This window comes from Saccopteryx leptura, chromosome X (genome assembly GCF_036850995.1).
Source record: "Saccopteryx leptura isolate mSacLep1 chromosome X, mSacLep1_pri_phased_curated, whole genome shotgun sequence".
NCBI lineage: Eukaryota > Metazoa > Chordata > Mammalia > Chiroptera > Emballonuridae > Saccopteryx > Saccopteryx leptura.
In genome coordinates, this window is record NC_089516.1 from 112,053,481 (window position 1) to 112,125,569 (window position 72,089).

Here is a 72,089-nt window from a genome sequence, read left to right on the forward strand (position 1 = left end):
TCCTGTATTTTATTGGAGTTGAAGCAGTGCTTACTTTAACATTCTGTTAATATTTTGTATTTTAATTTAGTTCTTAAAGAAGATTAAACACACATTTGGTAATTATCTAAGATAAAGCCATGATAACTAATGAAGAATTAGTGATATTAGTCCCCTATTCAAAATGTAGAACACTTTTTTGCCTGGCCTGTGGTGGCGCAGTAGATAGAATATTGACCTGGAATACTAAGGTTGCTGGTTCGAAACCCTGGGCTTGTCAGTCAAGGCACATATGACAAGCAATCAATGAAGAACTAACGTGAAGCAACTATACTCCTCACTCCCCTGACTCTCTCTACAAAGTCAATAAAATCTTTAAAAAACAAACATAGAACACTTTAAAACGGACCTATAATTTTTAATGTATTTGACTTCCCAATTCATATACTTAGCAAGGTCACAGTCTGATTTAAATAATCTGGCTTCTAGACAATCATCTCAAAAATATTTATTGAAATGAAGCCACTGTCCTTTATGATGCCATCATTTTAACCAAATAACAAACAATCAATTATTTTCACAGGAGACCATTTAAAAAGAAAACATTCTTGATATACTGAACAAATAGGGGAGAACTTGAATCTGCAAGTGAGAACTAGAGCATTTTAAGGGAGAAGTAATTGAGGAATCCAACTCTCTACTCCAGTTTGGAATATATGCTTTTGAGATGCACAGATAGGTAAGATAGTAAAGAAGGATGTTGATGAATTTTCTTTCTTTTTAACAAAACATTCTATTTCCAGTTCTGGCATCAGTTAATGGCAACAATACAGTAGTGATCTGCATTGTGCTGAGAGGTAGATGGGACTTGAGCCTTGGATTTAATAACGAACTAATTTAAGGTTAAGCTTAATTTATTCCATGGAACAGTTTTGAAGTGAAGGCAGATCTTTGGAAACTTTTGTTTTTTAGTTATATAGGGATAAAATAGCTTGATAAAATAAGCATCTGCTTTCTGCTAGTAACAGGGTATGCAAAGCAGCCACTTGGGCCCTAGAAAAATACAACTCTGTGCTTCCAAGTCCAAGGGCAATTCAAAAGCTTAGCCAATCAAACAGATACCGGGATGAGTGGTCTCTAGAACCTTATTCCAAAAGCTAGAGCCACCAGAGGGCTCTGCCAGGATATAACTCTATATCAAAATCAACAAATTTACAGAATAATCCCAGCTCAGCTTTGGCTAGGCAGCCATCTAACTGATGACACTTCAGGGCCCACTGGGCTCTAGAGTTAGTGCTTGCTGCTTTGAGAAGAAATAAATCAATACATTAAAAATATCAATTAGAACTTATTCACATAAAAAATGGGAGAATGCAGGAGGCACACAAAGTATAGAAGTTTGTTTGTTTATAGTGGAGGATGAATTAACTTTCTGAACAAGTGAAGGCTCTAAGGAAAAAAAAGCATTCTAAATCTTAACCCTAAAAAACCATAACCAACTGTATATCAACACCTTAGAAAAAGCCAAAGATCTTACTTCATCCTTCAGTGTAAAATGTCAAGTCTCAGCTAATCAGTATATTCCAAACTCCAGGACAGAAAAGACATCCTGTCAAAATATAGTAGCCACTAACAGTAGTGAAGAAAACAGCCAGACTTTTGCTTTTAAACACAATATTGTGAAGACATTTCTTTCTTTTTTTGGACTAGCAGAAAGACATAGGTTTAAATAATCCTGATCAGGAGGTTGGGAAAGGAAGTCTTATTATGAACCAATTTTATGTCTGCCTCCAATGAAAATGAATTCATTATTTTCTTGAACTTATTTCCTGAAGCAAGTTAAATTCTTTAACAGTTTTGAATTTGCAAATAATGTCAAAGTAGCAAAATACAAGTAACTGCAACATATAAAATATTTCATTAGAAATGCTTTCATAATTAGATCCAGAGGTTTAAAATTATTGCTTAGTAAAAAACATATTGTAAGCCACAATTTTTCTTTCAATTACACTTTAACAATGGAATGAAAAATAGAAAAACAAAGGAAATTGGTCCTAATACATTGTTTTTCTTAAATGCTACTCATGCCCAAGTTAGCTCACAATCCACTGAGGTTGGGCTGCATGTTTCAAACAATCTGTTGTACAGCATTTTCTGGCTTTTAGCCAATGGAAACATAACTTCTGAGGGGGAAAAATGCACTAGATTTAATTGGCTACACAGACTGATATCCAGTACGACTTTTCCTCCTTCCAATCATATAAGAGATAAAGACAACAATTATAAGGAAGCCCAAGGCCACACCCACTGCAACAGGGATAAGAAAGTTGAGGTCAGAGTCGGCAGAACATTCTTCAGCTGTTAGAAAAGAACAGACAGAAAGCAAGGAAAGGAAATTAGTAAGGAATGCAATTAAGCAGAAACAAGCAAACAAAAAACAAGCATTTTGAAAGTATACATAGGTTCGTATTTTAGAGCATTATCCCGATTTTCTTATTTTCTCACACCCACCTAAATATTTCTAAGCAACTGATGCTCTTATAGCTCTCATCACTGCATCTCAAATTGCACCAAATGTCTCAGTACAAAAAGCAGAAGTTAAGAGAAGAACAGGAAAAGGTCCAAACTGTGCTTACTTGACACGGGGAGATGTTGTGTTTAATTGTGTAATGGCTTTGAGGAAAAGAGCTATCATCTACACTTAAGACCACTGTCTGCATATTTACCCACTCCTTTGTCTTTTGCCACAACTATCATTACAATATAAGTAAGAACTCTGTTTGAGTAATACAATTTAAGTTGAAAAGGACTTAGGATAAAAAAGTGCAGCATATATATATATTTTTTTACACAGGCAATAAGTAACAATTATTTTTAGTTGAGCAGTGGCCTAGAAGAATAATAGCAGAATCCCATACATTGTAGTCCATTCCACTGTTCCACCAGGAAGGCAGTGTGTGTAGCATAGATTTTGAGCTCTGGATTCAGACAGAACTGAATGAATCTTGACTCTATCAATTACTAGTTAAAGGACCTTGGTCAAGTTAATTAAACTGGGCCTCACTTTTCTCATCTGAAAAGGGGGAATAATAATAACTATATTATAAGGTCCTTGAGGATTAAATACAGTTGTATTTCTAAAGTATCTGATACACATCAGGTGATCAACAAGTGTTCTTTCTCCTCTGTTTTCCTTCCATGTTTGTGTTCTTTTCCAGGGAGGTTTAGGTTTTGAAGTAAAAGAATTCAAAATAGGAGTGTTTCAATATATATTACTGAAAAAGAGAATATTTAGTATTTTAAAATATTTAAATGATGTTGAAATGTGTTATTTATTGAAAGTATTTAGTATAAAAGCTCAAAGTGCTCCATTTTAATCTCATTATTTCAACTTTAAACTAATTTTACTATTGAGTAACCAGATTTCATTGGGACTATTTTTATCAAAGTGCTAATAATGGTTTTGTAGTCCACTAGATATGTAACTTCAATGAAGTTACTTCCCTTCATGTAAAATTGCAGGGTTAGAGTAAAACAACCTTGAAGGTCCTTTCCAGTCTAAGTCTAATGCAATTAACAAAATGTGATTTTTCATGAGATTTATGGTTAAGTAATAATTTCATTTTCCTCTAATTTTATCTTTTCCTTCTCTTGCACTTTTACCATTCATAAAAAAAGAAAAAATCAATTGCTAAGGTTCTGAGTATATGACTTTTAGTAACTACGATACCTTTTGTTGAAAGGATTTACCATATTTTAATGAAAGCCTTCAGAGACTAATAGCTGGGTACCAACATACTGTTATCTGTGAGTTACTGAAATTCTGAACAAGCCAATATACACATAAATTGAATAAAATAATCATTTCAGTGTGAAAGTCTTCTCAAGTCTACTGATTAAGCTTCCTTCTTCTTTGTTTTTACATTCAATATTTGTGCTGCACTTATAATAAGGAATATGCTTCAACAGGGGATTATTATGTAGTTCATTTTAGTAATGCCAATAGCTTCTCTCTACCCCCCCATCTATGCTCTGCCCAATAGGGACCATCTTGAGAAAGCAAGAGCCTAGTTGCTATGCTTCACTGCATCCCTTCTGAGATTGCTATTAGCTTACATTTTATAAGTACCAGTCTGATGACAACACTAAATAGATTTTAATGCTCTAGAGATAAGCAAGATGAGGTAGAGAAACACAACACAATCTGCCTTAATTAGTTCATAGAATATTTCTATCTTTCAGTGTTAATTAGGCATCCAAAGACAAGAATAACACAAGGGGAAAAAAGCAAGTGGTTAAATATGCTTGAATTGTTTCCATCTCTATTGATGAAAAAACAAACAAACAAACAAAAAAACAAACAAAAAACTAAAAACTAATTCTAAAGCCAGTTTAAGTTCTGTTGTGTCCTTTTGGCTCTATTACTTACCTAGTAGGGGAAAATACTGACTTCAACCTTAACTCGAACTCAATGAAATCAACGTAAAGTTCCATAACCTAAAAAGTGCTAATGGTTCTGAGGACATTCAACTGAAAACCAAGTTTAAATTATATCTGATGGGCATTTCTGCCACATCAATATTTGATGAACTATATGCAAAGGCACTGTGATGAGTTTAAATAGGTTTGGTTCTTATACATTGAAACAGAACACCGGTAGTGAAATAGTATTTATTAATACTATTAAGAGACAGCTATATTTTCATTCTTATAATGGCCATATTATTAAGTTTAAGGCATCTTAGATTAGGATAAAAATTTGGCCAAGGTTTCTTAAGATAGACCTTAAAACACTGCACAATTTTTAACAAGTTTCTGTCTTCAGGACCAGTAAAGACTTTTAAAAAAAATTTTAAGCTGATCAAAGAGAACAGATTTTTATTAATAAAGATTTATCTCAAAATGTTAGCACTGGTTTAAGAATTAGTTCCAACAAATCAATTTTAATGAGCAAAGTTTGAAAATTAAGAGGCAAGAGAATCTTATGTGCATGTATTTTCATATAATCATTCAGGTTGCAGGTTCTAAAATTGCTCATATCCAGTGTGATGGCGCTTGAGACCAATAAAGTAAGCCAGCAACACTAGAATAAGTATTCCTGCCAATGCTGTTCCCACCGCTATGGGCACAAGGAAGTTGTCGTCATCTGCACTGCAGTCTTGAGCTAGATGTGGAGAAAGGACAATTGAGAACAGAAACAGTGACCCAATTTCAAATCTGTAAATTTTAAGTTAAAATGACGGCACTTCCCAATACATATTTGTTTTTTACACCAAAGTAACAAGTCCTTGGCATTCATTACCAGCAAATGAGATGTTCCACAAAAGTGATTTTCCAAATAACAAAATCACACACTTTTAAGTACCCCGCAAATGCAGTCATTTTGCATTAAAGATATATAAAATTATTATATACTTCCCAGATTTCTTAAGCAGAAGATAATGGCTAAATATAATTAGCCTTTCCTTGATGATCAGGCCATAAGCCTTTAAAGGCAAACAGTTCTGATGTTGAAGAAGCACAGTGAAACACTGAAGGCTGTGAAGTATTAATGAAATGAACCAAGTGCATGACTACACTATGCAGACCTAAGAATCCAATCCATAGCAGTCTAAGGTCATTTAGTAGAGGGGAAAGATTTAAACTGGCCATGGTGGTATAACCGTCTGCTTCAACCTATTCAGTCCAGTGAGTCATACAAGAAAATCAGTGGTTATAATTTCAAAATGAGCTATAATAGGGGTAGGCAACACACACAGTGTCACGGAAGTGTTTCAGAGGATCACTCAACTCAGCCTTGTTACACAAGACATACATTAAAAGAAGTGACACTGGAGCTATGTTTTTAAAAATGAATAGGTATTAGTCATGTAGGTAATGGGAAAAGGGCATTGCAGGTATAGGGAACAGCACAGACAAAAACGAGGATAAGGAAACACGGCACTTCAGGGAAAATGCAAGAAGGTTGGTGTAACTAGAACATCAGAACAAGATGTACTCTTGGCTAGAAACGCAGCAGAAAAAGCGTACTAGGACCAGCTCACAAAGACATTACACGCTCTAGTGGTTTGGCATTATACTGACAGCCAAAACAAAACAAGAAAACAGTGCAGCAAGATTTTAAGCAGGATATTTGTTTCAGAAGTAATGGCAGATGGAAAACTGGTGGTATTAAGTTAGGAGGTGCCTCTATTCCTAGAGTCCAGATGTCTAATAATATGGTCCTGAACTGGGTTATTAACAAAATGCAAAAGCGTAAGGGACAGACGACAGACTAGAGATACAACTAGAATGCAGAGTGGACCAAATAGATGTCAGAGGTTTGGTAGGAGGAGATAATTGAATAGTTTCCACTTCTACACATACTTGACTATGTAGATGCTTGTGCTGGTTCATGGTGATAGGGAATACAGGAGTAAGAATATATATATGCATTTCAGTTTGTAGTTATTTTTATGTGGAGGTTGTTTTTAAATTTTTTAAAACTTTGTGGGGGGAATGGAGACGGATATGTGGAAAGGAGGGATATTCAGTTTTAGATCTGAGTTTAAGATACCTGTGTCCAACCCCAATGGTAGATGAACCTAAATGGAATAGTTAAAACCACAGACAAAGATATTTCTCAGCAATGGCAAGTAATAAAAAGAGGAAGACCCGAGGCAAAACCCTTGGGAACATCAATATTTCAGGAATAAAAGGACAAGAAGAAAAATAAAAAGAATTTGAAAAGGCAGGTAGAGAATAGTGCCACGGAAGCCAATGAAGGAAACAATTTCAAGGAGCATGGGAGAATAGTGTAAAACATTAGAAAAGTCTGAGAAATGCCCATTGGATCTAGCAATATGGAGGGTAGGGACAATGAGTGAAATTGCTGCAGGTTTAAGAGTGAATGGGAAATGATTGGTAGGAGATCAAGAACTTGGGATGGGAAACAGACAATACTCATTTCAAGAAATTTAGAAGAGAAGACAAATAGGGAGATAATTATAAGGGGGACATGGAGTCAAGAACGTATATCTTCAAGGTGAAAGAGACTGACCCTGGCTGGTTGGCTCAGTGGTAGAGCGTGGACCTAGTGTGTGGAAGTCCCTTGTTTGATTCCCAGGCACACAGGAAAAGCGCCCATCTGCTTCTCCCCCTCCCCCCTCTCCTTCCTCTCTGCCTCTCTCTTTTCCTCCTGCAGCCAAGTCTCCATTGGAGCAAGGTTGGCCTGAGCACTGAGGATGGCTCCATGGCCTCCGCCCGGGGTGCTAGAGTGGCTGTAGTTGCAATGGAGCATTGCCCCCTAGTGGGCATGACAGGTGGATCCCATTTTGGTGCATGCGGCAGTCTGTCTCTCTACCTCCCTGCTTCTCACTTCAGAAAAATAAAAAAAAAAAAAAAAAAAAAAAAAAAAAGGTGGAGGAGACTTGAATACGTTTATAGGATGAGGGAAAGAGACATTAGCATTAGATAGGTTGGAGATGCTGAATGGTACAAGGTTTCCTTAGAAGTAGGAAAAATGGGATTCCAGAAGCACTGACCAGGTAAAGAAAACCTACTGACTCTGGAAAGGAGGAAGAAATGGTACAGATGGAGATATGTCTGCAAAAAAGGAAGAAAGCTAGGATGATGAGTCACCACTTCTATTTTTCCATTTCCTTGACTCTTATTGCCCTAGTTTTTCTCATAGCTTGCAATATACCAGGGATGGATAAATCAGGTAATTAAGCTTATTAGAATTTGTGTCAAAAATAAGGATGAACAGGCTTCAAGGCAATTCTGATCTTGCATTTAAGAAATGTGCCCAGGTCGCCTCTGGGACAATAACTGGGAATAAGGTACAATCCTGGATTTTATAGACTTCACAGCATTGAGTATGGCTGCCACCTCAATGATCTTTTTTACTTGCTTATTGGTTCTGTTAAAAACCCAGATAGCCAAGGTTGCCAGATGTGACTTGTGGATATACAGTGTTTAAGAGCACCTAGTTATCTATTCCCCTTCAATTTCCCAAATTATCACCCAGCATGTAAACTATTAGGTTCCTTCCCCCATATAGTGTTATGCCTTGGATTTCATATAGCTTGGTTTTTAAAAAATTCATTAGTAGATTAATTCCTAATTCTGGCAATTGATTCATAGTCATCTTTCCCAAACTGAGTATTTGACCCAATACTGGAACAGCTTTCATAAAAACGGCTAATAAGGCTTTAATGTAAGATAAGTATTCCCATAGTAGATCAAAAAGACAATTCCAGTAATACAAAGATATTTCTGGATGCTGCCACTTATTTAAATTGCTCTCAAAATAAATAAATAAAATGCTGTGAAATATTAATTTATAATAACTAATGATTTTATGCATTCAATCTTTAAGGATAGTTTAAGTAATGTAAAGATATTCTGGTAAAACAATAATTTTAATAAGATCACATCCTTAAGAAAAAATAATCTAATTCCATAAGTCATTTTGACCTGATCTATTTACCTAATGAACACTTGACACCATATTAAAAATAATCTGGGGGAAAGAAAGAATGTGGAAGAGTTTAATAGTTGCAGAAGGAGTAAGGATTTTTAAAGATAATAGCCAGTGAAATGTCAACAAAAGTTTCCTGTAGATTAAAAAGTATTGTCATCTTCAATTTCTGTTAGTTCAGAAATCTTTCAGATATAATATTCAGTGTGAGTTGGAAAGCTGAGATATACATTTATAACAAAATGTAAAATAAAAACCCCTCTTAAAAACCAACGGTGTCAAATTTCTCTTTAGAAAAATCAGTTAAAGAATCACATTCTTATGTGACATCTTTCTTATTATATACCTTTTAGATCTAGAACCAAACTGAAGTATATCACATGAATCTGAAAAGATGCTTGAAGGTATTCAGTATCACTGAAACATGTCTATACTACTTTCAAAAGCAAAATACAGCAAATATTGATGCAGAAAGTTAGCTACCAAGATAAAAGATAAGGAGATGAGTGGGAGAAAGATAAGCCCAAGCCAATTTAAATGATCTACCAAAAGATGAAATGCTGTAATCTTAAAAATATTTGAGTCTTATAAGAAATCCTGCTAAAAAAATAAAAGAAACTTAAGATGGTGCATTTTACATTGCATGTAAGGTGTGTTTTTGATACATAACAAGGAGCTTCTTATCAGATTCCTTCTAAATATACTCAAAATCTTCACTGAAATGGAAAACTACCACTCAAAAGCAATAGTGTAACAGGATTTAAAAGCTTTCAGCTTTAAGGGACCACAGAAGTTAAGCAGCTTGGCCAAAGTCACATGGTAGCTAGCTAGTAGCAGAGGTAGGAGCTGTCTGTGGTAATTAACTGGCAGTCCTATGGCTTAATTGGGTAATCCAGAGGAAAGTCATGAGCCAGATTGCTAAATTGTGTGTGTGTGTGTGTGTGTGTGTGTGTGTGTGTGTGTGATATACTAAGGTTGGTGTATTTTAGGGTATGTGAGAGACTGCACAAAGTCCTATTTTTGGTTCAGATCAATAGCTTGGATTGTATGGCTGCAATGTATAGTTGCTATGTATAGATATTAAATACCAGCCTCATTTTAGGAGTTGAGAAAAGTGAACAAGATACTCTGATGCTTTTACTATGAAATAAATATTCTTGATCACCAGTTCCCCAATTGACTACACACCAGATTCAGCTGGGGAGCTTACACACACACATGCACACACAGACACGTGCCTCATCCCAGGCCCACTAAATTAACTTTTAGGAATGGTGCTGCAATCTGAATTTTTATAACAAGCTTCCCAGGTGATTCTTATTCTGTAGCCAGCCCAACATCAGTAGAGACTGAAGTATGGGGTCCCTCTCCAGACAGTAATAATACAACAGAACACTGGAAATAATTTCTTCTTCTAAGCATGTGTCAAGTTTTTCCTTTTGGAAGAAATTGCCATTATGTGATATACAAGATCTTCACTTTAACCAATGGGAAAAAATGTGAGCAGATTTCCTTAAAAGAATCTTTATTGTTTGTTTTAGAAGCAATATGTTAAGCAAATGGACAAGCAAATATCTAAAGAGAAATACCATACATCAACTAGTGGCTTAAACATTTGAGAAAAAACAAAACAAGAAAACATGAGACGTATTTATATGGACCAGTTTCTTTATACAAATGCAAAAACATGAAAAACATCCAGGACCCTATAAAGTGTTAGACCATCAAGGTGTAAACCCAGTAAAGCAAATGAAACTACAAAAGGTACAAAGAACATGTGGGAATGGGAAATAAAAATGGAAATAACCGTATATAAACTGGCCTATGTAAATACAAAAATATTCAATGAAGCCAGATTTTCTTGAAAACACTGCTATTAGAGATATTTTCATATGCATCAGGTATATAATTAAATGTAGAAACTTTTAGAAACATTAACAGCATTAAGCCAGTGCCACTCACTTGTGCTTCTAATTTATTTTAAGTTGCTTTGTTTTGACTCTTGAGAAATATTGAAGTCCTATGTTCTTATAAGCATTATCCATCCTTCTAAGATTAATCTTACACTAGGATACTATTTAAATAAAAATAATTTTTAAAAATTAGATTTATATTTTGTCTTTAATTAAGTGCCTTATGCTGACAATGCAGCTCAATGTAACTTTAAGAGAGGGGCTGATCAGGAACTCTGATTCTGAGCTAGTAAGAGTTTTAGGCTAGTCTTAAACAGCAAATTTAAGTGAGAGAAAATACTTAGCACTACAATACAACTTGAAAGATAGTTATGGATATACACACGCTAACATGCAATTGCTTGTGTGTTTTTAGCTAGACTACCAAATTAATTCAACATCAATAATATTTTGGAACCCAGATAATCTCATTTTCTAGTGAATCTTCTACCCAAAAAACTCAGGAACCTTCAGTCTATGGCTGTATAGTAACAATTTCTAAATATTTCCTCAGCCATTGCAATAAAAAAAAACACAACATCTAGAAACCAGAAGAAATACTTGATGTGTTAACCACAAAGCAGAAATGTTTTGCTTTCTCATATAAACATTAGGTAGTGCACAGTAAGTAGACAAGTGGTGCATCTCCCCAGAGGTCAAAACTGAACCCAAAATACATGAATTAATAATGATTCTACCATAATGAACAATAATAATGTAAGTTTTGATTAGCAAAGAACCGTTCAAATAGGAAAGCCAAATTAGAAAATGCTGTAGCAATCAATGTAAGCTGTAAACAAAAACAATTTTTAATGGAGAAGACTGACACTTTTGGGTTAGGTGCAAGTTACATTATAACTGTAAGTGCTCTTCTTTATCTAGGTTCTAGGACATACTGCACTACTTCTTTAAGGAAAATAAAAGACAAGGAAGGAACAAAACATACTACCACAACCAAGGATACTGGAAGTCTGAAGAGAAGTCTATATTAACTTTAGCACTTCAGGTAGAGGCCAATTTACGGGTACAGAGGATTAATGCCCGAAACTGGCACGGCTTAGTAATGATCTCTAAAGCACCTAGAAAATGGGTTGAAATGCCCAGCTAAAATAGTCTTGTATCTTGCAGTTTAAAAGACTGATATATCTAGTTCTCTTAAAAAGGATTTTAAACAATAAGGCAATACCTATTCTAAAATTTCAAAAGGTTTTGTATCTTGTCATTACAGCCACATAAATACAAATGCACTCAAAAAGCATTAGGAAAGCAGTCATTGCTAGGAAGATAATAATACTAGACTGTTCAAATCTACTGGCATATCTCTCATAGGTCAAATATGCAGCAATGTCAAAGCAGCTAAGTTAACCTGCAAACAAAATCACAGAAAATAAATTCAAAAGGAGCAAGTACAAATCCATTGTAGAAATGTATTGTCTCAATTCAACCACATGCAAGAAAACAAATCCCTTTTTAAAAAGTGTTTCTCTTAAACTGCGTAAACAAAACAATTTTTAGTTAGAATAGCTGAAGTAAAAATACAGAAATAGTAATTCAAGCCAATACAATAAAACCTATAATCTGGGTGATTTTGCACATGCCTTCTGCTGTAGAAATAACAGATTTAAATTCCTTGGTTGGGAATACTAAATTCACATGACCAATTTGTAGCTTATAGTTTTGGGGTGTTTTTATTTATTTCAGTACAAAATCCCCCATACCACCAGTTCCAAGATCAGAACTACAAGTAAATATATTTTAAACTGAGTAGTACTGCATGTTGGAACTTGTACTTGCTTTATTACTTTGGAACAGAGATCACATATGGGTTAGTGTTACAGAGTCTGATATCCAGCGTAACTTTTTCTTCTGCCAATTAGGTAAGCAATCACTATAACGACAATCAAGCCTGAAAGACCAGCACCAACTATAATTGGTATTAGAATGGTGTCATCATCCAGCGAACACTCCTGGGCTGTAGGTGAAAAAAAGTGTGTAACAAATAATGAGTATAATAAAAAAAAAGAATGTCCGAAAGTAAACGATGCTGATTCAAAAATCAGAAATAATCTTATAAATTAAACTTTAAGTAATTAAGACAGTTATATTTTAGAGATAAAGCTACAGAAATTATGGATTGTTCTAGAATTAAAATCCTAAAACTTATTCATCCTTTCATTTCTGTATGTGCGTATATATATTCATATATATGAACACATATAGACTCACATCTATGAGTAAACACATATGTGTGTACATGTTTATTTACCTATATCCAAAGTCATTTCAAAAACAGGAATATTACTTTATCAAAAGTGAAAAGAGTTAATCTGGTTCATTTCACACAGCCAGCTGAACCTCTTAGTGGTATACTGGATGTCTTTTGGGAGATTGTGTCTAGATCAGGAAGGTTTCAACATGGGATTAGAATAGCCAGGTTGGTTCCAGAATCCTTCAGAACAGAAATCGGCAAACTATAGCGCATGGGCCAAATTTGGCCCAAGACCTAAAAATGACTTTTAAACATTTTTAAATGGTTGAAAAGAAACAAAATTATATTTGGAGACATAAGAATTACCATATTCCCCATGTATAGGATGCATCCTTTCTTGGAAAAATTTGAGGTCTAAAAACTGGGTGTGTCTTATACAGTGGTACAGGGGTTGTAGATATTTTTACTTGCAATTTCCCGCTTTTTTGCGCTTGGTTTTGCGCTCATTGTTGAAGACAGTGATTCATCATTAGACACAGATGAGGACAAGCTAATAGATGGGAGTTTTGAAAGTCATGAGGAGTTGTATGAATTTTATGATAAATAAAACGAGTTCAATAATTTTACCTAATAAATTTTTTATCAAATTTTGAGCCCCCAAATTAAGGTGTGTCTTATACATGGGAGCACCTTATACATGGGGAAATAGAGTATATAAAATTTAAATTTCAGTATCCACAAATAAAGTTTTAATAGAACATAGCCACACTCATTTGTTTATTGCCTATAGCTGTTTTCATGATAAAATAGCGGAGATGAATAGTTGTGACAGAGATCATATGGCCTTCAAACCTCAAACACTGTCTGGGCCTTTACAGAAATCCTTACTTAGTACAGGATTTCAGTGGCTGCAAAAGTCAAGAAACTGGGACCACTTACTAATTTTAGTGTGTTTACTACTAAAGTGACCAATCATTCTCCTTTAGGGAGGACAGTCCTTCTTTTATAAGTTCCGTCCTCCTTCAAAAAGTGTCCTCCTACATGTCCTCCTTTGTGATACTGGAAGACTAAAAAATTATGTCCATATTCGATCAATACAGAGTTGATCTACTGTGTGTGATTTGACGTATTTGTATCTAAATGAGTACTTTTTTCTTACAATTATTATTAAAAATTAATAGGCATGTAAGCATCATTATAATTTAAAATATTACAAATGTTTTTATTATGTATTTATCATATTATAGTGTATTATTGTTGCAATGAATAAAATGTTTCTTTTATTTACGATATTGTTTTCTTCAATTTATTTTTGTCCTCCTTTTCATTATACAAAAGTTGGGTCACTTTATAACTACATTTATCAATCTGGTCAAGACTGGCAGTCGACAGGGGCAATTTTTTTTTCCTGTATTTCTAGGGAGTAGTGTAATACAGTAAAATCTAATCAACACTCTTTTGCCTGACTGCAAGTATACTTCTTTCTCCTGTAGAGTCAAGTATTACCAGTGCCTTGTGCTTATAGGTACCTACAATCAAGAAGCTAGCCCTACAAATTGTTTATCCATTTACTATCAATACAGGGGTTGGCACTAGTAGTTCTAGTTATTCATATGGAAAAATACAAATTAATAAATAATAATACAAGAAAAATTGTATTTTCTAGTTCCATGATGGCAAATCTTTTTATAAAACAACTTACTATAGTTAAATCTATCCTTTTATTTATACTTTGGTTGCTCCGCTACCGCCCACCATGAAAGCTGGAATGCCCACTAGTGGGCGGGAGGGACCAGGTTGACCAGCACTGCAAAAGTGGGTGGTTTTTATAAAAAGATTCGCCATCACGGTTCTAGTTTCATATGCTCACAATTGTAAACCTACTTTTAACCACTCCTGTATTAAATGTTGCATACTCTTTTGGGTGACATTTTAAATTCTATATACACAAAAATCAAAGTTTGAAATGAGAGAGAGAACAGAGCTCATCTCTATTACAGCTGACTAGATATATAGGCTTGAGCTGATATTACACTGCAAATGACTTTAAATTCTAAACATAAATCTGGACCTAAAATTAAGGTAATAATGTAAAGAAACCAGATAAAGACTCAAGAAGGATCAAAATAATTGAAATAAAAAGAAAAACAGACAAAAGAGAAAATAAGTGTTTGCACAAGTTTTTAAGTGTGATTAATGTCTCTCATCACAAGAATGATAGCGTGAAGAACCCAATTTGCTTCGACCTAACCAAGTCAGGCAGGTATTTAGCATTACTGCAAAAGTGCTTGAATGGCTCAAAGCATATTTACTTTTAAATACAGCTTCTACATTTCCTTCTAAACCATGGTGTTCATTGTTAAAAATGCTGTAGATGACTTCGTGCGATCCACAAACACATAATTTTAAGTAAACAGTTTAAAAGGGCAATTCAATTAAGGAATTTTATGTACTTTTTTCCTTTGAGCAAATTTTAATCTTTTAATGCCAAATGCATCTTTCCTATTCATACAAACATACAGTAATGAGCCCTTGAAAGGTTTTACTAAAAATCTGATAAACACCATCATTAGGACTGAGTAGATCTTCAAAAAGGCTCATTCACATTGCCGCATGCTTTTAAAACTCTCCACATCATTCTGGCTGGCCAAAACATAGTTCATATTTGAGATTTTGCAACTGCAATCTTTTTGTCTCAACAAAATATGACCCAACTACTTTATTTGAGTATGAAAATGTTGCCAGCTAGAATATGGCCCCAAGGCGGATGGAGGATGCTCAAAGCTGTTGCTTCCAAGTGCTATCCTTCCCAAATCTAAAATCTGGGGGGGACGGGGACGGGGATGGGGATGGGATGTTCCTACCTTAAGTAAAGCTCTTGGAAAGCTTCTATCATATTTCAGCTTTAAGAACTTCGTTGAAAGTGGCTTTCAGATCACAAAAAAAATCTACTTTGAGCAAAAGGATGAGCCAAATACAAAGTGACACAACTTGCTCAAGGCTTTGAGAATTCTACAATAGAGCTGAGAGGCTAGTTCATATTTCTCTATTTCAAGGCATAAGTTTCCATGACTCAGAGGAAAAATCAATGTAAGACTATCAATTATGAAGAAAACTTGCTTGATTCTTACCTGTAGAATACTTTCCTTCTATCACATTGAAAGGCTGAACTCTTAGATCAAAAGTATTTATCTGAAATGCTCTAGACACTGAAACCGTCTGTTCTTTGTTGCACATGTAAGAACTTCCCAGGGGAGCATCCCAGTAGCTAAGATTGTTATTTGCAATGCTGAAAACTTTAAAGGAAAAAAAATGTCAGTGACTTCTTATCCTATTAACGTAAAAACTGGGACAGTCCTCATGATTTTTCAGTGAAGTTTAAGAGCTTAGGATAGAAGGTCTGCCCACAAAAAGTGATTCTTCTGATCACTAGGTTGCCTAATCTTTCCTTTTCCTTTTTTTTAAATTTAAGGACAGTTGGTATACAATATTATGTTACTTTCATATGTACAATATAGTGATTCAATATTTTTATACTTCACAATGCGATCCCCTCACTATTTCTAGTCATCATCTATTACTGATCCCTATCTTTCTATAGATGTGTTTATAGTCTAAAAGTTGGTCACATCCTTAACAATTTAATCCACCACATCCTTAACTTGGTGGATTTCAAATCCACCAAGATTTGAAAATACTGGATACTGCAAGAGATAGACTACCATAGTTCTAAATTACTAATTTTAAGTTGTGGTCAAGGTAGGATTTTCACGTAAAATCTTCTATCTCATTAAATAAGGTACAATTTGGTAACAAGACAATTATGGTTTCTATTCCTTCAGTGTAGCCCATGCTCGTTTCCCTGAGGCCAAAACTTGACTTACCAGAGCCATTAACCAACATGCTGACATTCACTTCCTTCAGATAGAATCGGTTTTCATTTTTCTGTTAAAGAAAAAGAGCCTGCAATTAATCAACACAGCACAACTGTCTATAGTTACAGATACTATCTACAGAAGAAAAGCAACCAAATACTATTACTCAAAAGATAAAAGTATGGCTTAGAGCTGGTCAGTAGAATAAATTGTTAGCGAAGTAAAGAAAACTCAAAATGTGATAGAAACTCTTTTCCGCTGCATTTTGTTTCCAAGTTTTGGACCAGAGGTATAGTCATGTGGTTCTCAGATACACGGCAATTCATTTCTTCCTTTTATTCCTCTTGTCACTTGCTAAGCCCTCAGCACCTCTAGCTTGGATCACAAGTGCCTCTTACCTGTGCTCCCTGCTCCAGGGACGTAGCAAAATGAACCCGACTTGAAACCTGCCCTCGCATTTGCAACCTGCCCGGGAAGATAAGATAATACCACACTGCCCCGCTATCCAGCTTCGCTTTCTGTGGTTTTGCTTTCCATAGTTTCAATTTTCAGTGGTCAACCACGGTACAAAAATATTAAATAAAAATTCCAGATATTTGTAGAGAGAGAGAGACTGTATTCACATAACTTGGATTAAAGTATATTATTCTTATTCTAATTGTTCTATTTTATTCTTCATTGTTATTAATCTCTTACTGTAACCAACTGATAAATTAAATTCATCATAAGTATGTATGTATAGAAAAAAATAGTATATATAGGGTTCAGTACTATCCATGGTTCCAGGCATCCCTTGGGTGTCTTAGAAAGTTCCCATGAGTCCTTGGAATTTAATATTAACTCACTGGTCATATATGTACTATAATAGAGGAATGATTTAAATGTATAAAAGGGAAGATTTTTGTAAACCTTCCTAAAATATAATTAGATATAATCCTCCGTTTCTCGGCATATGTAGGCAGTCCCCGGGTTACAAACAAGATAGGTTCTGTAGGTTTGAAAATGTTTAACCCTGGCCGGTTGGCTCAGCGGTAGAGCATCGGCCTGGCATGCAGGAGTCCTGGGTTCGATTCCCGGCCAGGGCACACAGGAGAAGCGCCCATCTGCTTCTCCACCCCTCCCCCTCTCCTTCCTCTCTGTCTCTCTCCTCCCCTCCCGCAGCGGAGGCTCCATTGGAGCAAAAGATGGCCCGGGCGCGCTGGGGATGGCTCTGTGGCCTCTGCCTCAGGCGCTAGAATGGCTCTGGTTGCAACAGAACATCGCCCCCTGGTGGGCATGCTGGGTGGATCCTGGTCGGGCGCATGCGGGAGTCTGTCTGACTGCCTCCCTGTTTCCAGCTTCGGAAAAATGAAAAAAAAAAAGAAAATGTTTAAGTATTTATATGCACAGAAAATTAGAAAGAAATACTATGTTAGACAAATATCTAAGTTGCATTTGATAGGTAAATGTACCTGTTCCAAGTTACATACAACTTCAATTTAAGAACAAACCTACAGAACCTATCTCATTCGTAACCTGGGGACTGCTTGTACTCCATGGAGAAAAAGGTTTTAGTCAAGAAACCAAGTTCAGATGTGAAACATTTAACAACAGACCTACCTTTATATCTATCTATCTATCTATCTATCTATCTATCTATATATCTATATCTATATCTATATATCTATATATATCTATATATATCTATATATCTATATCTATATCTATATCTATATATATCTATATATCTATATCTATATCTATATCTATATCTATATCTATATCTATATCTATATATATGGAGAGAGAGAGAACATAAATAATCACATTACAGAAAAGAAAGTGATAAGTTATAAAGTTAAAAGGAGAGAAATTACTTCCAAATAGAGGAGGAGCAAAAGTAATGCAAGCTTAGGGATGGGCCATTTGAATTGGGTAAGATTCAATTAGGTAACAAGCAGGAAAGGGCACTGAAGAAGGCAGCAACTCGAGTCAAGGTAGCTAATAGGCATAATCCCAACTATGCTAACATCTGAGAACTTCCTAAGTCCCAAGCACTGTTCTTAAAACTTCACATATGAAGTTTCATTGAATAATTACAAGACCTCCTTTTGATATGGGGTAATCAAAACGAGGAGATGTTAAGTAACTTCCTCAAAAGCTATATGGTTAGTAATAAGTGAGCTGGGATTTGAACCCAGGAAGTCTGGCTGCAGAGCCTAAGTGCTGGTTACTGCCATGCTCTCCTACCTCACTGGATTGTGAACAGGAAACAGGGTGAGGAAAGCATGAAATTAATGCAGAGGAAGTGAAGGAAATAAAGCTAGATAAGCAGGTTATATAGCACGGTGGGGAAAGGAACGCTAGAAATACCCTGCCAGGGAATTTAGATATCATCTTGCTGGTAAATCAGAACTGCTGACGGTTTCTGAGGAAGGGCTGTGCTTCAAGAAGATTAAGCTGATGCAGAGCATTGAGGAGGAAGAGGAGGGACTAGTTAAAGAGGCTGAACAGTTCTGGTAAGAGGTAATGCAGGCCTAAATCAGGGCAAAGGCAGTGGGGAATGAAAACGAGGGGACAGACTCAGAAATTTCAGAAGGAAGCATTAAAGGAAGAATTGACCACCTCATCACATCTCCCCTGTGCATAGGCTATGTCTCAGCTCTCCACAATTTGTCCCAACTACTCTTCCATATTCATTATTCACAAAACACACTACAAGTGCTTGCTCTGCCAGCACATATACAAAACATACTACATGTCTCATTTTCCTGGCTGGTCTTAATTGTGTTCCTCTATCCCAGGATAAGCCATACTTTTGTACTTACTCCCTTTATGTACAAATCTGATGCATCCTTGAAGGTCCAGCTCAAATGTCATTCCTTCCATTAAATCTTCCTGACTCACCTCCAGCCAGAATTAATTACTCCCTCCTGTACATTCCCAGAGCATCTTGTATTTTCCTGTACTCTAGCACCTTCCACAGTACTCTACTGACTACAGAATCAAGTTCAAAAGCCTTAGCATGACATTCAAGGCCTTCCACAAAAACCGTAATCATTTGTCTATTTCTGTTTTTACCACTAAACGGTGGGCACCTTAAGAATACAGGCCTTCATTGATCCTGCACCTAATACGCTCAGATTCAATAACTCCTCCTTAGGAAGCATCTGTCGTGACTGGGCTGAAGGTGAAATGGGCCCCTCTGAACTCTGGTGCCATTACAGACTTTTCCTGAATTTCCAAAGTACCTGTAGCTCGGTTAAAATATCCCTATTTCCTATTGCATTCGGAAATGGTGTTCTGGGCAATTAAATATTGTAATTATTAACTATTTCCCCATGAGAGTAAAAGGAAACCATGGTCCTTTTAGGATCTTATCACAGCTACAAAGATCAAACTCAATCACTCAAAAGGGAATGAACCTAAAATATTACTTTCCTCATTCTTTTTTTTTTTTTTTCAGAGACAGAGAGAGAGTCAGAGAGAGGGACAGATAGGGACAGAGACGGAGAGAGATGAGAAGCATCAATCATCAGTTTTCATTGTGACACCTTAGTTGTTCATTGATTGCTTTCTCACATGTGCCTTGACCGTGGGCCTTCAGCAGACTGAGTAACTCCTTGCTCGGCCAGCGACCTTGGGTCCAAGCTGGTGAGCTTTGCTCAAACCAGATGAGCCTGTGCTTAAGCTGGTGACCTTGGGGTCTTGAACCTGGGTCCTCAAATCCCAGCCCGACGCTCTACCCACTGTGCCACCGCCTGGTCAGGCCTCATTCTTTTTGACTACAATGTAATCACCATGCAATAATTTAAAAAGAGAATGTGTTTGCAGAGGCCCGCTCTTCCCACATCAAAAAGGACAAGCATAACTACATGGTTTTAATCAGAACTCACTGGCCATATATGTACTATAACAGAGGACTGATTTGAATTTGAGAAAAGGGACTATTTTTGCAAACCTTTCTAAAATATAATTGTGTTATACGATCCTCAATTTCTTGGCATATAGTCACAGAGAACAAGGGCGTTAGACTCAGGAAACAAGTTCAGATGTGAAACAAATAACAACAGACTTAACTTTTTTCTATATCAGCTATTGTGACTATTTCTTTATGCCTTAGACTTAAAAGCAGAACTGTTTTCCACCCACTTATACAATAACTTAATTTGGGAACTGTTGTGGTTTACCATTCTCCCTCACTGAGAGCTATCCCCTTTCCCATTCCCAATCGCTGTAACTTGTCTGTGTACACACGTGCATGTGCACAGGCAACTCTAAAGGGTTATGGGGTTAACAATTGCTTCTGAGGTGAAAACAAAGGTTCCCAATGATTATGCTAGCAAGAAGTACAGAATGTATGCTTCACCTGGAACTTTGTTTCAGTTCAGCCCTTGATACAAGCATGAACAACAAAAACCTGAATATTGCCATTATAAACTGTCCTGATTTAATGAATTAATTCATATAAAGTTAAGTACACAGAGCCTTGTACGTACCCAGTACTCAATAAAAGTTAGCTGTTATTACTAATACTATTACAAATAGTATAGTCCCCAAAAAGATTATAATATTAAACTTGAGAGTTTTCTAAGCAATAATAGATAAAAATATTATGGCTATTACTTTATCTTTTATAACTATATATTTTATGTGCATGGAGATACTAGAAAATTTTCTTAATGTGGGTTAATTCTTGCCCCTGCCCTAAGATCTATATAATAGCAGAACAGCCATAATTGTTGAACATTAATATATGAGTCCAGCCCACAGACCACTGAGGTGACCCTGAGGGATTAACAGGAATCAACGTACTACCCTCTTTAATTAAGTAGTGTTGAAATGGAAAAGAGAGCTAAATATCCTCTGAAAACACACACACACACAGACACACACACACACACTACCTTATTTATACTCTCAGATGTGTTTTTAAGAGAACGAACCTAATTTTTGAAAAAGCTATTACTCACCACAGCAAAGACAAAGTCAAGATACTTAATGTTGCTGTTGTTCAGCCTCAGTAGAGCAGTTTGAGAATAGCAGTTGCCAGTGAAGTCAGTTGTGTTGGGCTTAATGTTAATAACTGAAGCAACCTTTAGGGGAAGAAGAGGGAGAGATATGAATTAACCATGTCTACAATAAAATGGTATATTCAAATAAAACCAACTTTAGTGGAGAACAAAAAAAAAATCCTTTTGTCTGGATACTTAAGTTTATAGTGTTTTACTTTCAAATGAAGTTGGCACAGGCTCTCAATCTATGACTCAGAAAGCTTAAAAAAAAAACAGGAGGGAAGCTTCCTTAGTAATAAGCCACATGAAAATACACATGTTTTATGGAGCATAAGAACTACCTGTCTGGCTTAAGTCACAGGACTCTGGAGATGGGATTTGTTCTTTGGCATGCCCTCTGTAGCCTCAGTGGAATACTGCAACTAGAAGTGTCATCCTGTACTTGAGTCTTCTCATTGTTGGAGAAACAGATTGCTGCACTGTTCCCGTACATCAAACTACAGTATATGTTTCAGATAAAAGTATGAAGGAGTTATGTTTAAACTGACTGGAATAATGATCAACTCTTACATTCTCTGATCTGCTGATGGCAAACAGAGAGCCCTTTAAACTGCTAGGTTTCCTGCTGCCCTAGATAATACATTAACAGTGACATTAACTCATCATGGTTATAGTAACTCCAAACTTATTGAAACTCAATGAATCAACATCCAATCTCCATTTAAAACGCCATATTCTAAAAACACTACTCTTGAGCTGAATGTATAATACATTATTTAAAAGGAGATGTGAATAGGATGTATCCATAAAAATAAACGACTGTACTTTATCTTGAGTGATATAGACAACTCTACCTTATCTTGAGTCACGTTCAGCTGCAGCCCCATGGTAGCCAGCAGACAAGTACCATTGCTATTATTAACTGAATAGGATCCAATATCTGGTTTTTCCTTTGGAGTGGGTGTTGTAGTTGGAGATGGCAAAGTGGTGGGTATGATGGGCACCACAGTGGTTGAACTTTTATCTTTATCACATAGAAACTCTAAAACAAAGGACAAAATAAACTAAAGTAGACTTTTTCTTAATTTATAAAGCCAGCAAAGAATACACTGTTTCTCACAATAGAAGTTCAAAAGAAGAGAAGGGCCCTGGCTGGTTGCTCAGTGGATAGAGCATTGGCTTGGCGTATAGACATCCTGGGTTCGATTCCTGGTCAGAGCACACAGTAGAAGTGAACATCTGCTTCTCCCCTATCCTTCTCTCCCTTCTCTCCTTCTTCCCCTCTCTCGGCCAGTGGCTCAACTGGTTCAAGCATCAGCCTCAGGCACTGAGGATAGCACAGTTGGTTCAAGCATCAGCCCCAGATGGGGGTTGCTGGTCAGGGCACATGCAGGAGTCTATTTCCCCTCATCTCATGGAGGGAAGGAGGGAGGAAGGGAAGGAAGAAGGAAACAACTGACTATGTCCTTATCTCCTCCAAGTAAGGGTGGGGAAGGCAAGAAATAGTCTTCATATTTGTGTCAAGAGAGATCAGATGCACAAAGAGCATGAAGTGACATTCTTAAAGCTGCATGACAATTTGATGGCCAAATGAGTTCCAAAAATCCACTTCAGGCCCTGGCCAGTAGGCTCACTGGATAGACTGTTAGCCTGGCATGCAGACATCCTGGGTTCAATCCCCAATCAGAGCACACATGAGAAGCAACCATCTGCTTCTCTTCCCCTCTCTTTCCCCATTTTCTCTTTCTTCCTCTCCCACAGCCAGTGGCTCAGTTAGTTCAAGCGTTGGCCCCAGGCACTGAGGATAGCTTGGTTGGTCTGAGCACGCTAGTCTTGGTCTGAGCATGTCACTCTCAGGCACTAAAGATAGCTCAGTACTTGAGCATCAGCCCCAGATAAGGTTTCTGGATGGATTCCAGTCGAGGCAAATGGGGGAGTCTGCCTCACTATCTTCCTGCCTCTTACCAAAAAAAAAAAAAAAAAAAAAAAAGGAAACGAAAACCTTGATAATGTATTTTAAACTAAATGATGCAGAGTTCTCAAACTGCTACTTCATATACATATACAATTTCTAAGAGTTATGAGACAGCAAATAAGCTCCAGACACATCCAAATGCTTTATCTATTCACACATGGCCAGCTGCACATCCATCTTTTCAGACCCTTAAGTCCCTTTATTTTCAAAGAACCTCATTTGCCTCATATGTGAAAACCAGAGATTTAAGTTTGAATACATTTTGCCCTATCGTACGTGTGCCCTCTTCTGTCTCACATACACACATACAACCACTATAAGGAAGGATAGTGTTTACCAGAAGATAGTTTAGAAATCATTGAAAGATTTATATACAAATGAACCATTATTTGTGTTACCCTTACAGCAAAACATAGGCATTTCAACCTCTTTTTAGGAAGTGTTGGTAGTTTCCCTGAGCTGGTGAATGAGAAATTATTTCATTATCATAATGTCATATGAAAGTTACAGAACCAATTTATAAAATTTAAAATTAGAACCCAGAAATCTAATTTCTATGCCTTTGTCTTGGATCATCAAAAGAGAAAGAGCTGAGGATAAAATAATTTTTGAGGATTTGTTCAAACAAAGACTAGGTTTAACAGCTAAAAACACTATGGGTAGAACATTTTAAAATACCATTCCACAACAGGTACATTATAAACTTAAAATTGCAAGGTCACCAAGAATAAGAATTGCTATCATTTAAAAAAATGTCATAGTCCAGTGTAAACTATGAATAAATATTAGTATATGCAAGCTTGTAGGTAACAACTTGAAGTAAAGCTACCTGGTATATTCATCTTAAATTAGGACCCAAGTACAGAAATATATACTTTAGTCACCTTTTTTGCTCACTGTGCCATTTTGGACAAAAGCTTGTACATGAACATCCCAGTACTGCTGGACAACATCATTCCTTTCTAAAGTCAATATACTGTTGCATCTAAAGATGTCATCCAATGGAATGCTGACTGCCACCAGTTCGTGAACAGTAAAAATTTCTGTAAAAAAAGACAACAATAGCTGTGGTCAAGAGGGTAAGAAAAATATGATAATATAAAAATATATACAAAGGACATAGGGCACGACCTCTTCAGGCAACAAGGACACATTCACTGTGGTTAAAACACAGGGCATAAGAGAAAAGATGGAATGGAGGTTAGGAAGGGAAGACAAGCTGCAGGTGGTTACACTCTGAAGCATCTTATTTGATGTAAGGACAGGTTAGTTGGGCTTTATTTTGTTAGTAATGTAAGGTCAGCTTCAGTTTTTAAAGCTGGAAATAAATAACACATGCATCATTTATTTTAATAGAAAAAGCAAACTTGTAAAGGACAGAGGCAAGGGAAAAACGTTAAGGAAAGTCATTTAAGAGGGAAACCAGTTAGAAGGCTGATGATGTGGTTCAGGTGAAAAGCGAGAGGGATGCATTCGCTAAGATGAGGAGGCAGAGGCGCAGAGGAAGAGAGCGAAGAGGCCAAATTGAACACGCATATCTAATTAAGGTCGAATCACCAGGACAGTGATAAAACAAAGAAGAGAGATGCATTAATCGAGGATTTGATAGTAAATCCTTATTTTTGTACTATTATCTCAAAGTTAGTTATAGTAACTACATGAGCTTTTGAGCCTCTTCTTAAATTTAAAGACTATTCATTTCATGAAATCTTCAGAATGTGAAAGCAATAAGTTAAAGCTATTCTGTACAGAGTATTTATTATAATAAAACTTCAAAAGGCTATGATCCCACTTATCCACTCAAATGGCTTAGCTTCTTTTGATAAAGCAACAAGGGAGGAGGGGATTATTTAAGGTCCATAATATAAACTGCCTTAAGTGCCTCTCCCGCCTGTAGCAAGGCAGCCAATTCATGATACCTTGGCACCCCCTAATGGCCAAAGGGAAAAAAAAATTATACCAATGAACTAGAACATTTTTTTCCAAAACTGTCTTCACCATTAATGAAACTAAACAGATACAAGAACTAGCTGTATACACACAGACATCAAAAACAAGTGAAAAGAAAGAAGTTGTAGATATATTGCAATTACACTATACAACTATCATTTTTAGACTATGTATTGTCTGTGAACATATTTTTGACATATATATTAGTCAAGTATAAACACATAGACAGGAAGGCTATATCCTAAATTCGTGAGAGTGGTTATCTCCAAGGAGGCAGAAAGGAAAATGGCATTGGGGGGTGGGTATAAAGGAAATCTCAAGTGTATCTGTAAGATTTTCTTTAAATAAAAAGAGGCAAATATGTAAAGCGATGCCACTTACTAATTCTCAGTAATGGGCATACATGGACCTATAATTTTAATCTTTGTAGTTTTCTGTATTGTAATCATGAAAAAAAATTTTTTTTTAAACTTGAGCAGTTTCAAAGTCACTTCAATTATCAGATGCCTAAAAAGAAAACACTAAATCATTTCAAAAACCATCAACAGTCCATTTAAGGAAGTCTTTTCAAATTCCAAATAGTCTCAACTATTACATAGATACTAGTAATAAAAGAATTTGCATCTTCCCTTGGTTAAAATAAAAGGTGGGCTAGATAGATGTTAACATCTTAGAATCCGAAGTTTTTCTGCCAAATCTGTCAGATTAACCACCACCTCCTTTCCCCGCTATCTCCTTGGTGCAGGCACTCATTACGTACATCATACTTTATTAACTATACCAGTCTCTTAAGCTGGCCTGTCTGTCTGCAGTCTCCTCACTTCCAAATTAATCCTGTAGAACATTCTTATATTAACTACTGCCTCTGCTTTTGTGATATCATTCTTCTCTTTAAAAACCTAAAATGGTTCCCTTGTGCCTAACCCATCAAGCTAAATGCCTTTCCTTGGCTTCCAAGGCCCCCTATAATTCAGACCCACTGCCACCTAGCCAATTTGATCTTCCTTCTACTACACACACAGCCTCTATTTTAATCAAGCAGCTCTCCATTACTCCTGCACATACTATACTTCCCCCTGCTGGAAATACTCAGATCAAAATTCTCCACTAACTCAAATTCTTCATTAGTGGAGTTTCAGCTCAGGTCCTACTTTTCACCCTTCCAATGTGCACTGACCTCTCCTTTCTCTATGTTCTTTCTTAATCAGGATCCTTTGTGAGAACACTTTAAATCTGGCCTCTTAACTACAGGCATGCACAGATGGGCTCAGGGAGTATGTACCGTATGCGGAGTTCTGTCTGTAATTTGAGAAAGAGGGTCTAGACCTTCTCTCACATTGTCAGAAAAGATTTATGAGCCCTCCACCCCCCCGAGCACAAACCACAGCAAATTCACAAGGATCTCAATACTTTTCAATTTTTCCATGTAACTTGAAAAAAATTTCACTTTGTGTCTCCAACTAGTTTTTAAACTCCTTGAAAGTGAGGGGCAAATCTTATACTAGTTCTGAAAGATAGTGTAGGGTACAAAACAATATATATGACATCCCATAAAAAAGAAAACTGGCCTCAGTTATCCTCTCAAACTAAGAGACCAGTAAAAATACAACTAGGATTTGATTTCCAAGTCTGTTTCTGATAACTCCCATTTTGTACGAGCACTTTCATTTCTGGGTCTTTAAAATATATTTTGATACCCGTATATTAAATGAGTCATTTATATCCAGGTCTAGTCTACTGAAACCCAAGTACCTGTTTCTGGGGTCAGAATGAAATACTATAGGTGAGAAATGCTATGTTACTACAAAAACACCATGTTAACTCAATCTCACAGAGGGAGAAGAAAGGAGAGAATTGTATCCCTAACATTATGGAAATCTCCATTACACATGCCTTCAGAATTTTATTTTTTTTTCTTGGACTGACAGGTGTTCACAGTCTTTCTTTTTTTTTTGTATTTTTCTGAAGCTGGAAACGGGGAGAGACAGTCAGACAGACTCCCGCATGCGCCCAACCGGGATCCACCCGGCACGCCCACCAGGGGCGATGCTCTGCCCACCAGGGGGCGATGCTCTGCCCCTCCGGGGCGTCGCTCTGCCGCGACCAGAGCCACTCTAGCGCCTGGGGCAGAGGCCAAGGAGCCATCCCCAGCGCCCGGGCCATCTTTGCTCCAATGGAGCCTTGGCTGCGGGAGGGGAAGAGAGAGACAGAGAGGAAGGAGGGGGGGCGGGGGTGGAGAAGCAAATGGGCGCTTCTCCTATGTGCCCTGGCCGGGAATGGAACCCGGGTCCCCCGCACGCCAGGCCGACGCTCTACCGCTGAGCCAACCGGCCAGGGCCCAGAATATTTTAATACACATGTCAGTTCTAGTAGTTATAAGGGTGACCTAATTACCAATGTTTCCCCAAGTTCATTTTGGCCTGAAATTGCCTCAAAATAGCAGAAATGTTGGCTCCAGTCATTTCACCTTTAATTAATCATCATTAACTTTTCAGTCAAAATCTTATCCAAATGGTAAAAAGATTTGAAGATAAAGCATTTGTGCTGGTCTTAGATTACTGAACTTGTACACATTTAATATAGTTATTAGTAAAGGCTTTGGTCATTGGTTCAACAGTTGTTGAGTACACACTATTGAATGAAATAAATAGTAATAATTATGTGCATGAACTCTGTAGCTCAACAGACTTTGGTTCAAATACCAGCTCACCCACCTACTGGCTGTATGACTTTTGGGAAAGTCACTTAATCTCATCAAGCCTCATTCCTTTTACCTTAAAAATTGGGATAATATCTACTTCTCAGGCTTAGTGGTAAGGATTAAGTAAGATGCAGCTGGTGACACTTAGCATACACTCTGGTACAAAGTATAGCAAATACTGTATCATCACTATGAACACCTTGCTGCATGTGGGGGTGGGGAGGATACAAAAACATAAAAGTTTCCATCCATTCTAGTTAAGAAGACAGACATGCATAAGGATGATTTTTAAATTATTCACATTTTCTATTATTAATAAATAGCAAGAGAACATAACACAAATCCAATTATTAAGGTTACCTTTCTCCTTAGCATCAGGAAATGTTGTGTTATCCCTAGTATCATAGGAAAATGATATGCTTTCAATCGAATAAGTAGACATCGCCTTTGTAAAATTCACAGTCCAGGAAAAACCAGATCCAAATTGCACCTCAATTTTGGGACCATTCTGGTCATCCTCACAGATGCTTCCATTGTATGTTGCATTGGCAAGGTCTGAAATGGTTATAGTTTTCTAGAAAAAAAGAAGTTTGATTTGTGGATGATTAGATAAAGAAGATGTGGTATATACATGCAATGGAATAATACTCAGCCATAAAGACGACACATTGCCATGTGTGACAATGTGGATTGATCTTGACAGTATTACGCTAAGTGAAATAAGTCAGATGGAAAAGGACAAAACCCATCAGATTTCACTCATATACAGCATATAAAATGAAAAGAAACAAACTAATAAAACAAAGAGAAACAAGGTCACAGGTACAGACAACAGACTGGTGGTCACCAGAGGAGAAATAGAATGAGGGAGAGTGAAGCAGGTAAAGGGGTCAAATGCATGGTAATGAATGAAACTAGACCCTGGGTGCTGAGCAGGCAATAGAGTATACAGATGCCATATTATAATCTTGTACACCTAGAAGGCAATAATGTTATTAACCAATGTTACCTCAATAAATTTAATAGTAATATAAGTAAATAAATGAGATGAGGTTGGGGGAAAAGAAGTTTGGGAGTCAGGAACAATCAGGCAGTAATGAGCACCAAGCGTTTTAGCAGGATGTGCTGCTCCAGTCTGCGTCACACATGTCCCAAGGCTAGACTGCCCTTTGCCTGATGTGTTGTGTAAACCAGTCTCAGCTACATACCAGTCCTCTTGACAAATACATGTAGATATTATGTCTAAAAGGAAAAGGAAAACTAGTCTGAACTTCTGTTCTTAATTAAAAAAAAATCAGGTTGTAAGCAGGCAGGAGCTCAACTAAAAGAAAACAAAAAGGCAAAGGGATTGAGCAATACTGCCAAAACTGAAGATTTTTAATAGCAAACTCTTAAAAAGGAACAGGCTTTGATGTTAGGCCATCTTAAAGCATTAGAGAAGTAGTTAGAATACCACGGCAACTTCAGATCACTCGCCTTTAAGCAACTCCAAAACAACAACAACAAAACTTCAGACACCCAATGAATTCCAATACTCTTTCCAACACCAGTCAGAGTAAGTATACATTTTTTAAAAATACAGAATTTAAGTGTTAAGTCAGTTAATGTATGAAATCTTACCTATGTTAATGTATGTAAAGGATAAAAAGTGTAAAATTAAATTTCTGCCATAAAACTCAAAGGAAAACTAAAATACTTACATAATTTTTGCTTGTAGTCTCATAGTGTATTGTGAAATTCATCTGCCATTTTGCATAAAGGCAAGTGGCTTTTTCTGAATCTGTCAAATTGAGTTCTAATGCATAAGATGAGACAGCTCCTAGATTAAAAAAAATAAGATTTTTTAAATTGTACTATTATATGTATAATATATATATATATATACACACACACACACACAGAGAGAGCGAGAGAGCGCGCGCGCTATCCACCACTGAAATTCAACTATCTCCAAAATGAAACAAAGAATTTTTAATAGATACGATATCTTCGTGATTGTTTTTCTTTGTAATTTTTGCGGAACACTATTGACAAATTAGCATTATCTCTTCCCAGAAGAATGGTTACTTGACCTAGGATGCTTAAGTAATGGCACAGACTGGTGACATTTCCCTTTTGTCTCCTAATCATCTGTTCATCTGTGCCTCGCTAGCTTTGTTTTAGGCAATTATAGTTTCCTTGTTTAGATTTTTGTCTGTTAAGGTAAATGAAGTAAGGGATAGCTTGGAAGGGGTGTTAAGCTCCTGCTTCTCTCAAACCAATTCATGGAACTTTCTCTACAAAATGGACAATTGATATTTGACAAAGGAGATAAGAGCATACAATGGAGTAAAGACAGCCTCTTTAATAAATGGTGTTGGGAAAATTGGACAGCTACCTGCAAAAAAATGAAACTAGACCACCAACTTAAACCATTCATAAAAATCAACTCAAAATGGATAAAAGACTTAAATGTAAGTCGTGAAACCATAAGCATCTTAGAAGAAAACATAGGCAGTAAGCTCTTTGACATCTCTCGCAGCAATATATTTGCTGATTTATCTCCACGAGCAAGTGAAATAAAAGACAGGATAAACAAATGGGACTATATCAAACTAAAAAGCTTTTGCACAGCTAAAGACAATATGAACAGAATAAAAAGACAAACCACACAATGGGAGAACATATTCAACAATTAACTTTGGTTATTAACTCTGATAAGGAGTTAATAACCAAAATTTATAAAGAACTTGTAAAACTCAACACCAGGAAGATAAACAATCCAATCAAAAAATGGGCAAAAGAAATGAATAGACAATTCTCCAAAGAGGGCATACAGATGGCCAATAGGCATATGAAAAAATGTTCAACATCACTAATCATTAGAGAAATGCAAATTAAAAGCACAATGATATATCATCTCACACCAGTCAGAATGGTGCTCATCAACAAAACAACACAGAGTAAGTGCTGGCGAGGATGTGGAGAAAAGGGAACCCTCCTGCACTGCTGGTGGGAATGCAGACTTGTGCAGCCACTGTGGAAAACAGTGTGGAGATTCCTCAAAAAATTAAAAATGGATCTGCCTTTTGAGCCAGCTATCCCACTTTTAGGAGTATATCCTAATAATCCCAAAATACTGATTCAAAAGAAGATATGCACCCCCATGTTTATGGCAGCATTGTTTACAATAGTGAAGATCTGGAAACAGCCCAAGTGTCCGTCAGTAGACGAGTAGATTAAAAAGCAGTGCTACATATACATAATGGAATACTATGGGGCCATGAGAAAGAAGGAAATCTTACCTTTTGTGACAACATGGATGGATCTGGAAACTATTAAGTGAAATGAGCCAGGCAGAGAAAGAAAAAATATCATATGACCTCATTCATTTGAGGAATCCAATGAACAATGAGAACTGAGGAACAGAATGGAGACAGAGGAGGGATCAAAGGGACCAGTGGAAAAGAGGACAGAGGGAAAGGGGATGATAGGACAGGATAAACCTGAAGGGAAGGGGGGAGGGTCTTGTCAGGAGGGGGGCAAAGGAGATGTTGAGGGGAACATGGGGGAAGGGGGAATGTATTCTGGGCGACAGTATAATCTATGTAAACACAATAAATTAAAATCAATTTAAAAATTAACAATAGATCTGATGTTCTATGGGCTTGTTTCCTTAAAGCCTGTGACCAACTATATGAACTACAACACACAAGTGTCTGATGTGAAGAGGTGGGATAACTCTTTTGAAGCATGTGTACCATGTGAGCAAAGGAACAGGGTTGCAAAGTCTGTTTGACCCAAAAGCAAAAGGTTAATTTTTATAAATGTAGTATTTGTTCATCATCTTGTTTCGCTTTAAAATCCAATTGATTAGAAAGGCTGGTGGATCCTTTGACATGGACTCAAAATCATTTTCTGCATTGTCAACCTGCTACTTCTTTAGGCAGAGAAACCATCCAGAGACAGAAAAGCCTTGAGACTTCTCCACTAACCTGACTCAATCTTCTACACTAGGTTAAACACAGAGATGACATTACCTGTTACTCTGGAGAGCCCGAGGACTAAGGTACTATATGTTGGGAAACACGCTAGCAGCATAAATGATGGTCAGCCATCTAAGAATTTTCTTCACTGTCTCACACATTACCCAAAGGCTGAACTGTTTCCTGTTAAGATAGCTGCAGATCCTTTCATGGTATCTGAGCGATCCAGCATCATCTACAAGTAAGAACATGCTCCAGACTATAAAGTCCTCAGAGGGATACCAAGAAGGCATGCCTTCAAGCTCTTCACAGAAGCCTGTCATCAGGCTCCGGAGTCCAGGCTGCCTTGCCAAGCCTGAATATTATGTTAAAGCTTCTGGTTACTGGCAGTGCCTCAAAATGTTGGCTAAGGCTTGAAAAGACCTGGTGAGGCCTAAGTGGGTTTTACAGCCATTCTTTTGTAAATACAATATGGAATGGAGCTTTCATCACTGACACACGTGTATCCTGGTAGCAGTGCTGAGAACCCCAGCTCATAATTCTTCCCATCAGCTGGAGGACTGCTTTTTATATTCTGTGTCTCCCAGCCTTGTTTAAAGTTCCTAGCTTTAGCATATTTTCCTTGTAGTCAAAGCATTCAAAACTATTAGAAATAACCCAGAGAAGCCTTGCGTAGATGAATCATTTACTTTTCAAAGATATTAGAGCAGGGGTCCCCAAACTGCGGCCCCCTGAGGCCATTTATCCGGCCCCCGCCGCACTTCTGGAAGGGGCACCTCTTTCATTGGTGGTCAGTGAGAGGAGCACATTGACCATCTCATTAGCCAAAAGCAGGCTCATAGTTTCCATTGAAATACTGGTCACTTTGTTGATTTAAATTTATTTGTTCTTTATTTTAAATATTGTATTTGTTCCCGTTTTGTTTTTTTACTTTAAAATAAGATATGTGCAGTGTGCATAGGGATTTTTTCATAGTTTTTTTATAGTCCGGCCCTCCAACGGTCTGAGGGACAGTGAACTGGCCCCCTGTGTAAAAAGTTTGGGGACCCCTGTATTAGAGTAACAGAAAGGATACCACATAAAACAATAGTATCCATGTGGGCCAAGGTGAAGCTTGATGAAACAAAAGGTACAGGTTGTGGTCTAAATTTTCCACTACAGTAAATGTACCACCACATGAAATCTGACATCCGAGAAATGCCCTGAGAGCTCTGGCACTTTTATTCCTGTCCTGTCCTAGCCTCTCTCTCTGGGAGAGTTATTCCTTCCACAGAGTTTACTTCAATGTCTGTTCGATAGCTCCAACTGCACAGGGACTGCTTTTACTCCAAGACCGCTTACCTCCAACTCAACAATTCGAAAACTAAAACTCATCCTTCTCCTTACTCTAAGCCGGTCCTCTTCTCAGCCTCTCCGGCTCTGAATGAAAGGCTCAAAAGTATGACAATTACCTTCTGCTTCATTTTCTTCATTAAGTTCTATTGATTTTTCCCTCCAAATTCTCTTAAATCCAATTTTTGTTTTTTATTTCTACTCCCATCCAACACCTAACCCCTCCTAGACCCCTCCTAGCTGCTGCTCCTAGAAATGCTGACAGATTAATGGTCCCTGAATACCTCTTCCTTTGAAGACACAAGCATGTTCACAAACTTTTATTGGCTCCAAAATTCCCATGTTCAATTCAAATTCCTCTCCCTGGCTTTCAAAATAATCCTTAATATTTCCCACCAGATTCCTTCAACTTTTCTCAAACCATTTTCCCAGAACACACCCTTTGATCTGGTTAAACTTGTTCCACAGGACCCAAATGCTATGCTGCATGCAATCCCAACCCTTAGACATTGTACTTAACATTTGAAATTTATTTTCTTCTACTGACCTAAATGTTCGCCTCAGGAAGGATTTCACTCTCAAACACACCCCCCCCCACCACAACATACACTGCTTTAAAAAAAATTTCTGGAAGATACAACTGCCTACTTTAAAAGCTGAAAATGTCAGATATTTGCTTCCCCAGCCTCGGTGGAAGCAAGGATGGGATCTTGTGCCAGGTCCCCCCTAACAAAGGCATCCACACCACAATCTGAATAGGAGAGCTGGGGAACAGAGCCAGGAATGAAATCATCACTCTCAGGTGGAAGTTGCTACAGCAGGATCAAGCTCCCAGGGAACAAGGCAAGCAGACTCGGTAGTGGCAGTGGCCAGTGGTACATGACGCAGTTCAGTGCGTGGCAGTGGAAACGCCGTTCAGGACCATGATTTGGGATGCTGAACCAGACCTTGGGATATATAGCCAGGAGCTCCAGTCATTATGCATCACCTAATATGCATATTTTAAACTCCTTTTTAATTTAATTTTTTTACAGAGACAGAGAGAGAGTCAGAGTGAGGGATAGACAGGGACAGACAGACAGGAACGGAGAGATGAGAAGCATCAATCATTAGTTTTTCGTTGCACATTGCGACACCTTAGTTGTTCATTGATTGCCCTCTCATATGTGCCTTGACCATGGGCCTTCAGCAGACCGAGCAACCCCTTCTTGAGCCAGCGACCTTGGGTCCAAGCTGGTGAACCTTTGCTCAAATCAGATGAGCCCACGCTCAAGCTGGAGACCTCAGGGTCTCGAACCTGGGCCTTCCGTGTCCCAGTCTGACGCTCTATCCACTGTGCCACCACCTGGTCAGGCTAATATGCATATTTTAAAGGAAAATTTTAATGATGTGCAACATGCACATGGAAAAGTGCATAACATATGAAAGGGAAAACTGCACACAACATTAAGTATGTAGCCCAAAGATTTTTCACTAATGGAACCTACTTGTGTCAAGAAACAGAACGTTCCAGGTACTCCCGAAGCTCCCCTGACTCCCCCTTCCAGTTACCACTTCACACCCAGGGGTAACCATTACCCATTATTTTGATTTCTAACAGGATAGATTAGTTTTGCCTGTTTTTCAACTTTATATAAATGGAGTCACTCAGGCCCTGGCCAGATGGCTCAGTGGACAGAGCATCAGCCCAGCGTGTAGACGTCCCAGGTTTGATCCCCAGTCAGGGCACACATGATACTTGACCATCGGCTTCTCTTCCCCTCCCTCTCTCCCTGCATTCTCTCTTCCCCTCTTGCAGCCAGTGGCTTGGTTGGTCTGAAAGTTGGCCTCAGGTGCTGGGGATAGCTTGCTTGATTCGAGCATCAGCCCTAGACAGGGTTGCCAGGTGGATCCTGGTCGAGGGTGCATGTGGGAGTCTGTATCTATATCTCCCCTCCTCTCACTTTAAACAAACAAACAAACAAATAAATAAATGGAACCACTCACTATGCTCTCTTTTGTGTCTGGCTTCTTTCACTCAATATTATGTTTGTGAGATTCACTCTAGTTATTATCTATAGTTTTTCCATTCTTACTCTGTATGCATAGCTTTCTATCATTGGGTGACTACTCCAATATTCATCTATGCTACCAGTGATGGACATCAGGATAGTTTCTAGTTTGGTTCTATTACAAATGGACAAATCAGTGAACCTAAGTGTATGAGCATCTTTTGAGTATATATCTAGGAAACTGTAGGGTCAAAGGGTATGCATCTATCCCAATATATTTTAATAAATTCCTTTTCTGCTTAAAATCAATCAGATTTTTATTCATATCCATGAGTCTCAATTTTGTGTGCCACCTATGTATGGAATCATACAGTTCTTAGCTTTTTCTGATTTACCTGTTTCATTCAGTATAATGTTATCAAGGTCCATCCATATTGTCGTAAATGATACTATGTCATTCCTTCTTATGGCTGAGTAATATTGCTAACTTTAATTATCTAAATAAAAAAGAATCTGAAAACAATCAATCATATTTCTGTTGTTTACAATTAATAACCTGAACTGATATGCTATCCATTTTTCAACAGCCATTTTCTCCATAAAGATTTCCTTGACTAAAACGCCCTGGAGGAAGAGAGTGCATATCCCAACATTTCAATATATCTCATACTATCCTGAGATTATCCACTTATTTGATGCCTGCAAACTCTGTCTTCCCTATTGTCATAAGTCCCAAAACAGTTTTCAACTGTCACTTCTCAAAAAACTGACTGCCATGGTAAATTACAGCATACAGCAAGTAATGTGTTAACTAATAAAAAAAAGTACCAAAGTCTGTGAATGCATGATACATATGGATTCATGATTCCCTTTTGCTAATGTCTCTGCAACTCATTTGAATTCCAACATGCTACCTTAAACAGATGATTTTACCTATGCCACAGCCCCTAGAAGTATATCTTTTATATGAATATCATCCATCATGGGTGTCATGATGGGGGAGACTGTCTATTACGTTTACACTATCTCTTATTCCTAGTACTGCTGAATACATATTAGATTTGCAATAAATACTTATTGATTATATCAAGGTAAAAATACCCTGCAATAAGGACCTGAAATATATAGAGCTTAATTTAATTACAAGAAGCCCAATCTTTTAGCTCTGCCAAATCATGAACTCAACCTATCAGTCTTTTGGGAACTCCTTCAACCCGCATGTCAGTTTTCTTAACAAATTTTGACATGGACTCCAAGCTAGAAATAAAGCTTTACTCATAAGGTAAGTTTGTATTTGAAACATTATACATTGGTAAAAAAAAAATTGCCAACACAAGCCATTTCCATCCTTATTTCTGTGTTTGATTTTAGAACAACCAAATCATTTTTGTTTAAAGGCTTTATGTCATTAAAAAAACCACAGGCGAATATATCCTAGAGTGTGTAATTATAGGACTAAGTTTATTCTCCAAAGAAAAGAAAAAGGCAATCCTCAAAACAACTTTGTCAAATTCAAATACCTTCTCAATCTTTTTCCAAATAGATCATTTATAGGTTCTTTTAGAACTCAGAACTTATTTCTTAAAACATAAAATACTGCAAAACAAACAAAAAGGCTAGGTTTTACAAGTCTGTTTGACCCAATATAGCTAAAAAATATCTATTTGTAAACAAGATGGGGTAGTTGGGAACATAATACTGGTGATAAAACAAAACTAATAAAAAAAACCGAAACAGCCTGACCAGGCGGTGGCACAGTGGATAGAGTGTTGGACTGGGATGTGGAGGACCCAGGTTCGAGATCCCGAGGTCACCAACTTGAGCAAGGGCTCATCTGGTTTGAGCAAGGCTCACCAGTTTGAACCCAAGGTCGCTGGCTCGAAAGGGCTTACTCAGTCTGCTGAAGGCCCACGGTCAAGGCACATATGAGAAAGCAATCAATGAACAACTAAGGTGTCACAACGAAAAACTGATGATTGATGCTTCTCATCTCTCTCCATTCCTGCCTGTCTGTCCCTCTCTCTGACTCTGTCTCAGTAAAAAAAAACAAAAACAAAAAACAAAAAAAAAAACAACAAAAAAACAACAACAAAAAAAAAAAACCCGAAACAATGAGCTAAGGTGATTAAGAGCCCCATTCCTGGAGCTGAGCTGGAATTCAAATCAGGCCATCCAATTCACTAGCTGTGAGACTCTGGGCAAGTTAACCGTGTGAAGCATTGTACTGTACATATTTCTCCAATAGGTTTTTCAAAAGCATGTAAAACTTTCAGCACTAAGAAACCTTTGCCAGCAAGTTAGAGATTCCAGCTTACAAGCTGGAAGGTTACCTATAGGGAACCTTCCCAACTTTGAGGCATATGTTTACTTTCATTGTATTAAGTTATGGATTCTTGTCCTCAAACTCATCTATTCAGAATGATGTTGAGCAAAGGGTCTTAAAAAAGAACAGGCCATAGGCATATACTACCTAAAAAAGAACAGGACATAGGCATATACTACCTTGTCTACTCTTTCTTTTTTTATTCATAGGTTTAAGTCAGATTAACTGTTCCTCATATACAATTTCTCACTTACATTCCTAATATAGGTACAATCATCACATTCAGTTGCTGACACTTTTGATTTCTGGTAAATCTCTTTAAAAAGAAAAGTAACAATAGCTTGCAAGCTATAAAATAATTTAATTTTTCCCTTTATTGAATTTATTGGGGTGACACTGGTTAACAAAATTATACAGGTTTCAGGTGCACAGTTCTACAACACATCCTCTGTATATTGTATTGTGTGTTCACCAGCCCAAGCCAATAATTTAATTTTCTAAGGTCAGACAGTGGATAAGGAAAGAAGATGCAATGCTATTCAACTAATGGAAAGTGCTTACTGCTGAGTCACGTTTGGCAGGCCTCCAGAACTACCTTGCACCACATAGTAGGATATGAAAAGTACTTATATACTTTTGGATCAGAGATCTCTGATCACTATAATATGAAATTATGATCAAAATGCTTTTGTCACTATATGAGGAAGAGCAGCCTTCCTGCACCAATGGATCACTTAAGTCATGCAAACTACTGTGAAAAACAAAAACTGATCACAATTCCATCCAAGGATATAGAAGAAGAAAGCTGCACTCACGGGAAATGTCTGAATATCTGTAATCCTGTTAGATGTGTTCATCAATGACTGATGGATGAATAATAAGACTGTCCTTTCAGGTAGCTATATTAAAGTTAGAACAATTTTAGCAGAACCTTGAAATCAAAGTTATCAGTTTAACCAAATGTGGTAAGACCACAGAAAAATTTCAATGCTTACGTTCTCTTTCAGACCACCCTCAAAAGGAGAGAGGCTGTTTCTTTGTGAAAACCATATTCTCCTCACCAAAGACTTCCTTGTTTTTCATGTTAACCTTCACTACTATGTAGGTATATCTGAAGGGGTACAGGTAAGATACTAGCATTATTATAGGGGATTATACTTTAGTACATCAGTTTATAATTATCTGTGCTGTTTAGCACTGACCTTGAAGTTCTTAACCCAAAGACACACAAAAAATCTTCTTGTAAAACATAATTAAAGATTCAAGAAGAATAAGGAGACCAGATTGGTCGAGTTCACCATCACATCCCCAGTGCCCAAAAATGAATACCCTCAACAAAAATTTTCGGAGGCTTAAATACACACCAAGCCCTATACTAGGTAGGTACAGGGAAATAACAGTATATAAGATAGACTCCGCTCTCAGGAAAAAAATACCATAGGGGAGACTGAACTGGTACTGTTAGGGGGAAAAAAGTGTAAAATAGGCTAGTGTAATAGCCTAAGAGTTAAGAGGTGGGAAAATCAAGATTTACTTCTGTTCCTTCAAATGCTCACCTGGATGGCCTCTTTCCAATGCTCAGGTCTCTGCTCAAACATCACACAACAGTGGAAGGCGTTCTGACCCCATCACCCACTCCTGTCATCTGCTTATTCCTATTACACAAGATCTGCTGCACTTTCTTCATAGTGCCTGTCACTATCTGAAATTCTATTATTTACCTGTTGGGTTGTCTTCTGCTGCCAAATTGTAAGCTCTCTGAGAGCAGGGACCTCATCTGTCATTTGCATTGCTCCACCTATCCCTTTCATCTAATATAGCAGCTGGTGCACAGTAAGCATTAGACAAACATTCGTGGAGCCCTGGCGGGATAGATAAGTTGGTTGAAGCATCCTCTCGATGCAGAGGTTGCCGGTTTGATCGCCGGTCAGGGCACATACAGAAACAGATTAGTATTTCTGTCTGTCTCTCTCTTTCTCTCTAAAATCAATAATTTTAAAAAAAAGTTTTTTAAAAGATAAATATTCACGAGAAGAAGGGATTCCAACCAGTGAAACACATATTCAGGGTATTTCTATGAGGTTTTTCCCTCCCCCAAAAGCATCAAACCTATAAAACCCAGAAGTCACTAGTTATAAAAGTCGATAACCACAGAATTCTGAAATCTCTGATGTCACACAAAAGGAACACAGTTAGGCAATGATTTTAGGAAAGGATTTTCATTTAGTGCTCTTTATAGTGCTTCTATATAGCTCTTTTCCAGAAAGTTCTCTAGTCAGTTACAAATGAAATAAATATCAGCATAATTTAATCTCTGTGGAAAAGACCAATATGTAGCCTCAGTTAGTTTCTATACTTATTTTAAAGAAGCTATTTTTAAAAAGTAAAGTCACTGGTGAAGCTTGGATAGAGTTATAAAGTCACAAAGTGGCACAGCTAGAACACTAAGGCTAAGGAGACTATAAATTCAGAACAGATAATCTTTTATGGGTACCCTCCGTAGTACGCAGGAATAGCATGAGATTCGTAACAAGGACCTCAGAAATATTTATTGTTTTCAAAACCTTATCATCTGTAGCCATTTTTATATATAAAGCCAACATGCAAAATGCACCAAGCAACTGAAGATCTGCTACATTTTCAAGAGACAAAACCACACAGAAGGAGTTAGCGCCACACTGAACCAACAGCTGTTAGAAAAAAAGCAGCTGTACAGAAGAAATGGTTTCTATTTTACCCGGGTACATTTTAAAAATCTGATCTGGGTACATTATTAACTTTTATTCCTCCAAATCCTGTTCTGAACTTAGAAGTGAAAGGAATCAATCTTGGAAATCTTCAAAGAGGATGAATCTAGTTAGTCCCAATCACTAAATGGCAAACTAACAGATGAGCTGATAGATTGTTTTATGTGTTTCTTTTTGCCTGTTTATTTTTTGCAGTGAGAAAGCACTGCTTTTATAAAAACAAAACAAAAAACAAAAAAAACCTTTCACTAAAAAACAAACAAACAAAAAATGTAATGACATGAAAACCAAGAAGTAGGACAACTATTATTTTTTTCACTTTCCCTAAACAATAACAGTGTTGTGTGTGTGCAGATTCAACTGGCACTGAATTCCTGGTTAACAGATGCCTTGGTCAGATGTGTTCTAGTCACTGATAAGGTGCTTTTCTTGTAAACAATCTTCTCTTAGGGTTGCTCGGCCCTCAGTAGCCTAAAAGCTTCGAATTGTGCTTGAGCAGCTTCCACGGTCCCCTTTCAGAAGGGGACAGAAGAGTTTCCTGCACTGTGTGGACAGCTGGACTAGACCAAGGATTCATAAATGTTTCAATGTCAAGATCCCCTTTACTCTCTTATCCACTGAGGACCTCAAAGAGCTTTGGTTTACATGAGCTATATCTATTGGTATTTATAGAAGTTAAAACTGAGAAGTGAGTAAAACACATAAGAGCCATCAGGGTGATGTTGTCACTCATGTGGTTTCTGGAAAACTCCACTGTACACTGGTGAGAGGATGAGAGTGAAAAAAGACAAATAACTTCTTAGTATATTTCTGGAAATAGTTTTGATCTGACAGACTCTCAGCAAAGATCCTTGAGAACCACTAGTTCAGATTATCAATAATCCTTCCAGTGTTATGTATGGCTTTGGAGCAAGATTTCTCAACTTTGGCACTATTGACACTTTGAGGTAGATACTCCTTTGTTTGGGGGGGGGGGATGTCCTGTGCATTGTAGAATATTTAGAAGCATCCATAGCTTCTACCTATTAGATGCTAAAAGCAATTCCCAGTTGTGACAAGCAACAATGTCTCCAGATATTGTCAAATATCCCCTGATTGAGAATCCACTGTTCTAGGGGGCTGATTTTATTCTGATGAAATGTGAATTATAAAATGTGCACTTCTCACTGTCTTCTCAGACCCTTAAAATATCTATTTCCTTTCCACTCCCATCTGGTGTGTTCCTTCTGTTTTTTGTTTTGTTTTGTTTTGTTTTAATTAGGTCACAAACAGCAAGAATCAGTGTGTAGCAACAAACAGGATGATTCAGGTCAGAAAGAGATTCTGGTCAAAGCTCACTTCTAAGGCATTAAACTGGCTGTTTATGGGGTGGGGGGAGTGTCACAGCATAATCAGCCAACATTCCCCCAGCTATTCCAAGGACATAGTAACAGCCCAATCCTTAGTAAGTTCTCTACCCTCCTCCTCCTTCTCTGAAAACCAGGTAAATACACAGTTAATTGCACGATAGGGAAGAAGAAAACGAGCTTATGAAGTCAAAGAGGCATACAAGACTCAGATACACCTCAAAGTCTCACATCTGGGAGGCCCTGCCAACTGAAACACTTGGGGATTTGGGGCTGGGAAAAGTGGCAAAACTGGTAGAAAACTGACATTTCCAACACCTCTAAGTCAGATATTCACTCCCTACGGAAGTCCCCACTCACCCCTTTATTCTCCATTGGTTAGCCCTGAGTTTTCTTACCAGCCACCTTCGGTCCCTTCCGCCTCAAAACTCCAACGGCCAACTCATATCCAGCATCACTCCTCACCACTTTAACGACCCTCCCTCCACAGTCTCCAATTCCTACCCACAGAAGCCTCCAACTCACTGCCCCTCAGACTCCCCTGTCATATCTGGCCCGCTTCCCCCAAGTTCCTTACGCAGGCACAATGTTCTCCCTCCCCAATTTTCTCTCTCGCCCCGTACATTTCCACCATCTTCAAAACTCTTCTCTGATCCTCGGAAACCCGGACTTTCGTAATTGTCTCTGCCGCTCCAAAATCAGCACGTATCGCCCCCCTAAGCTCACTCCTTAGTGTCTTCCCCAAGTGACTCTCCCTAACCCGTTCCGCTCCACTCATCGCTCTTCCCTGCCTACTCCCTTGGCGTGCAGCCCACCGCCCCCCCTTATTGACCCTTCTTACTCTCACTTGCCCTTTCCCCCGCAATCCCTCGGTCAGGTCTTCTCTAGGTCAATGCTTTGCCACCTGGGGTAAGCGCCACCGCCCCATGTCAGCTGTTCAGGCTCTCGACTTGTTCCCCCTGGGACCAGTCGGGCAGGTTGTGGCCTTTGAACTGGGCGCCCCTGGCCCAGGCGGAGGGACTGAGCAGGAGGGCCCGACAGCTCACCCAGGACGAGGCAGAGCAGAACGAACCCCAAGCCTGGCATCGGGCATTGGCGGAAGCACACCATGATCCCGCAGAGCAGTCAGCGACGACTAGAACAGCAACACAGAAAAGCTCAGAGGAAGCGGAGGGAGACCGTCGCTGACCACCGACCACAGCGCCGTAAAAGCCGGGACTGGGAGCTTCAGTGCGGGTCATAAGACTAGGGGCAGGGCTCTTTCTTGTCTTCAGCCAATCTCTGCGCTTGAAAGCAGCGAGAGGGGTAGTGATGTAGGAGTGGGTAGGCGGGGCGACCACGCCCTGACTCTTTGGTTCACGATCATTCTAACGCTCTTAAGAGAGATGCGCGGACGGCTTTATCTGAGGCGAAACGAGGACGAAATCGGGAGGTGTAGATGGGAGAAATTATTTCAGTTCACACTCCTTGAGGGAGAAGAGGATAATTTTGCTGGGGTAAAAATGCTTGTAGGCCTGGCCTGTGGTGGCGCAGTGGTAAAGCATTGACCTGGAATGCTGAGGTCGCTGGTTCAAAACCCTGGGCTTGCCCGGTCAAGGCACATATGGGAGTTGATGCTTTCTGCTCCTCCCCCCTTTCCTTCTCTCTCTTATTTCTCTATCCTCTCTAAAAATGAATAAATTAAAAAAAAATAAAATCTAAAAAAAAAAAAAAATGCTTGCTAAGCATTACCACGAAATACATACCGAAATCATACAAGATGATTTTTCCAAGCACTGCTGTTACCTATGCAGTTCATGCTGTTAAAATGGACAAGGGAGTTAGTGGGTAGTATGGAGTCATTGACTGCCACAACAGGACGTGGTCTTGAAGTGCACTAAGTTACGACACCCTGTTTTTCAGATGGGGAAATTGAACTCAGAAAGAGGAAGAATCTTTTTTAAATGCAGAAAGAAAGAAAGAAATGAGATATAGAAAAATAAAACAGAAAGGTAGAGAGAAAACCAAAGATCATCCATATTCCTACTACCCAGACACACTGTTTATCCATCCATCCATCCATCCATCCATCCATCCACCACCACCTTTCAGTTGTTTTATCTCTGCATATATACTTAACAGTTGAAACCTAAGATATTCAATAAAGGAAAGCATTCAAAACCTGTAAAAATTTCGAATTGGAATAAAGCACTGTTTTTCAAACGTTAGTTTCCAAAAGAATAATCTGGGCATTTTTAATAACATACAGATTCCTGTACCTCATTCCCCAGAGATTCTGAAACAGTTAAGTCCTGTCTTTTTTTTTTTTTTTTCTTTTTTATCAAGAGCTATTTCTCAATCCTGGCTGCACGTTGCAATCACTTGTGGGACTTTAAAACTAGAAATGCTCCCTTGGTCCCACCCCTTGTGATTCGGATTCAGTTGGTATGGAGCGGGGCCTGGGGACTGTATTTTTCTCAAAACTCACCAAGGTAGTTTTAATGGGTCAGAGATGATATCTAAGTTGTCTCCAGCTTAACAATTCTAAAAGAGTAAGTACTCTTTTATAAGGAATCAAAGTGTCTCAATGAGTCAAAGATCTGGTCTAATAAACTTTTACCTTTAATCTCTTGCAGATAGCATCAAATAAAAAGAGTGGAACATACCCTAGTAAGATAGAGCAGCCTTTTAGGCTAAATCCCCCCCCCCCTCCAATCACAGCCTTTCTCCTTGACAAAAAATTGTTGGGTTCTGTGGGACAGGCATGTTCATGAGAAAGAACAATGTTTTGGAAGTGGTAGGTAAATGGTAGTAGGTATTTTGTCAGAAAAATATAGGCTAAAAATACTCAAAGCTTGCCTAATGAGGTAGAGGCACAGTGGATAGAGTATCAATCTGGGATGGTGAGGAACCAGGTTTGAAACCTTGGCATTACCGGCTTGAGCGCGGAGTCGCCGGCTTGAGTGTGGAATCATAGACATGACCTCATGTTTGCTGGCTTGAAGTCCAAGGTCGCTGGCTTGAGCAAGGGATAACTGACTCTGGCTGGAGCCCCCGGTCAAGGCACATATGAGAAAGCAATAAATGAACAACTAAGGTGCTGCAACTATGAGTTGATGCTTTTCATCTGTCTCCCTTCTTGTCTGTCTGTCTTTCTTTCACTCTCTAAAAAAAAAAAAAAAAGAAAGAAAGAAAGAAAGAAATACTCAAAGCTTTTTTTGGTCTGAACTTTCACACTCACAATTATTTGATGTTTTCCCCCAAAACCTTGTGAGAATTACTTCTTTTTGTATGCATTGTCTCTAATTGTCCCAGCCCAGTCAAAAGAGCTTGCCCCAGGCTCCTCTGCATGGAGGCATACCTGTGGGATGAGGATCCACATGAGGACCTCCAGAAGATCCCTTCCAATCTTAGCTTCAGACGTGTTGACTTGATTGTGGATACTGCTGAACCAGAATTTTTGTTTTGTTTTGTTTTGTATTTTTCTGAAGCTGGAAATGGGGGAGAGACAGTCAGACAGACTCCTGCATGCGCCTGACCGGGATCCACCCGGCACGCCCACCAGGGGCGATGCTCTGCCCACCAGGGGGCGATGCTCTGCCCCTCTGGGGCGTCACTCTGCCGCGACCAGAGCCACTCTAGCGCCTGGGGCAGAGGCCAAGGAGCCATCCTCAGCGCCCGGGCCATCTTTGCTCCAATGGAGCCTTGGCTGCGGGAGGGGAAGAGAGAGACAGAGAGGAAGGGGGGGGGTGGAGAAGCAAATGGGCACTTCTCTTACGTGCCCTGGCTGGGAATGGAACCCGGGTCCCCCGCGTGCCAGGCCGATGCTCTACCGCTGAGCCAACCAGCCAGGGTCTGCACCAGAATGTTTTTATGTGCACTTCCTTTCCTATCTTACCTCGCACATCCCCAGTGGGTGAAAATTTCTCAGCGCGTGCGCACACGCACACACACATGCACACACACACACACACACACACACAAGCACACACACACACGCCTAGATCCCTACCATCATAGGTACATTATAACTCTTTGCAGCAGCTTTGAGAGCTCATGATTTTTTTGGCCAGGGAGCAGGAATCACTGGCAAACAATTCCCTAATGGAAAGACAATGAATGGTGTAAAAAATAATTACCTCACATTTGGTAAATAACACAATGAAACGTGTGGGTCAGAGGAACAGAAAGAATTTGTCCACCTGGCAATAACAGAGTTAAACACTAAACACTGAGAATTGCAATGGAGAAATATTAGTTACTTTATTATAAATGATGACACCCAAGAGCATGGGAAGCTAATGTTCAAAACCCCTAAGTCCCTGATGGACAAGCAAGATACAGACAATAAAGGGCAAAATCACAAGACACCTCTTCCGAGTAATGCTGGGAGCTGATTGGTCGGAGGTGAGGTAAGGGTAATAAATCATTTCTTCAGGACTTGAGGACAGCTTTGTGGTCTGTTTCTGTGTCCTTCTGTCTGATTTCATGAGAAAGATAAGGGTGTCCTTCAACCTTAGGGCTCAGAAGCTGAAACATAACTTAGGTCAAGAAGTTATCTTTAGCCTGCCAGAGGTCCAGACCTTGAGATCACTAGTCATACTGAGCTCTGTCTTCTGCTGTCTGGAGGTTGCTGACTGTGGTGGGAGGGCCAGGTCTCTGAGGGGTATATATGTATATAGAGACAGACATGATTTCTAGCGCTAGGATTTCAAGCTAAATTTAATCAAAGTCATAAGGACCCTTGGTTTAATAGACAATGAAACATGTGGATCAGAGGAAGGAAATGAACATAATGATACAGAAATTTAGAATTTAAAAACAATACTAACTCAATGAATGAGTGTCCCTGAGGCATTAGTGTCATCTACTTGCCATCTTATGATTTTTTAACTACATTCTCTCTGTCATTTTTCTTGTCTCAAGTCATCCTCCTTTCAGTTTCTTCTACACTGCTTTTTCCTTTCTCCTTCTAACATGTTCCCTTATTATGGACAATACCTCCAAACCGTGTCTGTATGGGCATAGCTCAACCTAAGCACAGAGGTCATGGTGAGCTTCAGGGGCTGCCAAGCCTTGAGCTAGAGCTCGCTGGGTGAATGGGAACATACCACTTTCAGTTACTGATTCTTCTCAACCTCCACCCCCACCCCAACACCACCACCGAAGATCTCGTCTGACCTGCTAAAATGAAATGGTTCTCGACCTTAAGCATACACTACAATTAGCAAAGGGGATTTTTAAAACACAGATTACTAGGCCCCATTATGGAGTTTGAGCAAATCTGGGGCAGGGCACAAGAACCTGCCCTTCCAGCAACTTCCCAGATGATCCTGATGCTGCTGTTCTGGAAACCACACTGAGTAACAAGGCCCCAAATTCATATCCATAGTTACCTGTCCTCCAGGGATGAGGCTAAGAGATGGAGAAAAAGGGGCTTTTCTTAACTTCTACCACACGTATTCAAATTTTTATAGCAATTGGATTGTTTTCACAATCATTTTTAAATTAATGTATACAAATCATTAAAAATTGAAATAATTTTAAAAAGCATAAAATCAAAAGGAAACACCTATTTCCTTTCCTTGAACCCAATCACACTCCTCAAAGTAATAACTGTTAACAATCTCTTCTTTTATACTCCATGGGGAAAATTATGCATATATCTGCAAATGTGTGTATATTCTTTTTTTTTAATTAGACAAATACAAGCTTGCTTTTCATGTTGTTTAATGACTTTCTTTTTTCACTTATTTGCATATCTTGAAGTTGTTCCTTAAGTCGTGTGGCTTAGCCTAGCCGGTGGTGGTGCAGTGGATAGAGCATTGACCTAGGACACTGAGGACCCAGGTTGGAAACCCCGAGGTTGCCAGGGCGGGCTCATCTGGCTTGAGTGCAGCTTGAGCACGGGGTTGCTGGCTTGAATGTGGGGTCATAAACATGATCTCGTGGTCACTGGCTTGAGCCCAAAGGTCGCTGGCTTGAAGCCCAAGGTCACTGGCTTGAGGCCAAGGTTGCTAGCTTGAGCAAAGGGTCCCTGGCTCAGCTGGAGCCCCCCAGTCAAGGCACGTATGAGAAGCAATCAATGAGCAAGTAAAGTAATGCAACTATGAGTTGATGCTTCTCATCTTTCTCCCTTCCTGTCTCTCTCTGTCTTTCTCTCTTACTAAAAAAAAAAAAAAAGTGTTGTATGGTTTTACTTCATTATTTTAGATGGTTGCATAGCCTTTCATTGTGTAGCTGAATCACAATTTATTAAAATACTACTAATTTTCTTAAAACTCCGTTTTCACAAATTCTTAGATTTATCTGCAGCATCACCATGTGGTTAAAATAAGAATTGCATCACAGAACAATGCCTTTAATATAAGGGAATTTTAATAAACCATTTGGATTTATGTCACTCATTTGAAAACTGGATTATTTCCCACAAGATGAGCTTTGCTGGTGTGACCAGAGTAAAGCAAGGTCCAGCAGTTGTGATGTTGAAGTGTATCTTCTCTCTCTTTTTTTTTTTTTTTTTTTTTTTTGTATTTTTTTGAAGTTGGAAACGGGGAGGCAGTCAGACTCCCGCATGCGCCTGACCGGGATCCACCCGGCACGCCTACCAGGGGGCGATGCTCTGCCCATCTGGGGCGTCGCTCTGTTGCAACCAGAGCCATTCTAGCGCCTGAGGCAGAGGCCACAGAGCCATCCTCAGTGCCCGGGCCAACTTTGCTCCAACGGAGCCTCAGCTGCAGGAGGGGAAGAGAGAGACAGAGAGGAAGGAGAGGAGAAGAAGTGGAGAAGCAGATGGGCACTTCTCCTGTGTGCCCTGGCCGGGAATTGAACCCGGGACTCCTGCACGCCAGGCCGATGCTCTACCACTGAGCCAACTGGCCAGGGCTGAAGTGTATCTTAAGTGAGAGGAAGGGAGATAGTGAGACAGACTCCCACATGGGTCCCAACCAGGATCCACCCAGCAACCTCCATCTGGGACCAACAGAGCTCAAACCAACAGAGCTATATTTAGCACCTGAGGCCTATTCTCAGACCAAGCAAACCACTGGCTGCAAGAGAAGAGGGAAAGAAGGGGGAGAGGGAGGGGAAGAGAAGCAGATGATCACTTCTCATGTGTTCCCTGACCAGGGCTTGAACCCAAGACATCCATACGCTGGGCCAACGCTCTATCCACTTCCACTCAGCCAACCATCCAGGGCCCAGTTGTTTTTTATAAGAGGAAGAAGTTAAAACCCTCATTGGTCTCTTGTGTGTACCACTTTAATCAAGAGGGTCAGTATAGTGTAGTAGTCACAAACCAGGGCAAGATTTGATTCCTCCTTCTACCACTTAATAATAGTTTGACCTCTGGGCCTCAGTTTTCTCATCTATAAATGAAGATGTTAATAGTTGTGCTTATCATGGACGATTATTGTAAGGAATAAATGAGGTGCCTGGAAAACTCTGACATGCAATAAGCATGCAACAAATATTCTCATTACTGTTATTATTAGTAGTAATTGCAGTGTATCTTTCTCTCCCTCTCAGTGTGTCACAAACCTAAGGAAGTTCTCAGTGGTACTCACTGATTAAGGGAGGGCCATTGCTAACATTATTCAGCTGTCAAAAAGAATGAAATCTTATCATTTGCAACAGCATGAATGGAACTAGAAGGTTTTATGTTAAGTGAAAGAAGTCATCCAGAGAAAGACAGATTCTACATTCTTTCATTTATGTGTGGAATCTAAAGAACAATGCAAATTAACAAACAAAACAGAAAAAGATTCATAGATACAGAGAACAGTGGGGAGGGAGGTTTGGGGAACTGGATAAAAAAGGTGAAGGGATTGAAAAGTACAGATTGGGGTAGGTTTCTGGGGTTAAGATAACTCGGTGTTCTGTTTGCTTCTTGGAGGGAGAATAGTGAGGGGGTGGGGGAGGGGAGGGGCACAGAGAAAACCAGATAGAAGGTGACGGAGGACAATCTGACTTTGGGTGATGGGTATGCAACATAATCAAATGTCAAAATAACCTGGAGATGTTTTCTCTGACCATATGTACCCTGATTTATTAATGTCACCACATTAAAATTAATAAAAATAAAATAAATAAAAAAATAAAAAAGAAAAGTACAAATTGGTAGTTACAAAACAGTCACGAGGATGCATATGTGCAGCATAGGGAATATAGCCAATAATGTAATAACTAGGTTTGGTGCCAGGTGAGTACTGGAAATACGAGGGGAGCACTTTGTAGAGTGTATGATTGCTTATCCACTATGCTGTACACGTGAAACTAATACAAAATAATGTTGAATGTGAACTGTAACTGAAAAAAATTAAAATTAAAAAATTCAAAACAAGAGAGAGTCCTTGTTATCCTTCATATTTTAAAATTATTTCTATATAACTGTAATATATGTCCAATGAAGAACATTTGAAAAATATTGCTAAGTACAAAGAAAAAAATTAAAATAACCTGTACTCTTACTTCTACCTAAAACATTCTTTCTCCTTCTACCTCCTCAAAGAGCAGGCTGGATTTTGTTTCTCCTTCAGGTGACATGTCTTTCTGCAAAGAAACCTTTAACTAGCCAGTGCTGAATTAGGATGGTGTCACCTAGTACCCTGGACTTCCCTTATCACAGCATTTTCCACACGGTAATTATTTGTTCACTGGCCCAGAACCCATAGCAGCCTGTCAGCTTCTTTAGGGCAGAGAACATGCTTTTTTTGTTTTGTTTTGTTTTGTTTTGTTTTGGGTTTTTTTGTTTTGTTTTGTTTTTTCTATTCTCATAGTAAGTGTTCAGTAATTGTTTATTGAATTAATTAATGGCAGATCTAGGAATAGGTCTTGCCTTTTGGAGACTACTTGACCTAAGTGCCGAGCTGGTAAAATGGTTTCTCCAGCAGAATATTCCCCAGGTTTTTTTCCATCTGGTTTACATCAGAGAAAGTGGCAGGGTACATCCCTTCTTTCCACTAGACTAGTCAGCTGACCACTGACACGTTTCTGACTTCCACTTCTACCACTTTCTCCTTGTCTATATGTGTTTCTTTAACTGCCTTTTTTTCTGAGTCTTTTTTCGTTTATCTCTCCCTCTTTACACACGCGCGCGCACACACACACACACACACACACACACACACGCATGCCATCCTTACCTATCTCTCCATTGTAATCTCCACCTTCTCTTTCAATTCAATAGATTATGAAGGAAAGTGATCTCAGGACATTATGACCCATGAAACTGAAGTGATGTGTTGCTTAGGAAATAATCTCATATTGTTCTTTTCCTTTGCAGTAGGGGCTTAGAGGAAAGGGTTCAGATTCAGAAATTCTTACCTACCCTTTATGACACTGTTGATAATGACAAAGAGCTGACTCTGCAGGTGTAACTGAGAAGGCTGAAGCCAGCTCTTTGGCCTAACATGACAGCCATTTGTTGCAGCCTTTTGATAAGGAATGATAGACATTTGAAAATCAGAAGAGCCCTTGTCTGCTTTAACCCTTTCATTTTGTCCAGGGAGGTCAAGTTACTTGCCTAAGTAGGCAGCATAACTGACAATAGAACTCTTACCCCTGTTTCTTGTATGGTCCTCTCTTCTCAGTTGTTTCAAACTCTGTGCTGTGAAAGGCCCCCTTCATTAGTTTCATGTCAGTGAGGAAGGCCAGGAACACACTGAAGGCCCTGTTCAGTTCTGCTATAGAGCTTATTAGATGAAGACCTTGCACTCATATGAATTGAAATGTGTTAGTTTCCTAGTACCTTCAGTCTTCCAAATGTTATTTATTCTGTTTTCTGGCTAACTGTTCAAGAAAGCACTTGGTGGCTTTACAACAGCTTTTAGAAAGACAATCCATCCTACCAACTACTTCATTAGGGATTTACTAGAAGAAAAGAAAGTACATTTCACTTGATTCCATTTCTTTCTTTCCATCCACATATTCCCATCCTTTCTCCCCAGCCACAGTGATTTCTGAGAGCCAAGGCTGTTTCCAGGGGTAGGCACATCCATGTGAAAAACTATCAAGCAGGACAGAGACACCAACCACTTGGATTAAACCTAAGCGATGTTTGTCAGAGCGCCCCCTGAGGCTTTCCTATATACTGCCATATCTCGCACAGTGCTTACACCTGACAGTTGCTCACTCTCCTCAGCATAAAACTCAGGAAAGCAGATTTCTGATCCAAGTTTGGCCACCACTCACTCTGTGTCTTGTTCAGATCAGGTAATTTCTTCGATCATTTAATCAAACCTTCTTCAACTAAGTGTTCGGATTCCATTAGTGTTTTTCAAAGTGTGTTCCATGGATTCCTTGGGTTTAGAAGAGGTATGTAAGAGATTGGATGGGTAGAATACTCTTTTTTTTTTACCCCACCCCCACCAGAATGGCTCCAGTTTTCTGTTTAAGCTTATGGGTTTTTGTGTAAAGTTTTGTTTCAACAAGGGGCTCCATGGCTAAAACATTACATGAAACATTGTACTAGAAAATTGCCACAGTCACTTTCAGCTTTAACAATCTAAAATCTTAGGTTCTTTCTAGGTTCCCAAGACAGGTCTGTCTTCTAAGGAAAGAGTATGGTGTATTTTGCTCTAAAAATAGTAGCTCAAATGAGAATACTCAAAGAGCATATCCATGTCAAGTCTTTAGGATTATCTAACTCTAAGCTGGTGACACCCACAAGGTAATAATAGCTAGTACATCCCATATGCCAGGGACTGTTACAGCTTTTTACATGCATTATCTCATGTAATTTTCACAACTGTATAAAATAGGTCTCTGTTTACAGATGTGGAAACTGAAGCACAAAGAAGTTAAATAAATTGTCTGTTTTTGTCAGTTCAAAATGCTATGACAAATTACCATAGACTGGTTGGCTTAAACAACAAATTTTTATTTCTTATAACTCTGGAGGCTGGGAAGTCCAAGATCAAGGTGCCAGGAGATTTGGTGTCTGTTGAGAGTCCGCTTCTTGGTTTATGGACAGTCATCTTCTTGCCGTGTTCTCACATGGTAGTGAGATCATTCTGTGGTGCTTCAGAGAGGAAATAGGAAGATTAATTTGAGGTCCCAGGGAAACAGGTTTCAGTTCAATAGGAAGGAAGAGTTTCTAACAATAAGACCTTAAAAAGTAGTAACTCATAGTTCCTCCAAGTCACTGAGAGTGTTTAAAGAGAAACTGAATGAACACTTGTCCAGAAAATGTTGAATGAATTTAAACATTGAGGAAAAGTTAGATAAGATGACCTCTAAGCACTCTATCAACCTGGATCTCCCAGCTTCCTGATATTCCTTGTGCCCCAGTAGTTGTTAGAGGGAGGAATTTATAGTGAATGAAAATACAAAGGACAGTGATATTACGAAAGGAAAGGGACCACGAGGGTAAGGAATGCCAGCAGCCTATATAAACTAGAAGAGGCAGGGAAATGGATTCTCCCCCGGGGCCTCCAGAAGGAATGCAACCCTGCTGACACCTTGATTTCAGGCCTTCTGACTTACAAAACTATAAAATAATGAATTTGTATTGTCTTAGGCCACGAAGTTCTGATGATCTGTTAAAGCAATAATAAAAAACTAATACACTATTATTCACTATATTCCCCTTCACCTTTTCACCCATTCTTTCACCTCCATCCCCTCTGGCAACCATCAGTTTGTTCTTTGTTTCTATGAGGCTGTGTTTGTTTTGTTTGCTCATTTGTTTGTTTTTTAATTCCATATATAAGTGAAATAATCAATAATATAGTGGTAACATTGCACAGTGACAGATGGTCATTAGACTTCATGTGATGATCACATTGTATGGTATATAAATGTTGAATCACTATGTTGTACACCTGAAACTAATATATTAGTGTATGTCAACTATACTTCAATAAGAAATTAAATTAAATTAAAAAGAAAATTAATACAACAACCTGTGTATGAAGGATTAGCAGGTTTTATGGAAGAATAGGTGGGTCCATAAACATTTGGCCCTTGAAGTCAACATTTATAAGATTTTGATGGAAAATGTAGTTTGTTAGATGATGTATTATAGAATGGTATACCCAAAACCTGTGTAATTTTATTAGCCAATGTCACCCCAAATCAATGCAATTAAAAAATAAAAATGGCCTAACCAGGCGGTGGTGCAGTGGATAGAGCGTCGGACCGGGATGCCGAGAACCCAGGTTTGAGACCCCGAGGTCGCCAGCTTGAGCACGGGCTCATCTGGTTTGAGCAAAGCTCACCAGCTTGGACCCAAGGTCACTGGCTCAAGCAAGGGGTTACTCGGTCCGCTGAAGGCCCGCGGTCAAGGCACATATGAGAAAGCAATCAATGAACAACTAAGGTGGAGCAATGCGCAACGAAAAACTAATGATTGATGCTTCTCATCTCTCCATTCCTGTCTGTCTGTCTGTCCCAGTCTATCCCTCTCTCTGACTCTCTCTCTGTCCCTGTTAAAAAAAAAATGTAAGTTTTATTGTTGTTGTTGGTGGTGGGTTGGTGTTTGTTTGCTTCTTTTGACGTTTAAAAGTCCTAGAATAAGAGCATATGTCAGTTTTCAGGGGTCTCAAGACTTAGGTTTCTCATCTAGCCCCATAGAGACATGCAAGTCTGGACAAGATTGAAGGGTGGTTTGAAACCCTGACTCCATTTTATAGGCCATCTCCACCGTCCCCTCCCTTCCACCACTTAAGTTCTATGAAACCTATCTAGAACCATCTTCATCTGATAAACTCTTTCCAACACAGCAACTGCTCAAGCACTCGTACCTTCAAATTGCATTATAGGTAGGGTTTTTACATACTTGCTAACATACTGCTTTGTAATTGCATATCTAGCCATTTACTCATTTAAGCAATAAGCTTTGCTCCTCTCCATCCATGTTCATTGCCTTGCTGTTCCTCAGTTATAGTCCCACTTCAGAGGTCTGCTTTCTCTGCATAGAGCAGTGATGGGCAATCTTTTGAGCTTGGTGTGTCAAAATTCACGAAAAAACCAAGCATAACTCAGGTGGTGTGTCACTTTGAGAAAAATTTACATAATTTCACGATATCTATAGTTTAAATAACAAAAATGTATAATTTTAATATATAACTGTATTTAATAAACCAAAAACTAATTATTTAACTTACCTGCTTAGTAACTTCTTTGTTCATCTGTCAGTTGGTTTCTTTTGTTGGTCTTGATATTATTTAACTTGTGTAGGGTGCCGTGAACTAAGATAAGTGAGGGGGAGGGGGAATTCTTTAACTAACCTGCCTATTAGTGACTTTTTTGTTGCTGAATTTCATTGGCTAAATCTTCAATTGAAGGTTAGTATTTTCTACACTTCAAGCCCAAGCAAGCGCTACTAACTTCATCTGTCAATCTGTTTCTTTTGTTGGTTTTGATATTATTTAACGCTGAGAATAAGGTCTGACAAAAGTATGTAGAGGAAAAAATTGTGAGTAAAGCCATTGCTATATTTTTCAGGGTGCTAAAAGTGTCTGGTAATCGGTTCCAGGCACTCCAAACTTCCTGTTCGTAGTGACACTCCTCTTGATTCTCCAAGCAGCACCTTTCCAGATTCTCAAGCTTTGACCTCAAGTCCACAAACACCTGAGCCCAGATGTTGTCTTGAAATTCTGCAAGTTGCATCTTATGTAAATTAAGATGGCTGCCGCTATTTCTAATGACGGGAAATGGCATCCATAGCACAGGCCCTCGCCTCTCCCAGCCTCCCCCTCACTTATTTCAGTAATGATGGTCAATTAGAAATCCACGACACCCCAGAACAGTAGATTGGATGATGGTTGCTGTGGTTATGTGGTTGCTGGTAATGGCAATCACAGGGCCCCCAGAGATGCGTCCCCTGCGGCATTCCGCTGCTCCCTGCTCTACCAGCTGGAAGTGAGGTCAAAGAGCCCCTAACAGTCTAACCGGAAGTCTCAGAACTAGACTCTCTGTGCTGGAGTTCTGTTGTTTTGGCTTACAGACCTCCGGCCCAGAGTGCCTACACGAGGGGTCCCCAAACTTTTTACACAGGGAGCCAGTTCACTGTCCCTCAGACCGTTGGAGGGCCAGACTATAAAAAAAACTATGGGGGTGACATTGGTTAATAAAATTATGCAGCTTTCAGGGGCACAATTCTACAATACATCATCCGCATATAGCATTGTGTGTTCACCACCCCAAATCAACTCTAGGAGAGAGAAGGTTTTGATTCCAGCAAAGGAATGGGGAACGTCAGGTGGTGGACAGGAGGAAATGCTTGCAATATTCTGTTACTTGACCTGGGTAGTGATTATATAGGTATTGTCTTTATTCATTAAAGACAATAAATAACAAAAAAAGAAAAAAGAAAAAACCTATGCACACTGCACATATCTTATTTTAAAGTAAAAAAACAAAACGGGAACAAATACAATATTGAAAATAAAGAACAAGTAAATTTAAATCAACAAACTGACCAGTATTTCAATGGGAACTATGGGCCTGCTTTTGGCTAATGAGATGGTCAATGTCTGGTTCCATATTTGTCACTGCTAGGCGTAACAAGTGATATGACGCGCTTCTGGAGCCGTGACGCATTCTCATGCTGTGCTCCTCTCACTGACCACCAATGAAAGAGGTGCCCCTTCCGGAAGTGTTGCAGGGGCCGGATAAATGGCCTCAGGGGGCCACATGCGGCCCACGGGCCATAGTTTGGGGAACCCTGGTATACATTATAGCAAATGTTTTATCCTCGGCTACTGCACCTGGCCGTGCAGGAGCCCAGGATGAAACGTCGTTCTCGGCATGCAGCCCCATATTTCTCTGGTATGTGGCCGCATGCGGCCACGTGTAATCAAAAATGGCTATGCGTGTCAGTGCTGACACACGTATCATAGGTTCGCCATCAAGGGCCTAGAGCATTCTTCCCTCAGATATCCAGATGGTTAAGTCTCTCACTTCCTTCATGTCTTTGCTTGTCTTTAACTTTCTTAATGACTTCTACCCTGACTACCCAATTTAATACTAAAACACACACACACTTTTCCAACTCTCTTTTCTTGCCTTTCTATGGTAGAACTTATCTCCTCCCAATATAAAATATAGTTTATTTATCTTTTTGTTTATTCTTTACGGTTTGTCTTTCCCTCATTAAAATGCTAAGAACACAAAATACAGGGATTTGTGCCTCTTATGTTCACTGATCTATCATATCTGAGCATCAATAACAGTGCCTGGTACATAGTAGATACTTAACACAGTAACTATTGCTGACTGAGTGAATTTATTCTCTTTTTTGTGTTAATGTCAGGCTGGATCCTGGAGTAGAGCCACAAAAGAATAAGACATTGTGTGACTTAGAATCTGCCTGTCCAATATTGCACATGGGTTTAATTTCATTTTGACTGGCTGGGTTGTAAACATTTGGGGGCACACTCTTACTTTGTTCTAGTCCCCTGGAGCTCAGTTTGTTTCTCCTCCTCCTCGCCAATCTTAATTGCTACTAAGTGCCCATTATCTCCAAGTTTCCTCTACTCATTGGAAAGAAATGAGTGAGAGGGGAGTTCAATCATTCTTTCCCTGACAGATATATATGGTGTTGAATTGCTTTGGAAAAAAACACAAAAGTTGCTTAGAACAATACATTTATAGTTTTGGAGTTATTGCAAAAATACCTTTGTAGGAAAAACTCAAACAACTCCCAAATTAAAAAGAAAGTTCAAGCATATTTTATCTTAAGTAAACCCAACAAATGAGAACTCAAAAACTTCTGCAGGGGAGAATATGCCATCTCAAAATGTGCCACTTTGGCTTGTGGATTGTTTTGAGCTGAAGACGATTAAAACTCAGCAGACTCATGAAATGCTTTTTACCTGCCCCTTAACTGCCTAAACTAATCTAGATAGGGGTCCTGTACCAGGAGAAGAGTCATTACCGTATTAGAAAGATTTATCGCATGGTGTAGCAAAGATTTGTTTACCAAACATTTGCTCCTCTCATCTTTCTGTGAATTGTTTTCTTCCCCTTTGAAGCTTCAGGCTCCCTACCCCCTTCTTGGCTCAGGATGGCACATAAGTCTCAATTGTTTACCTGGTTCTAATATTCTAATGGGACCCCGATGTATGAAATTAAATGTTTTTCTCATGTTAATCTGTCTTATGTCAATTTGATTATTAGGTCAGCCAAAGAACTTAGAAGGGAAATGTTTTCCACCCTGCATTTATAAAAATAGATTGGGTCTGGGAGTAGCTATTCACATGTCAAATGATGCCTTACTACACAGAAAGAGTTTACTACAAGGTCATTTTAAATAATTTTTTCAGTTGAAAATGTTGAAGCTGAATGACCCCAAATGGAATATTAAGTGATGCATATTACATTCATACAATGGACTAGTAAAGAGTCATTAAAAGTTATGCTCTTAATACAATGGAAAAATGCGAACATCGTAATGAGGGAAAAAAAGTTGTAGACACTGATGAGAATGTAGAGAAAAGGGAATCCTTGTGTGATTTTGGTAGGATTGTAAATTTGTGCAGCCACTATGGAAAATCGAATGGAAAGTCTTCAAAAAATTAAAAATAGAGCTGTTAGACAGTCCAGCAATACCACTTCTGGGACTTTATTCAAAGAAAACAAAAACATGAATTTGAAAAGATATATGCATCCCTATGTTTATTGCAGCATTATTTACAACAGCCAAGATATGGAAGCAACCTAGATGCCCATTGATAGACAAGTGGATAAAGATGCAGTACACATACACAAGAGAATATTATTCAACTATAAAAAAGAAGGCCTTGGCCATTGGGCTCAGTGGTAGAGCATTGGCCTGGTGTACGGATTCCCCAGTTCAAATCCCAGCCAGGGCACACAGGAGAAGTGCCCATCTGCTTCTCCATCCTTCCCCCTCTCCTTCATCTCTGTCTCTCTCTTCCTCTCCCACAGCCAAGGCTCCATGAGAGCAAAGCTGGCTCTGGGTGCTGAGGATGGCTCCATGGCCTTCACCTCAGGCACTAGAATGGCTCCGGTTGCAGCAGAGCAACTCTCCAAATGAACAGAGCATCGCCACCTAATGGGCATGCCGGGTGGATCCCGGTCGGGCGCATGTGGGAGTCTGTCTCCCTGTCTCCCTCCCTCTCTGCTTCTCACTTCAGAAAAAAAAAAAAAGAGTGAAATCCTGCCATTTTCAAAAACATGGATGAACCTAGAGGGTATTATGCTCAGTGAACGAAGAGAGAGAAAGACAAATACAGTGTGATTCCACTTATATGTTGAATCTAAAAAAAAAAAAGTACAAAAAAAATAGAAACACCCATAGATACAGAGATGGTTGCCGAAGTGGAGGGGTTGGGGTAGTAAAAAGGAAAATATATATAAACAAGTTGGAAACAAAATTGTACAACTACAATGTTGTTTTTTCCCCACAAGTGAGAGATAGGGAGATATTGAGACAGACTCCCACACGTGTCTGCACTGGGATCCACCTGGCAACCCTTTCTTGGGCTGATGCTCTGCCCATCTGTGGCCATGCTTGCAACTGAGCTATTTTTAGCATCTGAGGAGGAGGCTCCACAGAGCCATCTTCAGTGCCCAGGGCCAATATACTTGAACCAATTGCTGCTGAAGGGGGAGATGGGGGGGGGGAGAGAGAGAATGGGGAGGGGGAGAGGAGGAGAAGAAGATTGTTACTTCTCCTGTGTGCCTTGACAGGGAATCGAACCCAGGACATCCATACACCCAGCCAATGCTCTACCACTGAGCCAACAGGCCAGGGCCAATTACAATGTGTGTGTGTGTGTGTATGTGTGTGTGTGTGTGTGTGTGTATATATATATATATATATATATATATATATATATATATATATATATATATATATACACATTTTTTTTTGTATTTTTCTGAAGCTGGAAACGGGGAGAGACAGTCAGACAGACTCCCGCATGCGCCTGACCAGGATCCACCAGGCACGCCCACCAGGGGGCGATGCTCTGCCCACCAGGGGGCGATGCTCTGCCCCTCCGGGGCAACACTCTGCCTCGACCAGAGCCACTCTAGCGCCTGGGGCAGAGGCCAAGGAGCCATCCCCAGCGCCCGGGCCATCTTTGCTCCAATGGAGCCTTGACTGCTGGAGGGGAAGAGAGAGACAGAGAGGAAGGAGGGGGGTGGGTGGAGAAGCAAATGTGCACTTCTCCTATGTGCCCTGGCCGGGAATCGAACCCAGGTCCCCCGCACGCCAGGTCGACACTCTACCGCTGAGCCAACCGGCCAGGAAATGTATATTTTTTAAATATCCATAATAAAAAGACTGGAAGGCAAGACACCGAATAATTTACAGGGATAGTTTCCAAGTGTTGAGATTGTAAATAATTACGTTTTTTGTTTTGAATTGTCTGATTATCCACATTTTCTAAAATGAGTACATATTATTTTTATTATAAAGATTAAAATAAACCTTTAAAAACAAAAATCAGGGTTTGAGCTCTAAAAATCCAATTTGCACAAAGCTTTTCAGAATTGTCTCTATTGGGGTATACCTGTGGGGGAAGGAGAAAAGTTCCAGGACAACTGTTTATCAAGTCGTTACCTATTTCTTTCATTTGCTTAAGAATAGATTTATAATATTCCGGAGCTAAGGTAGAAGAGTGGAGGGGGGGGAGACCCTGATGACCACTTTAAGAAAATGTGAGGCAGTTGCTTCCCTGGGGAATGAGAGAGGAGATTGTGTCAAGTGATTATTTAAAACCTCTATATCAGCCCTGGCCCGTTGGCTCAGTGGTAGAGCGTCGGCCTGGCGTGCAGAAGTCCCGGGTTCGATTCCCAGCCAGGGCACACAGGAGAAGCACCAATCTGCTTCTCCACCCCTCCCCTTCTCCTTCCTCTCTGTCTCTATCTTCCCCTCCCGCAGCCAAGGCTCCATTGGAGCAAAGATGGCCTGGGCGCTGGGGATGGCCCCTTGGCCTCTGCCCCAGGCGCTAGAGTGGCTCTGGTGGATCCCCGTCGGGCACATGCGGGAGTCTGACTGTCTCTCCCCGTTTCTAGCTTCAGAAAAATACAAAAAAAAAAAATAAATAAAACCTCTAGATCATTTTGCAGGCTGAAAATGAATGTAAAGGGTGACTTATTTGTTATTTTTATGGAATGGGAGAATTCTGCTTAAATGTTCAAAACTGTTAACCAGGGCTATACAAGAAAAGGTGAAGGCGGTGATGACAAACCAAGAAAATAAAGGAGGCAAATTGAGAAATCGCTGAGTCATGAGTTGGTCAATCACGTGAAGTTTTTAATAAAAATGAAACTTAACCTGAAGTAGTTGCTGTCCCTCTTCTTTCTACCCTTCCTTGGTTTTGTTACTGGAGCCCAGAGCATCGGTTCAGTCTATCCTTTGGATCCTGGACTGGGCGGACCCCGGGAGGACTAGAGCGAATGGGGTGGCGGAAGGAGGGGGATCTGGGACGGCTGGCGCGCCATTGGACTTGTGGGTCAGCGTTTCGAGAACGCGAACACAACGATGTGGGCAAAACATTAGCTTTTTGTGTCTCCTGCGTTTGGTACTTTTGGAGGGCCAGCTGCAGCTGTGGGAGACCGCGCTCGCTGTCAGCGGTCAAGGCGACCTTGCTTTGCAAAGCGCTTACTGTACTGTACTTTGAGCGAGTGACTCCGGAGGCTTTGCCGCTGTCTAGGCATTCCTCCAGGACCTTTCTCCCCCTGGAGGCCTAGCCTGTAAATGCAGTTTGTTTTTGCAGTGTGATGCCGCTTTATTCTTGGCGTTGGCTCCAGGAGTAGCATGTAATCCTTACCAGTTAATGATGGCCTCTTGGAGAAAAGAACAATAAAACTCTGTCCTTTATGTCTAAAGTTGGTGCTTCTGAGTTCACTGGCAGTAGTTGTTTTGAAGTTTTACTCCAGCGTACTGACTTACCTCATGTCCTTTATGACCGAAAGAACCTGCACCAAAGCCTGGGGGATTCTGACATACAGACATCTGAAGCACTCGAGGTGGGGGAACATCAGAGCGAAAATCAAAACTCCCCAGAATCCACGAGAGGGAGGGACACTTTAAAGTAATTATATTAATTACTCTATGATACTGGTTAGTGTTACATCCTGGCAAGATAGGCCACAGCAGACACAAAGTAAATTTTATAAGTTTTATTGCAGACCTGCACAGGGACTGCAGGCAACCCATGCAAGGGAGCACTACAGCCCCCCAAACCTGCACAGGGATGCAGGTAACCCACGCCTCCGAAGAGACTGGAGCACTGCAGCCAACCAAACCTGCGCAGCCAACAAACTGCGCAGGGACTGCAGCCCCCCAAACCTGCACAGGGACTGCAGCTCCGAGCTTCTAAAATGGCTCCTTTTTATAGGGTGGCTATTTAGGATGAGCAAGCATCATACAGAAGCTGATGTGGCTGTTAGTCATTGGCTAGGGAGGTCGTGAGCAGTTACGGGGGGGGGGTATTGCTCAGTGGAGAATTTCAAACATAAACTTCTGATAAGGGTCTCTGACTCAATGCAGGATGTTGCTGAACTCTTTGTTCTCAGTGTCACAGGGACCTTGTACACTCTTGGCATCCCCAGCATGTCAGTACTCCCTGAATCTAACAGTTAGGAGCATGTGGAGTTAGTTATTAAAGGGGACCCAGCTTAAGAAATAATAATCTAGCCTTGGCCGGTTGGCTCAGTGGTAGAGCGTCGGCTTGGCGTGCAGGAGTCCCAGTTCAATTCCGGCCAGGGCACACAGGAGAAGCGCCCATCTGCTTCTCCACCCCTCCCCCTCTCCTTCCTCTCTGTTTCTCTCTTCCCCTCCCGCAGCCAAGGCTCCATTGGAGCAAAGATGGCCCACGCTCTGGGGATGGCTCCATGGCCTCTGCCTCAGGCGCTCGAGTGGCCCCGGTTGGGCAGAGCATCGCCCCCTGGTGGGCCTGCCGGGTGGATCCCGGTCAGGCGCATGCGGGAGTCTGACTGCCTCCCCGTTTCCAGCTTCAGAAAAATACAAAAAAAAAAAAAGAAATAATAATCCAGTGAGAAGTAGTGTAACTGGGATGAGTATGCATTCTTGGTTTGTCAGGCTAGCCTTAATCTACACTACTGTCTAATTCAGTATTTGTCTCTATTTATTTATTTATTTATTTACTTACTTATTTATTTAGTGAGAGGAGGGGAGATAGACTCCCACATGTGCCTCAACTGGGATCTATCGGCAATCCCCATCTGGGGCCGATGCTGGAACCAATCAAGCCACTGGCCATGGGAGAAAAAGAGAGAGAGAAGGGAGAAGGGAGAAAGGGAGAGGAAGAGAAGCAGACGATCATTTCACATATGTGCCCTGACCAGAAATGGAACCTGGGATATCTTCAAGCAAGGCCAACACTCTACCCACTGAGCCAACTGGCCAGGGTCAACTCACATTTTTTTTTTTAAAACTATGTATTATAATTGATAGTTGTGCTACAATAATTTGGTTTGAGTTTAATAGATCTCCTTGAACTTCTAGTTTCTACAGAGTTCTTTCTCTTTGGTTCTTATATGATTAAATCCAAAAGACAATCTGTGCGAATCCATCGCTTTTCCTAACCCTTTCCAGATATAATATAATTAGCCTCCTCATCAGGGACAACAGGCAGGAAGCTCACTGATAAAAGCAAGGGTTCCCAGATAACAGTAGCTAAGGACAGCTAACAACCTCAGTTCTCAGGTAGTGGTGGAGCAATTATTTGACACTATCTGGCTGCCACTTGGAATACTGGCCTGTGAGTTCCAGATGTGAGTTGTAGAGGCTGTTGGGTTGCCAATTAGCAGAGTCAATGGGACATGTGGAAAACTACAGGTGAAATACCTAAAATAAGTGCAGGAAATAGGGGTTAAGCAGTCCTGCCTACCGTATACTGAACATGCTTGCAACAGTGGTTGCGTAATTTATGCATAGTGTAAATCCACAAATATTTGTTTTATTGTTTGATAATGCTTTTTTATTTTGCAGTAAATTCTCTTAGGTACTGAATGTGATGATGTACATGAACTTACGAAAATGTTCATTGCCGTTTATCACCCATGGGAGCCACAGTGATATAACTGACCACACAAAATCCAGGAGACACCTATTTGCTGAAAAGGCATCAGCATATATCTCAAAATTTGCTATTTTAATGTGTTCAGGGATTACACATACACGTAGCTACAGAAGGTTTACATATAACAACGTGAAGCATACCTTTGCATGTAAGTCAAATGGTTTTTCTAAATTCATTTTGCTCATTTTTTATTCAAAATTTCCTTGTACATGTATGAAAAGTGAAGCAGTAGCTGTTAAAGTGTTTGCTGAATTAGCCAAAGAAATGTTTCCATGACACTGACTTTATGTCAGTGTTTTCAGGTGCTTCAAATAGACAAGAAGTGAAATTAATAATGGTTCAGCCCTGACCAGGTAGTTCAATTGGTTAGAGTATCATCCCAGTATGCCAAGGTTCAGGTTCGGTCCCCGGTCAGGGCACATACAGGAATCAACCAATGAATGCCTAAATAAGTGGAACAATAAATCAATGTTTCTTTCTTTTCCTCCCCCTTTCCTCGTTAACTCTAAAATAAATAAATTTTAAAAATCTATATATGGCCTGACCTGTGGTGGTGCAGTAGATAAAGCATTGACCTGGAATGCTGAGGTCGCTGGCTCAAAACCCTGGGCTTGCCCAGTCAAGGCACGTATGGGAGTTGATGCTTCCTGCTCCCCACGCCTGCTCTCTCTCTCTCTCTCTTCTTTCTAAAATGAATAAAGTTTTAAAAATAATGGTTCAATTATTTCATCCAAAATGTGCAATAAAAATAACAATTTTGAAAGTTAATTCTGATGAAGGTAAAACAAAAATGCTATTATAAGTTCAGTAAAAAGTTCATCATTGAAGATAAAAATATTTGGGTTTTTTTCATATAAACACAAATAATATAAACACAAATTTTAGCAGAGGAAATTTTTTATATAAAAATAATGTTCTCACTTATTTAAGAAATTCATACAGCAGGAACATCATTGAGATTGATTACAGTGCACATATAACACTGGGGAACATTTTTTTTCCATTTTCTGTTGCATGAGGTTTAAGAACTGTTTCTCTATATTTCTGCATCGGTGATTCCAAATCTGAAATCCGTTTTTGGTGCATGCTCTAGTTTTTATGCAATTTTAATTTATTTTTGTTACAGTTAATGGCATGCATTGGTTTTTAAATTGGAGTTAAAGGGCAACAACTCTTGGATTGAACATAACCACAAGGCAATTAATGTTTTACAAACATCACTTTTACATAATTGTACTTGTTTTTAAATGTAAAAAATTATTATCTGATAAAAACACCCTCTTATTTTGTTTTAAGATTGAATCATGGCTTCGTCAACCAAGGCGTAAATGTAAGAATAGTCCTGACACCTTCTGTTATATATGTGGCTGTTGCACACTTCAATGTCAAAGGTGCAATATTTCATCATTTGTGACACATGCATATATTGCTTATTTTCAAGTTCCCCTTGGTGATCAAGACAGGAATTGGGATCCTCATGTTGTGTGTTATAATTGTGAGGAAATGCTTCATGACTGGACAAAAGAAAACGCAAAGGAATGCCTTTTGGTATTCTCATGATTTGGCGTGAACCTAAGGACCACAGCTGTGACTGTTATTTCTGTCTGATCCATACAAAGGGCGTCGGCAAGAAAAAATGGCAGATGATCGCACATCCTAATATTCCTTCAGGAATACGACCTATCCCACACTCTGAGACACTCCTGGTTCCAGTTTTCAATAATTTTATTTCTTCTAAGGACGAAGAAAGTGAACATGGTGATCAAATGTATTTTGATAAGATGCATGAGGAAATGGTTGTAGAATCTGAAGGATCTTCTTCTGATGCTAAGCAACCATTAACCCTTCAGCAGTTTAGCCAACCCGAACTGAATGACTTAGTAAGAATGACAAAAAAATTGTCCTAGACTTTTTGAAGTATGAGGAGCATAACTGGATCATTTGTGTGGATCTTAAAATGGTAAATTTCCTGCTTGGACAACAGAGAGGTTTCACGAAGTATCCTTGCTTTCTGTGTTTGTGAAACAGCTGAGCTCAGGAGAAACACTGGACACAGAAGGAGTGGCCGAAATGTGAAGCTCTGGAACTAGGAATGCAAAATATTGTGAATGAACCTGTAGTTAATCGAGACAGGATCATTTCCCCCCCACTTCACATCAAACTTGGCTTAATGAAGCAGTTTGTTCAGGCTTTGAATAGAGAACGTGAATGCTTTCAAATATTATTTCTGCTTTTCCTGCCTTGTCTTTCGAGAAGATAAAAGCAGGTGTATTTGATGGACCTCAAGTTCAAACCCTCATACGTGAAGAAGAATTTGCCAGGAAGATGAATAAGGAGGAGAAAGCAGCATGGCAGTCTTTTGAGGCAGTTACAAAGAACTTCCTTGGCAACAAAAAAGGAGAAAACTATGAACTTCTGGTTCAAAGGATGCTGTTGGCTTTCTGCGACATTGGATGTAACATGAGCGTTAAGATTCACTTCCTGAACAGTCACCTTGATAAGTTTCCCAAAAATCTTGGAGCTGTTAGTGATGAGCAGACTACTACTGGAGCATCAAACAAGATTGTCCTCAACAAGTACACAAATGCAAGAGCTACAAACACAAATTTTTGCCTAAATAGAATTTAAATAAGTTTTGCGCAAATTTTATGATTAAAATAACTGTTTTAATATGTTCTATTTTTAAATTGTAGACAAATTCTGATGCAATTATATCTTTTAGTGTATTAGTGTATTTACTGCATTATATAAATTATTATATTTTCACAAAGATGATGCCCAAGAAGACATTCTACTTCATTATGTTAAACTAAATGTTGCAAATTTTACAATAAGATGAAAACCTAAAATCTTGAATTGCAAAAAAAAACACTGTAGCTTACAGAGAAAAACTAATTTCAGATTTGAGATCAGCGCACTCAAATTAGGTTAGAACAAGTGTTTTTGTGGATGCAACAAAAATGTTGTTCCCTACTGTAATTGAAAACTGCATCCAAACCAACTGCAATATTACCCCAATTGTGAAAGGACCTACAGTGTCAATTTTAACAATACATTTTTCGCCTGACCAGGTGGTGGCTCAGTGGATAGAGCATCAGACAGGGAGACAGATGACCCAGGTTCAAAACCCCGAAGTCGCTGGCTTGAGTGCAGGCTCATACAGCTTGAGCGTGGGCTCACCAGTTTGAGCGCAGGGTTGCTGGTTGAGCGTGGGATCATAGACATGACCCCATGGTCGCTGGCTTGAGCCCAAGGTCACTGGCTTGAAACCCAAGGATGCTGGCTTGAGCAAGGGGTCACTTGCTCTGCTGCAGCCCCTTGGTCAAGGCACACATGAGAAACCAATCAATGAACAACTATGGAGACTAAGGAGCTGCAACAAAGAATTGATGCTTCTCATCTTTCTCCCTCCCTGTTTGTCCCTATCTGTCCTTCTCTTTGTCTCTGTCTCTATCTCTCTCTGTCACAGACAAATAAATAAAAATACATTGTTCTATAGACACAATTAGTAACTGAACTACATTTTTTGATGTGACAAAGTTTATACGGAATATCCTAAAGATAATAAATAAAAACTTAGCATGCAGCATGTGCTTTCTCTTCTTGATGTTCATGATCAGACTCTAGAAATAGTTGAGCCTTTGAAGAACTATTTTATTAGTCCACCTATGTGTCCTACAGTAGTACTGGACTTTTTTTTTTAGTTCTTTAAATTTTGGGTTATTCTGCCCTACATCAGTTGAAAATATTTAATCAAAATATTCAACAAATAGAGTGCAAAATATTTCTTTGGCTTTTAAAGCTTTAAGCAGGTTATATTTAATGAAAACAGGAAGGCATTAAAATGTATCCTTAAAACAGTTTAAATTATGGTGAGCAATTAATGGGATTTAATTGTGAAATTTTGTAATTGTGCTTTGGGATAGCTTGACTTGTGAGAAAACATTTGACATTTAGATAAAACTACTATTTTTTAATTAGATAAAATTTTAATTGGGTACATTTCTATTCTGCATCTTAATAGAATGAATTTGAAAAGGCTTATGATTTTCAGCATCCACATTCAGTGAAAAAATTTTAATTGAATTTATTGAGGTAACATTGGTTAATAAAAGTACATATGTTTCAGGTATAAAATTTTATAACATTCTCTGTATACTGCACCATGCATTCACTACCAGTCAAGTTTCCTCCTATTCAAAAGGAACATAGACACAACTTTTAAATTTTTAATTTTTTTTAAATTTTTAATTTTTTAAATTAAATTTATTTCCTGATCTGTGGTGGCAAAGTGGATGGAGCATCAATATGGAATGCTGAGATTGCTGATTTAAAACCCTGGGCTTGCCTGGTCAAGGCACATATGGGAGTTGGTGCTTCCTGCCACCCCCCTTCTCCCTTTCTCTCTCTCTCCTCTCTAAAATGAATAAATTAAGTCTTAAAAACTTAAATTTATTGCGTGACATTGGTTAATAACATTATATAAGTTTCAAGTGCACAATTCTATACATCAGTGGTCCCCAACCCCTGGGCCACAGACCAGTACTGGTCCGTGGGCCATTTGGTACCAGTCCACAGAGAAAGAATAAATAACTTACATTATTTCTGTTTTATTTATATATATTTAAGTCTGAACTTGAATATAAATAAAAATGACCAGATTCCCTCTGTTACATTTGTCTAGGACTCACTCTTGACGCTTGTCTTGGTCACATGATACATTTATCCATCCCACCCTAAAGGCCGGTCCGTGAAAATATTTTCTGACATTAAACCGGTCCGTGGCCCAAAAAAGGTTGGGGACCACTGACATACATCATCTGTATATTGCATTGTGTGCTTACCACCCACTGACTAGTTTCCATCCATCACCAAATATCTGACTGCTTTTACCCTCTCATCCTGTTCCTTATTCCTCTTCCTTTTGGTAACCTTCATAATATTGTCTGCATCTATGAGTTTGTTTGTTTTGTTTGTTTACTTGTTAATTTATGTTTTATACCCCACATAAGAGTGAGATCATATAGTTCTTGTCCTTCTCCATCTGACTTATTTCACTTAGCATAATAATCTCAATATCCATCTATATTGTTGTAAATGGCACTATTTCATCTTTTCTTATGACTGAGTAGTATTGCATTGTACATATTTACCACATCTTCTTTATTTAATCAGCCATAGAAGGACACATGTTGTTTCCATATCTTAGTTATTATGAACAAGGCTGCAAAGAATATAGGGGTACATATATCTTTACAAATATATGTTTTTAAATTTGGGGAGCAGATACCCAGAAGAGGGATTGCTGGGTAATATGGTAGCTCTAATATTAATTTTTTTGAGTAACCTCCATACTGTTTCCCATAGTGGCTGTACCAGTTTAACATTCCCATAGTGTGTATGAGGATTCCTTTTAGAGAGAAATTTTTAAATGAGTTTTGTTTTCTGAAAATATTTGTTGAAGAATGTTATGTTAAATAGACAATTTCTATAAGAAGATTTGAGATTAAATATTTACACATTTCAATACTTTAAAAATATAATTTTAAATGTCCTCCATTTAGTAGACTTGATGATGTGCAGGGTACTTCAGCACCTGCAGATGTAGTATTTTCTCAATTAAAAATAATTTGATTGCTGACCAGGTGGTGGCACAGTAGATAGAACATCAAGCTGGGACACTGAAAACCCAGGTTCAAACCTCCAAGGTTGCTGGCTTGAGTGCGGCTCATCTGGCATGAATGCAGGCTCACCAGCTTGAGCATGGGGTCACCAGCTTCAGTGTGGGATCATAGACATGACCCCATGGTCGCTGGCTTGAGCCCAAAGGTCACTGGCTTGAGCAAGGGGTCACTGGTTCAGCTGTAGCTTCCCGGTTAAGGCACACATGAGAAGGCAATCAATGAACAACTAAAGTGCCACAACTAGGAGTTGACGTTTGTTACCTCTCTCCCTTCTAGTCTTTCCCTATCTGCCCCTGCCTCACTCTCAAACCTTCCTAAAAAGTATGATTTACAGATATGAGCCAATGGAAAGGGTTAACAATTTCAAATTTATTATCCTTAAAATGAAAGCTTGAAAATTACTACAGATAGTTTTATTTTTAAAAATAAAAAAAGACAGATGGTGATGGAGGGAGACTTTACTTGGGGTGGCGAACACACAATGCAACTCACAGATGATGTATTATAAAATTGTACACCTAAAACCTGAAGAAAAAAATAAAACCATATTGAAAAAATACATTCTTTACAAAAGTACTAGTGATTATTATAAAATGCAGGACTAAGAAACTGATCAGAGTATGCAAATATGTACCAATAATAATGTACTTATGTTATTTTAAGTGTTCAGATAATCAATATAAAGAATTTATCTCTTTAATATATACAGATAGATTTTTTAAATGATGGATATTACTTTTGACAATGGTTTTTGCACACCAATATAATAAAATCAATTTTATTTGAAAAAAATATTTAAAGACTATCTTCATGTAGGGCCTGACCTGTGGTAGGTAGCACAGTGGATAAAGCATTGACCTGGGAACACTGAGGTCACCGGTTTGAAACCCCGAGCTTGCTGGGTCAAGGCACATATCAGAGTTGATGCTTCCTGCTCCCCCCTCCTTCTCTCTCTCTCTCTGTCTCTCTCTCTCTCCTTTAAAATAAAGTCTTAAAAATGTATTAAAAAAATAAAGACTATGTAGTATTTTTATTTTTTTAACAAAACTATGTAGTATTTTTTAGAGCCCTCTTCACTCTTAAAATTGCCTCAATTTGGACAATTATTACTCTAACTGTGACATACTTAGCACATTAACTTTGGCAGCAGCCAGTCAGGGCTTTAATTCCACCTCTGCAATTTAGTAGTTATGTAACCTTAAGTACGTTATTAATCTCTCTCAAACTCAGTTTCTTCATCTTTAAAATAGACATGATAATAATGGCAACTTGTTCATTGGGTTGTGAAGATAAAATGAGGTAATGTGTATAAAGGCACTTAGAACAATGTCTTGGCACATAACCCTCTCAATAAATATGAAGTGGTATTATCACTGTTGTCACTATTATTATAAGAAGTTTTGGTCATGATTGCTGTCGGATTTTTTCTTTTCCTTTCTTTCTTTCTTTCTTTTTTTTTTATAACTCAAAAAATTTTATATTCTAATGATCAACTACCAGGACCTCTTTTTATTTCCTCTGAAAGAGCTCACATCATACTACACACAGCATTTATTTCCTCTCTGGTAACATGGCCTTGGGTCCAGTGTGGGGCGAGGGAACACACGATCAATGATTCTAGGTCACCCTCAAGTTCGAGTTCAAGTTTTTCTACAACTGTGGTATCATCTGAGGCCCTCCCACAATAACATTTTAGTACTGTGAAAGAGTATCCTTCCACAAATGTATAATACAAAATTTGACCAAGCCCTGTACCCCTTCTTACCAAGCACATTTTCTGCAGTATCAAATTATCCATGAGTTTAATTAATAACAAGTGTGAATTCTTCTTCTGCAGCTGCTATCACAACCTGTCCATCACTACTACCAATGTCCACCAGAAGTCCTCTTCTGCTTTGTAACATTTGCACGTTTTTCAATCTGCTTTGTAGTTGCAGATACAAATGGAAAACACATTTTTCAGAGGGCTTCTGTTATAAATGGCGTGGCCACAGGCACACACATCTATCAGTGTTCCACCAAATCCCAGCAAATAAGAAGCTCCAACTGCTCTTCTTCAGACTGTTGGCTTTGGACTTGTAAGTAGTACATATTCTGACTGACTTTCTTCTTTAAGTGTTTCCAGAGGTGTAGACCCTCTTCTGCTGTCATGGTTTCTTTATCACTGACTTAGTGTTTTAACTAACATTAGCAGATTGGTTGTCTGACCTTGACTTTATCTAGAAAAGAGACCCAGTGATCAGGAAGATTCACCAAATTTTATTATGGCATAGATCAGCATTCTCAAGACTATTTTCCTGAGAATACAAGATGGCTGCAGAGTAAGTGAAAGCTACACTCACATGCTCCCGACCCCAAACCAGATTTGCAGCTAAAATGTAGAGCAATCTACCTGAATAACAAAATGAAATACAACTGGACTGAAATATTACAACCATCGACTTACAGAAGAAGCTACATAGAAACTGGTAAACACAGAGACACAAAAAAGAGTAGCTGCTGCACACACATGCAGTAGCTGAAAAGCCAGAGGGATATCACAGCCATAGAACTCCATCTTCTCAGGAGAGCAGGGTCTCAAATTCACACAGGGATCCCCAA

At 39.0% G+C, this 72,089-nt stretch overlaps 1 protein-coding gene and 1 pseudogene across 3 annotated transcripts; both read right to left on the reverse strand.

Annotated features, from left to right (window-relative positions):
* Positions 1-471: 471 nt before the first annotated feature.
* On the reverse strand, positions 472-43,039 carry LAMP2 (lysosomal associated membrane protein 2). Of its 3 annotated transcripts, none has more exons than XM_066356573.1 (9): positions 42,847-43,039; positions 29,797-29,915; positions 28,457-28,670; positions 24,330-24,488; positions 22,325-22,512; positions 21,429-21,551; positions 16,486-16,546; positions 15,733-15,897; positions 472-2,337 (listed from the first exon to the last, which is right to left on the reverse strand). In XM_066356573.1, exons 1-9 carry the CDS (start codon positions 42,908-42,910, stop codon positions 2,195-2,197), a joined length of 1,236 nt encoding a protein of 411 aa, XP_066212670.1. In that variant the 5' UTR covers positions 42,911-43,039; the 3' UTR covers positions 472-2,194. The 3 variants fall into 3 exon arrangements, with proteins under 3 accessions (XP_066212670.1, XP_066212673.1, XP_066212672.1); XM_066356576.1 differs by lacking the exon at positions 472-2,337 and adding an exon at positions 4,645-5,143; XM_066356575.1 differs by lacking the exon at positions 472-2,337 and adding an exon at positions 9,949-12,364 and having other exon boundaries at positions 42,847-43,037.
* A 27,942-nt stretch (positions 43,040-70,981) lies between these two features.
* LOC136386462 (ATP synthase subunit C lysine N-methyltransferase-like) overlaps positions 70,982-72,089 on the reverse strand; it is a 1,773-nt pseudogene continuing 665 nt past the window's right edge.

Bases quoted from the DNA above. Each gene is read 5' to 3' on its own strand.
- LAMP2 (XM_066356573.1), bottom strand. From the start codon at position 42,910: ATGGTGTGCTTCCGCCAATGCCCGATGCCAGGCTTGGGGTTCGTTCTG. The intron at 24,489-28,456 runs GTAACCTTAATA...CTTTTTTTACAG, and splicing joins TCCTGATGCTAAGGAGAAAG to AAATTTTTACTGTTCACGAA. The intron at 22,513-24,329 runs GTGACTAAAGTA...CCTTTGTTTTAG, and splicing joins TGGCACAGTGAGCAAAAAAG to AGTTTCTATGTGATAAAGAT.